At 40.1% G+C, this 72,089-nt stretch overlaps 1 protein-coding gene across 1 annotated transcript; it reads right to left on the bottom strand.

Annotated features, from left to right (window-relative positions):
- Nucleotides 1–19,870: 19,870 nt before the first annotated feature.
- On the bottom strand, nt 19,871–62,623 carry mydgf (myeloid-derived growth factor). The gene is made up of 7 exons (XM_048559490.2): nt 62,574–62,623; nt 59,863–60,121; nt 48,650–48,700; nt 42,708–42,769; nt 41,503–41,584; nt 23,139–23,211; nt 19,871–20,923 (listed from the first exon to the last, which is right to left on the bottom strand). Exons 1-7 carry the CDS (start codon nt 62,621–62,623, stop codon nt 20,844–20,846), a joined length of 657 nt encoding a protein of 218 aa, XP_048415447.2. The 3' UTR covers nt 19,871–20,843.
- Between the last annotated feature and the right edge of the window lie 9,466 nt (nt 62,624–72,089).

Here is a 72,089-nt window from a genome sequence, read left to right as displayed (position 1 = left end):
CAGCGATTAATCCTACTTTTTCCTTTCAAAGAACCTCTCGCGTGGAAGTACAAATTCAGCACCATAACACGACGGACAGCTCCTGAATGACAACCCAGTGGTTTGGTCGGTTCAAATGTCAGGGCTACATGACAGATAGTACATTACAACACTGCCCTTTTTATCCTACTGACACTCTATTGAAGGACTCCGCAATATGTTCTACAAATGACAGTCAGCAACCCATGTTTTGCAAGTGGCAGGTATATCATACCAATCCTTCAGTCTTCTTCTCTGTACAAAGAGTAACAGGGTCACTGTTTTAGCAAGACCCCGTCCCAACGCTGTAGATATTGGCTCAGATTTTGCACAGAATATTTGGAAGGAAAAAGAAAGCTTCTCACAAAGAACCAGTGGGTTCTTGAAAATTGACATCTGCTATCCTAACATTCTCAACTGTTGTTTTTGAGGTATTCCCCCTCTCAGTTCCAAATAAAAGATATTAGATTCCCTACAGGGTGGAAACAAGCCCTTTGGCCCAACAAGTCTACACCACCCAGACCCATCCCCCTATAACCCACACACCCCCTGAACACTATGAGGCAATTTAGCATGGCCAATCCACCTAGCCTGCACATCTTTGGACTGTGGGAGGCGGAGCACCCGGAGGAAACCCATGCAGACACAGGGAGAATGTGCAAACTCCACACAGACAGTCGCCCGAGGCTGGAATCAAACCTGGGTCCCTGGTGCTGTGAGGCTGCAGTGCTAACCACTGAGCCACCGTGCCACCAAAATTGCAACTCTTTCTGGCACAGTGCAGGATTTTCTTTCTTCTATAAAGATTGGTTATGCAATTAAACATGTATTGTTATAATAATGTTCTAATTATTCTTAGAATGAGAAGCTGAGCAACAATTCAGTCACGAGGTGCAAATTTTGAATTCTCACATATTCCATAGAAGACCTCCCTCTGCTTCATTTACCAAATCTACAACCAAGGTTGGAGATAGATTGCATGCAAAAAAGTGAATTTATGTCATGGACGAAAAAACACCCAGGAGCACGTGCAAACTGTGATTCAGTTTCAGGAGAAGGACGATCAATCCCAGGCTGTTATTTCTTGCCCCTAATTAGAATCATAGAATCCCTACAGTGTGGAAACAGGCCCTTCAGCCCAACAAGTCCACATCAAACCTCAAAGCATCCAACCCAGACACATCGCCCTGTAACCCACATAATCTACACATCCCTATGGACAATTTAGTATGGCCGATCCACCTAGCCCGCACATCTTTGGACTGTGGGAGGAAACCAGAGCACCCGGAGGAAACCCATGCAGATGCAGGGAGAAAGTGCAAACTCCTCAAAGACACTTGTCCATGGATGGAATCGAAGCCAGGTGCTGCGAGGCAGTATTGCCAGCCACGGAGCCACCATGCCGCCCTTAATTAGTCATCAGTGAGCCTGGTAAATGACACTGGATTGATTTAGTGAGGAAAAACCCATTTTGTGGCTAAAAGGGGACTTCTGAGACTTGGCATCATCTTGAGATTGAACCAGCTGGAGTCATCACCAAGCTTCATACTGAGAATCCTTATTCAGATCCTAATACTAGAAACATTAATCTGTCAGCTGCCTCCTGTTGATCAGGCACTGCAGTGTCCAGTTCTAAATAAATCTAAATAAATTTTAATTCTCACAGTTCTAAAAGAAATTTGAAAAGTTGTTGTCTTGAGCCACCTTTATCTTTGGATCAGAAAACAGGAACAAGTCAATTCGCACCTTGAGACTGCAGCGTCATTCCACTAGATCACGGTTGACTTTCTACCAACACTATTTTCCACACTACACCCTTGTCTCTGGAAATCATTGATATGTTCTTTTCTTTGTATGGAACCATCTACTGCATCATATTACATTTCGTATTGGCTCCAAAGGGCAACTGGGATTGAAGGCTTTTTTTCTTTTTTTTATATACTTGAGAAGTTGAATATTTATGTGAAAGGATTTTCAACTTTCTGTTGTGACTGTAAATCCTGTTATTCTTTTCAGATGTTTTGCAGTCGAAAAGAAATTCTCAGGTGTGATATTGAGAAACATGCAATAAACGATATTATAATGTAACAGTTTTGTCTGTTTTTTCTTGTTCAGCTGACCTAATTTCATTGACCGTTGATTGATTAGTTCTCTACCCCGCTATATATGAGAATATTTAGAGATTCTGTTAAAATGAATAAACCAGAGAGTTAAACTACGCTTAAAGTGAGATCTTCATAGTGGTTGAACCTGCTGTTGAATCCATTATTCTGGATACAAGCACTGATATGAAGGTCAAGATTTACATTGCTTAAGACTAGTTTCAGGTGCACCAATTAAGATATTCTCATTGGGGTGTAAGAGTCTGCAGAGGCTGGTGTTGAGAATTACTGCCATTTTGCAAGATTAAATTTAACGTTGTGTCATCTATAACAAACCTGTAGAGTTCAACAATGGTGAAGTCATCAAGCTAACTGATCAGCCAATCACTTTGAAGAATTTTCACAAACAGACAGCTGGGAAGTTGGAAATTCAGATGTTAAGCATTCATTATTGGAAATTCAGACGTTAAGCATTTTACATAAAATAGCAATATACATTAGGGATTAATGTTGAAGCTGAAATAACATAAAAAGAAACATGAAAGCAACATTGTTTGGAGATAGTAGGAACTGCAGATGCTGGAGAATTTGAGATAACAAGGTGTGGATCTGGATGAACACAGCAGGCCAAGCAGCATCAGAGGAGTACGAAAGCTGACATTTCAGGTCTAGACCCTTCTTCCCCAAACATCAGCTTTCCTGCTCCTCTGATGCTGCTTGGCCTGCTGTGTTCATCCAGCTCTATACCTTGTTATTTACCTGGAGTATTGCGTGCAGTTTTGGTCTCCAAGTTTGAGGAAGGACATTCTTGCTATTGAGGGAGTGCAGCGTAGGTCCAGGAGGTCAATTCCCGGAATGGTGGGACTATTGTATGTTGAAAGATTGGAGCGACTGGGCTTGTTTACACTTGAGTTTAGAAGGATGAGACGGGATCTGATTGAGGCGTATAAGATTATTAACGGATTGGACACTCTGGAGGCAGGAAGCATGTTTCCGCTGATGGGTGAGCCCAGAACCAGAGGACACAGTTTAAAAATAAGGGGTAGGCCATTTAGAACAGAGTTGAGGAAAAACTTCTTCACCCAGAGAGTGGTGGATATATGGAATGCTCTGCCCCAGAAGGCAGTGGAGGCCAAGTCTCTGGATAGTTTCAAGAAAGATATAGATATACCTCTTAAAGATAGTGGAATCAAGGGTTATGGGGATAAGGCAGGAACAGGATACTGATTGTGGATGATCAGCCATGATCATAATGAATGGTGGTGCTGGCTCAAAGGGCCAAATGGCCTACTCCAGCACCTATTGTCTATTGACTCACTAAAGCAAAATTGTTCTTTATTTTGAAGAAATGCCATTTCCCATTTAAAATAAGCCCTTTCCCAGCCAGACAGGTTGTTTCAAAGTAGATGTGATTTAGTGTTCCATTAAAAACTCACTTATACCTCCGTCAACAAGATTTAATGTGTTTAATGGTTTTTCCAGTGAGAACATGTAAAATGTCAAAGTTCACCTCTCAAAGACCATTGCTGTGTTGATTGCATCTCTGAAAACTGCAAAAGCACACCCTGTGTGGGAGTATTTAACATTTATCTGTGCAAGTGCAAATGATGTTGTCAGTTTTATAGAATAATGATAGTGTGCACGGAAACTATTTCCTTTGTTATTATTATGTACTCAAAACTATTGAAAGGTTAGTCCTTGGCACACAGATGTGGTGATCCTGTTGGAAAAAGAATTAGCTTGAGTGGGTTGTTGACTATTTAGTGCCAGAGAGATAATTGCTTTTGTTCATTCCACAGAGATAAGGAGAATCCTCTGGGTTTACAAGATTCATGTATATGCAATTGCAGTTTCATTTTAGTTCTGTGTCTCAGTGTTGGCGCTGGTCAGTGCTATGTTGCATTTTTACTCACCAGCTTATAAGGTCAGCTGCAAGAATTCACCAGTTTTTAACAAAATTAATAGTTTCTAGGAATCAAATTAATTGGTAGATAATTTCTAAAAAAAGAAATTTTCTGTCCATTATCCTGCTATCTGGACATAGGTGTTTTTGTCAAAGCCTCATTTATTTCTTTTATCTGGTTGTGATGTTCAATGAAAGGTTTTAATGCATTCACAATTGAACAAGTATTAGTGCTTGTATGAGACAAAATTCTTAAATAACAGTAGGAGGAATATGTCACAGTGTTACACTTGTAGATGTATTTTCTGAGGGTCTTATCGAAATAAATGGTTGAGGCAAAAAATAAACTGAGGTTTCCTTAGATTTTACCTCCAAGAGTGATGAAAGCTTCACATTGCCATTGATTTTTGTGGGTTATGTCCCGTCATTCTGACACCCAAGAGATTAGAAGTCACATTTTCACTGAGTAGTAGTAACTTCATGGTAATACGCATTAGCCTCTTAATTCTCTTTAGGATTCGGCCTTAGAGCTGCAGAATAATTTCCATTCCATATGTTCCTGTAAATCCTGTGTACATTGTTCCACAATGCCTTTAAACAGAGGAAGTATGGTTCCATATTTTATGGTTATTAGCATAGTCATTATTTTGAAGACTAGGATAGATATTATTCAAAATCATAATTGATAGATGGTGATTTCAAAGCTGGAAATTAATTTGAGAGTACTTTATGGCAACAAAAATTCCTCAGAGTAGGCAACATTTATTATGATGAGCACAAACTTGGAATTAGAACTGGACCATTCGATTGAAAAAAAAATCCAATTGTGGGGTTGCACATTCAGCCGCGGGATGTCTCGAAATGGTTAACTGAAACCAGCAGTTGTCTTTTTTTTTCTAAGAGATATGTAATTACATTTAGGGTGTTAATTTTCTGACCTTTATAGAACAGAGTTTCTTATCATCGGAGATGTGCTATTTATGAAAACAGTTCTTCTATATTCATTGTTCAGTCAGTTGTAATTCTCTACCAAATTGATTTTAAATTATTCATAATTACTATTTCTGTATGGAAATGTATTTGGTAAACATATTTCATCTTAGGCACATTGTACAGAAAGTACAACAGCTACTATTGTGTCCTCCAAAATTGAGGTTTTAATTAAAATTTCACCAACAGCTTTCCACTGCATTTTCCCAATTCCAGTAAAAGCCATAGGAATAATGCCAAGGATGGCATTTCTGATTTGATTTAATGTCACATGTACCAAAGTACAGTGAAAAGTTCTGTTTTGCATGCAGTACAGGAAAATCATTGCATAGAAACATTGATTGAACAGAGAGAGGAATTCAAAGTTACAGCTGCAAAGAAGATACAGAGAAAGCAAGATCAACATTCGATTTGAAATTTGAGAGGTCCATTCAGAAGTCTAATAAGGTGGGGAAGAAGCTGTTATTAAATGTATTAGTATGTGTGTTTAAGCTTTTATATCTTCTGCCTGATGGAAGACGTTGTTAGAGACTTGTAACTGGGGTTGAGGCGTCTTTGATGATGTTGCCTTTTTTAAGATTACATCAGAAACCCACATGAATACATTTGAAGGTGAAAAATTTGTATCTTGGCTTATTTAATAGAATTCAAAGCTGCCCCACCCACCCCCAATTTAGGAGCAGGGTTAGGAATACGGACTTAGCTGATAGTGGGGCAGGACTCACCTCAATATGAACAGGAGAGGGATGAGTTAAGGACAGCCTTCCTACCAGGAGGCTAATTGAGACCTTCAAGTAGATACTAAAGGGCTTGATCCCATCATTGCTGGTATGTAACCTGTGGCAGGTGAGGGCCAGACCATTAGGCAAGTTGCCAGGTAGTCCTTGATAGAAATGCCTATGGCTTGGTGAAAGTCCTGACCTGATCCCTATGGCCAACTGCAATACCAACAGTGGGCATAGTTTCCAGTGATTAGTCAGCAGCTCTCAGAGACAGGGTATTCTAGCAGAACCCAGGAGCTCCTTAGCCTGCCAGCAGGCTTCCTGATTTAGAATTTAATCCCATTCAAACTCCCAGAAATAACCTCCACGAGGTTTCCACCTAGCTATCTAGGACCCAGCACCATGAATATAAAGTTCTGCCCCATATATTGTACACATTGAAGTGCGCTAGTCAGTTTATTTATAAGGATGCTATTGATATTTAAACAGAACTAACTAGTAACAAATGTAATCAGCAGATCTGGGATTGAAACACACTTTTGTTCAAATGCAAAGTCAGCAAGATTTAGTAACTCCTCTGAAGAAGCCATTGGACATGAAATATTAATTCTTTTGATCTCTTTACGGATGCTGCTAAACATGCTGAGTGTCTCCAGCGCTTTGTTTTTGGCTTAAAGAATGAAATCTCTGTTCTACATTAAAGCAGCCAATTAGTTTCTCTGGCTCCAGGAATAAAGGAAGCACCTGATGTGATGTTCAACTCTCTCCAGATCAGCTAATTGTTTCATTTTTATCTTGCCCAGGAGATCACATGCATCACGGTGTGTAGTTATTATATTGTTTTAATCCTTCAGCCAGCATTTGTATCCTATCACTAATTGCTGTTGACAAAACGGTGGTGAGCTGCCTTCTTGAAATACTACAGTCCACCTGACCCTCCCAGACTCCAGCGATTCCTGAACGATCAACAACAATGCCTCTACAGCCTCTTTAGCTATCCTCTTCAGATTCCTATGGTGTAGTCCATCCGGTCCAGGTGATTTATCCACCTCAGACCTTTCAGCTTCCTAGCACCTTCTCCTCAGTGATGGCCACTACCCTCAGCTCTGCCCCTGAATCTCTGGAAGTTCTATAAGCTACTGGTGTCGTCTACCATGAAGACCGACGCAAAGTTCCTCTTCCGTCCCTGTGCTATTTCTTTGTCCCCCATTACTACTACTTTTACTACAAACTCATTTTGTAGTGGTCCTATGCTGACGCTTACCTCTCTTTTATCTTTTTGTATACCTTTAAAAGCTCCTGCAATCTTCTGTTATATGTTACTAGTTAGTTTATCCTCATAAGTAATCTTCTCGTGTATCCCCATTACTTTTGTAGTTGTCTTCTGCTGGTTTTTAAAGGCTTCCCACTAATCTTCACCAAAGTGTATTCTTTCTCTTTTCCTTCTATGCTGTTCCTAGCTGCCCTCATCAGCATTGGTTGCCTGGTAGTCACAGCCTCCTGTCCCTGACCACTGACCAAATTTGAGATAGTTAACCTAAGGGATGCCTCCTGAAACACAGCGTCCGGGTAACTCTTCCCCCTCCCTGTTGTGTTACACTGTTTGATGCTCATCAATCCCTGAGTGGGGCTTCCTCAAGCAATCAAAACTCATCAAAGATGTGGTCACTATAAACCACAATAAGGGCCACCAGCAACCACATCATGCAGGTTCAACACATTGCCTGCATCTCTAGTTTAATTACTGCTTATCAATTTGTTTTAAAAAATCTCCTTCTGGTCTTTTACTTTGTAATGTGTAAATATTTCTCCAATTTACCTTTAATCTGAAAGTAATCTATAATAGTCAACTTTGAAGCTATTACCAACCAATGAACTTAAGGTTTTCTGATGACGTCACTCATTGTTTTGCGCTGTGCCTCGATCCTGGGCTTCAATTAATCCTGTTTAAAAACAACTGTACAAAACCATAAACCAAAAAACCAAGCAAAAAGCACCTCTTCCTGTCTGTACTGATTTCCCACAGTGCCTCCTAATTCCAGGAACTGTATACTCACCCAGGCTGCGTCTCAGTCAGGATGTGATCTCTTCTTCCTGAGTCATTCATCCTGACAAATGGAAAGTATTCTGTTGCATTCCAGGCCATGACAGATGCAGAATTGTAACTTTGTAGTATGAGCTGAATAGCTCAGCAAGTATTCTTACATCAGTTATTTTTCATGCCATACCTGAACATTTCGGGTTCAATAACAGTCTGTGCTTGCCTTCATTGATCTCTGTTTGGGTGGCAGTGCCAACTTTACCTGAGCAAGATCCAATGGTTCCTCGTGGAAACAGCATATATAGATTGAGGGGGTGAAGACAAAACCATGGACTTGTGATCAGTGTTCTTGCTAAACTGCATGAGAAACCATGTGCCATCTTGGAAGGTGCCACACAGACCTTGTTCCACTTAAACACTGCATATGTCCAATTGCAAATGTAATTTAGAGAGATAATGCATTGAAACAGTCGGCCAGATACAACAACAAATCCTAAGGAAGAACATTGTCTGCAATGTCTCATTAGTTTGAATAGATTGCCAATACTCAGTCACAAGCAAAGAATGACTTGGGGATGTTCTGAAGCACTACTAATACTTGTGATCAGTCTCTTTAAAGAGAAATAGAAATACTGGGAGTGGGGGGTGCAAGAGCAAATTTCGACCCAATAATTAATGTAAATGTTGCTTTCATTTTCAAACAGGTTGTGGGACAAATAGATCACCTGACCTCAAATCTAAATCTAAATGAGGAAATGAACAAGAGTTACAAAAGTGACACCCTTGATAGCAGCTCCAGTGGAGTGACTGTGTCTACTCTGGAAAATTCCAAAGATCGGCCAAAAATGATTATCAGGACTGCGCCAACCTCAACCGCTGTCCTAACAGTGCTTCGTAAATCCAAACCCCCAACCCCACCACCGCGAAAAACACCAGTCAGGGTGAAGAGTCCAACAAAGACATCTTGTATAAGTAACAACCTCAAAGTAACTGGCACCTTTGTCCGCAATGGGGCACATTCACCAACAGACCAATTATTGGGCAATAATGCAACGTGCAGTCCAAGTGCTGACACTCCAATTTGGGTGCAAGAGAAGCAAATGGACAACACTGGTGGTGCTGGTGACACCAAACCAATCATAAACACTGTTCAGTTTGGCCAACAATCTTCAAAATGTAGCGTTTATCGCACTTTCAACACCAAACATGAGCTTCTGGTTCCACAGCTGAATGTGAGCACTGGTACTCTCCATTGTTGTAATAGATCACAGCTTTGTCCCTGTCTTGACAGAAGATCACCAATATTCTGTAACAGCAGCATCTCTACAACAAATGTAAGCACAAGTTCACATCCAAAGAATCCACAGAGAGCAGTGAGAAAACATACCTCCACTACTGTTTGAAAAATTTGAGAAGAAACATTTTATACCAGATCCGCTCAATGGAGTTCAATTTTCTGCCATCTTGGAATGTTCAGATCAGTAAACAAGCAAGTAAGTAAATGATAAAATCTTTGCTGAAAAAATAACCTGCGATATAAACTGATGGCCTCATGGGAGGAAAGTAGGATCTTCGTGGGTACCTCAAGCTGGTTTGGGAACTGAACTGCACCACTAACATCACTATACATTGCAAACCAGCCATCCAACTGATTTAACCAATCCCCTAAAAAACTAATGTTTAATTAACTACTTTTTATATACTTGCTAGAGCTCTTGAAATCTTATTTCTGGCTAACTTACATTTGATTTTTCTTTTTCTCTCATCAACTTTTTGATGGCCCCAGGAGTTTTAAAATACACAAACCCCTCAGATGTGCCACTGCTCTCTGCAACATAAGCCTCTTCTTTTAATCTAGTACTATCACTAATTTATTGAGTGAGCCTCAGCTAGGTTTTTCATATTGAATTTTTTATTTCAATGGAACTTTTAGTTGGAATATTTTGAGCTGTTTCTTTAAAATGTCTTACTTACACTGTTCATTTTTCATAACTTTTTGCTGTATTTATCTAATTAACCTGAGACATGGGAGGAACTACCGATATTATCCAATTCCTATTCTTAAATTATTTTCCTTGAAGTTAAACTATATCTGACTGAGCTGGACTACAGAAAAAGAATAGTCCTTCCCTCTTTATAGAGTTCCTGATGACATCAGTATATGCGAAGCAGGTTACCACAGACGTTGGCAGTCTGTCTGTACCTTACCCCAAATTACGGTCATTGATGAATGGTTGTCTTATAAGGAGAGATTGGGCAGTCTGGGCTTATTTTCACTGGTGTTTAAAAGATTTTATAAGATCCTAAATAGTCTTGGCCATATGGACATTGAAAATATATTTATTCTTATGGGTGAGTCCAGAACATTGCTTTAAAGTTAGAGATCACTCTTTTGGGACAGATGAGGGAAAGGGTTTCTTTCAGAGGCTGGTGCAACTTTGGAACACATTGCCTCATAAGGACTTTTAAGGCAGGGTCGTTGAATATTCTTAAGACAAAAGTACATACAGTCTTGTTAGACAGAGAACCAAAGATTATCAGAGTGAGGATGCAGATGGGAATGGGTAATTTGGAACACAAACAGATCAACCAAGACCTCATTAAATAGCGGAGCAAGATTGAATGGTGTACTTGTGCTCCTAATTTGTATTTGTATGAATGTGCCGAAAAAGTAAGTCATCAATGACAGAAGGTATGGTTGAATGTTCAGAGAATATTAAGTGTAGATCACATCACAGACTAGCACAACCTTATATCCAGGCATTCACATTTTTCAGCAGGACTTAATAGGTACAATCAGAAGCAATCACTCTAACTAAATTTCGCCCTCCTTCGTCACTGAGTCTGCTGAAACGGTGCTCCATCTAGAAACTGCTAAATAAACTGCTGAGAATTGAACCTGGAATCTTTTGGTTTGAGGATCACAGTACCAAAGCATGTGCTATTTTAGCTACTGACCCTTCTAGAAATTGACTCTAAGTGCGATGCAGCATCAGCTTTGGATATATCATCAGACATTATATTGAAAAAATTAATAAATTTAAGAATAAATATTTCTGATCAACTGTGACACAAGTAGCTTTAGAGACTGAGATAAAAGGTTAAAGAGAGATTTAATAGAAATGGAATGCAAAAGGAATTGTTTCCTTTAGCAGGAGAGTCTGTGACAAGAAACAGAAAGCCAATTCTCAAAAGAACCAGAGGAAAACAGAAGATTGCTTTAAATACAGTGAGCTGTTATCTGGAATTCTCAGCTGAAAAAGGTGATGGAGACAAACTAAACAGTAACGTTCAAAAGGGAATGGGATAAATTCACTTGAAAGAATGGAATGGGGTTGGTTGGACAGCTGACTCAAATAGCCAGCATAGACTGAATATCCCTTTATTATGTTGAGCAATTCCAAGAAAATCAAACAGGTGCTGAAATGAATCATTTTTGCAATAACTTTAGCATCAAACACTTTTGAAAAATCTTTATCATTAAACGCTGACTTTAGTTCATTCTCTCTCATGCCATAAGAGGTGCAACAGGATACCTGTTGGAAATTTCTTTTGATCCGATCTAGCAATAAATTCCAAAAGCATCACAAGGCCTCCAGTATCTCACTGAGACAATACTTCATATTTGAGTCAGGGGTGCTACTGCTACAGTTATGATGTTTTTAAGGCAATATTTAGGAACTGTATCTTTTAAGGTAAATGAAGCAATCATGCAACTGTTCTAGAATAATAAAATGTGAGGCTGGATGAACACAGCAGGCCAAGCAGCATCTCAGGAGCACAAAAGCTGACGTTTCGGGCCTAGACCCTTCATCAGAGAGGGGGATGGGGAGAGGGAACTGGAATAAATAGGGAGAGAGGGGGAGGCGGACCGAAGATGGAGAGTAAAGAAGATAGGTGGAGAGAGTATAGGTGGGGAGGTAGGGAGGGGATAGGTCAGTCCAGGGAAGACGGACAGGTCAAGGAGGTAGGATGAGGTTAGTAGGTAGATGGGGGTGCGGCTTGGGGTGGGAGGAAGGGATGGGTGAGAGGAAGAACCGGTTAGGGAGGCAGAGACAGGTTGGACTGGTTTTGGGATGCAGTGGGTGGGGGTGGAAGAGCTGGGCTGGTTGTGTGGTGCAGTGGGGGGAGGGGACGAACTGGGCTGGTTTAGGGATGCAGTAGGGGAAGGGGAGATTTTGAAACTGGTGAAGTTCACATTGATACCATTAGGCTGCAGGGTTCCCAGGCGGAATATGAGTTGCTGTTCCTGCAACCTTCGGGTGGCATCATTGTGGCACTGCAGGAGGCCCACGATGGACATGTCATCTAGAGAATGGGAGGGGGAGTGGAAATGGTTTGCGACTGGGAGGTGCAGTTGTTTGTTGCGAACTGAGCGGAGGTGTTCTGCAAAGCGGTCTCCAAGCCTCCGCTTGGTTTCCCCAATGTGGAGGAAGCCACACCGGGTACAGTGGATGCAGTATACCACATTGGCAGATGCGCAGGTGAACCTCTGCTTAATGTGGAATGTCATCTTGGGGCCTGGGATAGGGGTGAGGGAGGAGGTGTGGGGACAAGTGTAGCATTTCCTGCGGTTGCAGGGGAAGGTGCCGGGTGTGGTGGGGTTGGAGGGCAGTGTGGAGCGAACAAGGAAGTCACGGAGAGAGTGGTCTCTCCGGAAAGCAGACAGGGGTGGGGATGGAAAAATGTCTTGGGTGGTGGGGTCGGATTGTAAATGGCGAAAGTGTCGGAGGATGATGCGTTGTATCCGGAGGTTGGTAGGGTGGTGTGTGAGAACGAGGGGGATCCTCTTAGGGCGGTTGTGGCGGGGGAGGGGCTTGAGGGATGTGTTGCGGGAAATACGGGAGACGCGGTCAAGGGCGTTCTCGATCACTGTGGGGGGAAAGTTGCGGTCCTTGAAGAACTTGGACATCTGGGATGTGCGGGAGTGGAATGTCTTATCGTGGGAGCATGATCCCTTCCTCCCACCCCAAGCCGCACCCCCATCTACCTACTAACCTCATCCCACCTCCTTGACCTGTCCGTCTTCCCTGGACTGACCTATCCCCTCCCTACCTCCCCACCTATACTCTCTCCACCTATCTTCTTTACTCTCCATCTTCGGTCCACCTCCCCCTCTCTCCCTATTTATTCCAGTTCCCTCTCCCCATCCCCCTCTCTGATGAAGGGTCTAGGCCCGAAATGTCAGCTTTTGTGCTCCTGAGATGCTGCTTGGCCTGCTGTGTTCATCCAGCCTCACATTTTATTATCTTGGAATTCTCCAGCATCTGCAGTTCCCATTATCTCTGTTCTAGAATAATCCTGGTTGGTTGGATTATTACAGATCAAAGAAAGGCTTAGGCTGTTTTTACTGCGAAGAAAGTGCAAGATGTTTACACTTAGAGGCAATAGCAGCAGCCTATTTTGGTAACAGTCGAGACTTAGAGTCTCAAATTCTAAAAGAGTGTTAAGAATGTTGAGTTGTAAACAATGGGGTTTAAACTGTCCATTTAGTTCCAAGGTGAAAGATATTTAGACTTCTAAGGATAACTCATCAACATGTCAAAGTAGATACAAGGCCCTTGTGATTTCAATTGCCATGGACAGGGGAAACTACTAAGGCTTTCCTGGAATAATTGAATATCATTGACAGTTTCATTTTAATCAGCTTGGATCTGGCATGGAGGGAGCAGCAAGGGACCAAAAGGTGGGCTTCATGTTTCAATGCACAGGAATGAAAAACCTGATGCTTGGATTGAAAATACTAAACTTGTGGAAAGTTAAACCGTGGCCAGAAGAGCTGTCTAGTTTGAGTTGAAGTGAGACTCGCAGAAAAGGAAACCTCGCGGTGAAAGACACTACTGAGAAGACCAGTTAACAGGCTTAGAAATGAAAAGAACAGGAATAATCTTTCAGGAGCTAAGAATAACTTTGGATTTGTTCTGGGAAAATTTCATGTCAGGGTATAAAAAATAATTGCTGTTTCTTGCAGAATTCCATTAGTCACGGCCTGCCAAATTGAAAATACCCCATTTACTTATTTATGCTCATTCGCTATTTCCTGTCCATTAACCAATCTATTTGTGTAGCATCTTATTGATTTTTTTTAGGGGGAATTCAGGATTACATTTGGAACTAGAAGCCACTGCTTAAAAATATACAGTGTCCTAATTAAGACAGAGATAAGGAGAATGCTTTCTCATAGAATCATAAAGCACAAAAGAGGCCCTTTGGTCCATCAAGTGTCCATCAAAAAAAAACTACTCTAAATCTACATTGGGCCAAATTCAGCACTTGGCCCATAGCTTTGAATGTTATGATATTTTAAGTATTCATCCAAATACTTTTTAAAGGCTGTGAGCTATCCTCCTCCACTATCCTCATGACAATGCAATCAAGATTTCCAAATTCCCACCATCCACTGAAAAAGTTCTTAAATCCTCTCTAAATCTCCTGCCTTTAACCTTTAAAATTTAAATTAAATACAAAAAGAATTGTGGAATTGACCATGAATCCATTGTCGATTATTCACCTTGTTATTGATTGTTCAACTAAAAGGAGCCATTGCTTTCTATCCACCCTGCATGTGCTGCTAATAATCTTATACAATTCTATCAGGTACACTCTCAGCCTTATCTGCTCTCAAAAAAAACGCCAAGCTTATACAGCCTCTCTTCATTGCTAAACTGCTCCAACCCAGGCAACATCTTGGTGAATTTCCTCCGCAACCCCTCCAGTGCTATCACATTCCTTCCTATAGTACAGTGACCAGAACGGCACACCATACCCAGCTGTGGCCTAACTAAAGTTCTAGTACAGCTCTGACATAGCTTCCTGCACTTATAATCTATGCTATGATTGATAAAGGCAAGTGTAACTACCTTATTAATCTCTCCTGCTGTCTTCAGGCATCTGTGAACAAGAATCCCATTTTGCCTCTGAGGTTCCTGATATTCATTAGGTAGTCCTTTGTCTTGTTGCTTGTTCCAAAGTGTATCACCTCACATTTATCAGGATTAATCGCATCTGATCATCTGACCAATCGATTTATAATCTCTTCTAACCTCAGATTTTTGTCCTCATAGTCAACTGTCTAGCCAATCTTCGAGTAAGCTGCAAACTTACTTAAGGTCTCTCTCTCTCTCTCTCTCTCAGGCCCTTAGCACCCATTTTCTTCCATACCATTTATACATATCATGACCTGTAAGGGACTAAGTTAATGAGCTAATAAACTCATAAGTTAATAAACTAAGCCAGTAAGTTAAGTAGATAAGGCAGGCAAGAGCATGTTTTTGATTAGGGAAAATGTTACTGCTGTACTTCGATAGGATCGTCCAATTAAGCTATGTGGATGGAACACAGAAATGGGGGGGGTGGGGGGTCAACTTGATGGGATTGTACTGTAGATCCCCTAATAGCAGGAAACTGAGGAGCAAATATGTAGGGAGATCTCAGATATCCGTAAGAATAATAAGGCTGTAATAGGAGGGAATTTTAATTTTTCAAACATAGACTGGGATTGCCACAATGTTAAGGGCTTGGATGGAGAGGAATTTGTTAATGAGTTCCAGAAAATTTTCACTATCAATATATAGATTTACCTACTAGAAAAGGAGCAAAAAGAGTCACCTGTAGGCCAGACCAGGTAGGGATAGCAGTTTCCTTCCCTTAAGGACATTTGTGAACCAGATGGATTTTTTTTTCCCTGACAGTCACCAATGGATTCATGGTCAACATCAAACTCTGAATTCCACAAGTCTTTTTGTATTGAATTTAAATTCCACCATTTGTCATAGTGAGATTCAAACCTGTGTCCCCAAAACACTATCTGTGTCTCTGGATTAACAGTCCAATGATAATACCACTAGTCATTGCCTCCTCCCCTCAAATTGACTGAAGTGTTAGGGGGGGAGCACTTTGGGACCAGCAATCATAATTCTATCATTTTTAAAATAGTTATGGAAAAAGATAGCCCATGTATAAACATTGAAGTTCCAAATTGGAGTAAGGCCAATTTTGACGCTATTAGATAGGAACTTTCAAAAGTTGATTGGGGTAGATTGTTCACAGGTAAAGGGATGACTGCAAGTGGCGGTAGGGGGTGAAGGTTTAAAAGTAAGATAATGAAATTTCAGAGATAGTATGTTCCTGTTTGAGTGAAGAACAATGCTGGTAAGAGTAGGGAACGCTGGATGGCTAGAGATATTGAGGCTGCGGTCAAGAAAAAGGAGGAGGCATATGTCAGCCTTAGACAGCTGTGATCATTTGAATCCCTTGAGGAGTACAAGGGGAGTAGGGGCATACTTAAGGGGGAAATCCAGAGGGCAAAATGAAGTGAGATAGCCTTGGCAGATAAGGTTAAGGAGAATCCAGAGAGATTCTATAAAGTACAATATGGGCAAAAGAGCAATTAGAAAGAGAATTGGGCCCCTTAAAGATCAACAAGGCCACCTATGTATGAAGCCACAGGATGTGGGAGACATAGTAAACAGTATTTTGTGTCAGTATTCACTATTAACATAAATATGGAAACTAGGGAACTTAGGGAAATGAATACTGATATCTTGAAAAGAGGTCATATTACAGAAGAGGAGGTGCTGGAGGTCTTAAAAAGCATCAAGGTAGGTAAGTCTCCAGAACCTGATCAAGTGTTTACCAGGACATTGTGGGAATCCAGGGAAGAAACTGTGGGGGCCCCAGCAGAAATATTTACATCAACAGCCACAGGTGAGATGCTGGAAGATTAGATGCCAGTTAATGTTGTGCCTTTATTTTAAAAGGAAAAGTTTGGGAACTATAGACCAGTAAGTTTGACATCAGTGGTGGGTAAGTTGTTGGATAGAATTCTGAGAGATAGGATTTGGAAAGGCAACGACTGATTAGGAATTGTCAGCATGGCTTTGTGCATGGGAAATCGTGTCTCTCAAATTTGATTGAGTTTTTGAGGATGTGACCAAGATTGGAGAGGGCAAAGCAGTAAATGTCTACAAGGAGTTTAGCAAGGCCTTCAATAAGGTTCGGCATGGCAGATTGGTTAGTAATGTTTGATCACATGGGACCCAGAGACCTAGCTAATTAGATACAAAATTGACTTGATGGTACGAGACAGAGGGTGGTCGTGGAGGGTTGTTTTTCAGACTGGAGGGCTGTGACCAGCAGTGTTCCGCAGGGATCAGTACAGGATCCACTATTTGTCATTTATATAAAAGATCTGGATGAGAATATAAGAAGCATGATTTGTATGCTTGCAGATGACATCAAAATTGATGGTAGTGTAGAAAGTGGAGAAGGCTATGTAAGATTACAATGGGATCTTGAACAGCTGGGCCAACAGGTCAAGAAGCAGCAAATGGAGTTTAATTTAGATAAATACAAGCTGTTACATTTTGGGAAGACAAACAAAGACAGGACTTGCACAGTTAAGGGCCCTGGGGAGCGTGTTCAAACAGAGAGGCCTAAGGGTGTAAACTACATAATTCCTTGAAAGTTGCATCAAAGATAGGTAGGGTGGTGAAGACAGCATTTCGCACGCTTGCCTTCATTGGTCAAAGCATTGGGCACAGAATTGGGATGTCATGTTGCAGGATGTTGGCGAGGCCACTTTTAAAGTAGTGCGTGCAGTTCTGGTTGCCTTGCTGTAGGAAGGATGTAATTAAATTGGAAAGGGTGCAGAAAAGATTTACAAGAATGTTATTGGGACTGGAGCATTTGAGCTATAAGGAAAAGCTAGATAGGCTGGGACATTTTTCCCTGAGTGTAGCATGTTGAGGGTTGACATTATAGAGATTTATAAATTCACGAGGGGCATAGATAAGGTGAATAGGGTGGGGAAAGTCCAAAACTAGAGGGCATAATTTTAAGCTGCAAGGAAAAAGATTTAAAAGGGACCTGAGCAGCAACAGTTTCAAACACAAGGTGGTTCGTATTTGGAATGATCTACCAGAGGAAGTGGTGGATGCAGGTGAAGTTGTAACATATAAAAGAACTTTCAGACAGGTACATGAATAGGAAAAGTTTAGAGGTACATGGGTCAAATTTAGTTTGGGAAACCTGGTCAGCATGGATGAGTTTGACTGAAGGGTTTGTTTCTGTGCTATATGACTCAGCACTGATCCCAATGGTACGCCACTGTGTAGTGGCCTCCAGTCACTCAAGCAGCCTTCTACCACCAGCCTCCCTGACCTGCCACTAAACCAATTTTGGATCCACTTACCATGTTACGCTGGATCCGACATGCTTTTTCTTTCTTTATATTGTCTATGTGGAATCTTGTCAAAGGTTTTGTTGAAAGCTGTCATTTCTTCATTCCCTATGATAATTTTGCTTGGGTCTGCCATTAGATACAAAGTATAGTCATCGTAATCCCAAGGACCATAGGGCTACTCTCTCATTAGAAAGATGACTACTGTGGAGTTTAGCCCAACAGTCACAGTGCCTCAGGCACGTGATGTGGTTGAGAAAGTAGGATCTTCGTGGGTACCTCAAGCTGGTTTGGGAACTGAACTGCACCACTAACATCACTATACATTGCAAACCAGCCATCCAACTGATTTAACCAATCCCCTAAAAAACTAATGTTTAATTAACTACTTTTTATATACTTGCTAGAGCTCTTGAAATCTTATTTCTGGCTAACTTACATTTGATTTTTCTTTTTCTCTCATCAACTTTTTGATGGCCCCAGGAGTTTTAAAATACACAAACCCCTCAGATGTGCCACTGCTCTCTGCAACATAAGCCTCTTCTTTTAATCTAGTACTATCACTAATTTATTGAGTGAGCCTCAGCTAGGTTTTTCATATTGAATTTTTTATTTCAATGGAACTTTTAGTTGGAATATTTTGAGCTGTTTCTTTAAAATGTCTTACTTACACTGTTCATTTTTCATAACTTTTTGCTGTATTTATCTAATTAACCTGAGTCAATTCTACCCTCATATCTATGTAATTGACTGTGAAAGTGGAAGTTACACGTCTGAAATTGGAATTCAATGGTAGCATGGCCATATTTCCTAATGGATCTTTTACTATTTTACTAACGAACCCTGTCGCATCACACAATGCTAACTCTAGGATAGCTTTATCCCTGCTTGGTTCCACAATGTATTGCTCCAGGTAACTATCACAAAAACACCAGTCAGAATAAGTATTTTTAACCTTTTTTCAATTTTATATCCAGATTTCCATCTGTACTGATCTCTGCATTGCATTTATTATGCAGTGCTGTACAGAGGGTCTTATAGAAATTTTAATTCGATTAGATGAACAGTATATTATTTTTATCTACATTTTTATCCTCTTTAAATTCAGGCTATTATGTTTTGAGTCTGTCACATTTTAATTTTTTTTCTATCTTTCATACTACTAATGTTAATGAAATGGTCTAGTTTCCTTTGCTTGATATAGTTTCCTTCTTAAAAATATATTAATTGAGTTTGGCCACTATTCTAACAGAATTCACTCTTCTAATGAATTCTTTAACTTGAGATGAATTTTATCCAGACCAAGGATTTCATCTTCTCTACCTCTCTCCTTTTTAACTTTGGAAGAAATCAAAAAAATTGCCAATCTCCATAGATACAAATGAAAAATAACTGTTTTAAAACGTAATTCTGCTATTATCTGGCTTTGTGTGCTTTCTTTCAAGGTGATTTTTTATGTTTCACTATTTCTCTTCCTATTTCTTAAATATCGTTCTCTTTGCCTTCCTTGCTGTTTTTAACTTCCTCCTTAATCTTTTATATTCCGTTTTATCTTTTATTTACGGTATATATTACTGTATCTAAATACAGTTCCAATTTTATTCTTTTTATTGTCCATGGTGTTTCATTACTGACTAATTTGCCTTTGTTTATTCATGGAACATATCTCTCATGGACTCAATCCCCAGATGAAAATTTTCCAACTGCTGTATATTCTTCTTCTCCTGCAAATGTTTCTAGTTCACTTTCTTTATTCAATTTTCATCTGCTTTAGAATCATCTTTTTAATTAAGTGTTTCAGACTTTGTTTTAAAAACCGTCATCTCAAACTATATGCTGCAGTCACTACTGCAGAAATGTGTTATACAATTACAAGTGAATTTCAAACATTCATGAAGTAAGTTACAAAATGAGTTGACATCAGTAATTTATTTCCCTTTATAACTGAACTCTGGCATATAAAAGAAAAACAATGGATCATGAGCGAAGTAGAATTAAAATCTGTAGATGGTGCATCACATGAGTATCACAGTACTTGCAATTAATCGCAGTACATAAAGGCATAATTGGTCCCAAAATTACAATCTCTGTTCACTATCTTTGATTACAGAGGAAATCCAATAGAGCATGAAAATTTGTTCACATCACAGCATATTCTAAGGAACTATGGAGACGAGCTCTATAACACTTAACAAAACAATTTGTTGAAAACTTTTACGTACAAGCATTTTTGCATGACATCATATGTAAGTCTATGTTTAGTCTGACTTTTAGAGATAAGTTTCATTTTCATTTGGCGTTTCAAAGGGAAGTAGTTCTGCATTTGGGTCAGAGAGTACCGAGTGTATGTTGACTGATCAAATACATCACAACTAATTTAAAAAAAGGTCTCTGTGCTGGAAAGAAGCACATACTTATTAAATGAATAATTTACAAATTTGATTAAATCCTGTATCAGACGTATGAGTATGTGGTAACTTTAACAGTTTGGATTAGTTGGCTAAATCACCAGAATACTGGTATTTCCCAGGGCTCAAGTAATCATCCATTGACACTCTCATCCTTCTTTCTAGGTAAGATACCATGAGGTATCTTGTTAACCAAGACCTCTAGTTTTAAGCTTTTTGGGTCAAGAGGGTGCAGAGAGGCAGCAAGAATGTCAGTCTAGCCCCTGCCCAAAAGCTCACCTATGATGTCAACTAAGTTGCATGAAACTCCTTAGTTCACGGGTCTAAACTATCTTGCTGCTCCATTAGGAAAAGGAGGCTGAAAAAGAAGGATATTGAGGGATGTCAAAATATTCCCATTAGTTGACCCACACAGCTCAGAATGGAATTATTCCAAACATTTTTAATTCTTTCAACCATTACAAAGTCAGTCATCCGAATCACAGTTCATCATGGCGCGTGCGAGCGACGATTAGAAGTTTAGACAACTCTGATCTGAATGATCCATCTTTGTGGGTCACTGTAATAAAGAAGAGATGTTTAAATTAGAAACTAATGACTGACTCCCTACAGGTTAGACTGTGTCATTACTGTCAAGTTCAGACCTCTATTGCAAATATATCACCTCTTCATGAAAGGAGGTAGACAGAAAGCAGAAAACAATACGCCAGTTAGCCTAACATCTGTCAATGGCAAAATGTTGGAAGCTAATATTAAGGAGATAATTGGGATTTTGAGTAAAATTAATTTTTGGGAGGGAAACCATTTTCAAATGTATTAGTTATTTGAAGACTTAACAAGCAAGAGAGATAAAGGAAATCAGTAGTCGCTGTGTGCTTGGATTTCCGCAAAGCATTCAATAAGGTGTCTCAAAAAAGCTTACTTTGCAAGATGAATGCTTACGGTATTGGAGCCATTAGGGGCAATACATTAGGGTGGATTGACCGAGAAAACAGAGTTTGATAATTAGGTAATTTACAGGATCAAAAACAATAAGTAGAGGAACATCACAAGGACCAAGTAGTGGCTTGGATAAAGGGGCCAAGTGGACTGTAGCCAAATTTACTGATGACATAACAGATCGGAAAACAAGTTGAGAATATACAGAATCTTAAAAAGAGGCAAATATTGCTGACAGAAGTAGGTAAAAATTTGGCAGAATGCTGCAATACGGAGGGATCTGGGTGTCTTCTTTCATTAATCACAAAAATTAACATGCAGCAGAATGAAATATACGCGTGTCTATAACTATACAGGCATTGTTGAAACCATACCTAGAGCACAATGTAAAGTTTTAGTATTTTTAATTAAGGGGGGGGCACAACAGAATATACTTGCATTAGAGGCAGTTCACAGAAGGTCCTGGTTGATTTGTGGGTTGAAGTAGTGGTCTTATGAGGAAAGATTGAAAGACTACACTCCATTGAGTTTAGAAAGAATGGGAGATGATCGAATTGAGATGAAGGATTACAAGGGAATGTGACATGGTAGCTGTGGAGAGTATTTTTTTTATCTCAGGGGAGTTTGAGCAATGGAGTTTTCTTCAAAATAAATTATTTTCAATTTAAGAAAGAGCTAAGAGCAAATTTCTTCCATCACATAGTTAATTTTTGGAATTTTCTATCTGGGGGGCATGCAGGTTGGATAACTGAAGATATTCAAAGCAAAATCAGGCATGTTTGACTTATTAGGGAGGTGAGGACACTTTATTTGGGGGTGGTAGTGGTGGTGATGGGCGGGGGGGGGTGGGGGGTTAGTGCACAGGCAGCAAAGTGTAGTTAGATCAGTTCACAGTCAGATCGGCCATGAACTTACTGAATGACAGACCAGGCTTGATGCTACTCTTGCTGCTATTTTACAATGTCCTTATCATGGACTAAACCTTCAATATTAATATCAGAATGTTAATTGCAACACAAGTTACAGGCGGTCTCCGATTTATGTATGTCCGATTTAATATTAATTTTAAAATTCAGACATATAAACATTCGCTCATACTTAATAGCTGTTTATATTGTTTAATGAATTGCGTACAAATCGACTTACAAATGTACTCAAGAATGGAACACATTCGTAACCCAGGGATCGCTATGCTGAAAGATTTATGCACGAGACCATATTGAAGTTAGTTAACTTAACAGCAAGGTTGAGATGGAAATGTGACAGTTCCATAGTGCTAATTCTCCAGTACAGAATCTAAACTGCTCTCTCTCGTGATAAATTTCAAATCAATCAATGGAACACATAAAAGGAGTAAAATGGAAGATATCCAGTTGGAGAAAGCCCAACAGCCAAAAACTACAGTTAAGAATTGCACTGCAGAATATCACTCAGTGCTGTGAATTCTGCCCAAAACCAGTGCAGGTCTCACTGCAGCTGAAGATTACAATATAATAATCCATTTACTTTTGAAACAGAAAATGGAATTAAAATTGGACAAAATATCTAAATAGAGAGTAGGAAACTATTAGCTCAGAGGATTATATTGGCAATCACTACTAAAATATAGCTGAACAGTGAGTTCGATAATGTTTGAAAGATATACCTGATACTTTTTGCTGAAGTAACTTCAGAACTCAAAAGGTATTTCATACAGTTTCTCTGCCTCCAATTTTACCCTATTGCTGTTTGTATCAACCGGATTAAATGATTAGGAGGATTGAAGCAGGGCAAAGTGTTTGCAATCCACCAGAAAGGAAAGAGAATAAATGGTTTATCTTGTCCCATATACTTACCAGTATTTTCACCAACTATATATTCACTTTCTTTCAGGGGAACATCATTGCGACCTTCTACTGCTGCTTGAGACTAGAAGGGAGAGATTAAAAAGTGATTTATTAGCAAATCAGATTATCTGTGCCATCTAAGAACTGGAACGCAACAGTAATCTCCTCCATTAAACATCAAATGCATGGCTTTCGAAAGCTACTTTCTCATTGTTAAAATTTTAAGATACTTTAGGGATTTGTTAATTATATAATTTAATATGACATCTGTGATCTTTGTTTGACAGCAGCCTCAGCATTAGTGTTTTTGTTTGTGTTTGGTAAAAGTTTGGATGAAGCTACTGTGTCTAGAAAGTGCAGGAAGAAATTGACAGCATGGTCATATTCTCAGAAAACGATGTGACTTGAGATTTGAGTTGTGCTTTTTGCAACTAACATTTCCCACAATTGTTTTTGTATAAACATGTTCTCCTCTTTAAAAGGAAATCAGAATGAACTCCATTGACTAAAGAAAGTCACTAAGTGTCACTTTCATCATCCAGAATCAGCAATTAATAGCCACTCCATTTTAATTTGGGGCGGGGCTGAGGAAGAAGGAAGAGAGGTAAGGGGTGAATCCACAATCAAAGGATATAAAAGATTGTGCTCAGAGGTTATCATCTGTTTACATCTGGAAAGAAAATATATTCAATCCAACTATCAATTTGATTACCCTACATCTACCATCAGAACAGCCCTCGAGAGAGAGAGAGAGAGAGACACACACAATTAAACAAGAAAAGCAAAGCGCTCAAGAAACTCAGCATCAGTGGAGAGAAATGCTCAGTCGATGAAAGAGAACATGTACCCTATTTAAGTACCAGGCATTTCATTACCCAATTCTTGCCTTTTTTTAAAAAAGGCAAGGATAGGGTAGAAACCTTTACAGCCAAGATTTTGGTTTCCTTTTACTCATTCATGGAATGTGGGTCTCACTGGCTGGGCCAGCATTTACTGTGCATTCCTAATTATCAAGAGTCAACCATGTTGCTGTGCGCCTGGAGTCAATTGTAGGCCAGACTAGATAAGGCTGGCAGATTTTCTTCCCAAGAGTACATTAATGAGCCAGATGGGATTTTTTTTCCAACAATTGACAAAGGCTTCGTGGTCACCATTGCACAGTGGCTAGCACTGCTGCCTCACAGTGCCAGGGATCCATGTTCAATTCCAGCGTCAGACAACTGTCCATGTGGAGTTTGCAGATTCTCCCCATGTCTGCGTGGGTTTCCTCTGGATGCTCCGGTTTCCTTTCACAGTGCAAAGATATGCAGGTTAGGTGGTTTGGCCCATGCTAAACTGCCCAGTGTCCAGGGATATGTAGATTAGATGGATTAGCCATGGGAAATGCAGGGATACATGGATAGGGTAGGGGGTGGAACTGGGAGGAATGCTCTTCAGAGAGCCGCTGTAGACTCGATGGGCTCAATGGCCTGCTCCAACAATGTAGGGATTCTATAATTAGACTCTTAATTTCAGTTTTATTTTAAAAATGTTAATTTCCACTATCTGCCAGGTCCCCAGAACATTATCTGGATTTCTGGATCAACAGTTTTCTGAAAACACCCCTGTATAACTTGTATACCTACTACCCTAAAACCGCTCTTGGTTTAAATTGTAGTTTCACATCCATAAACTTGCATAATGTATTTTTCAATAAAATAAACAGTTTGAAAATATTTCTGCATAAATGCTAGTGGATTTCCAAGTATTGTCATGAAATAATCTTGAAATAACCAGCGTGGGATATTTTACAAATAGGTAATTACCTCATTTAAACAATCTGCTTAACAATTACACAAATGCAATCTTTTCAAGGACCTTTTGAATTTTCTATCACAGGTAAACAGAGCAAGCTTCAATAGTCTGGTATCCAAAAATAGCAGATTACGTTATGGATCAGAACTGTCTATGAATGACAGCTTTGTTAAATACCTAAATAAGATCAATGATTGTGGGACCGAAAACTACTGGGACATATGGAGCATAAATCATATCAGAAGAAATGAAGAAAATCAACACAAAATTGAAAAATTAAACAAAATAAGTGGCATTGCCTTTCAAAATGCTGCTTCTACAATTTAGTAGTAACAGTGGGCAAGTGATATTTTTACCTAAATTGAAAAAGAGCATCACCGAGGGATTATTTTGATCACTAAATAATTACTATAGCTCCACACCTGATCAAAATAGCAGTCTGATGATGATACAAAGTATGGCATATTGTGTCATTTTTACCTCTGGTTTATTGGGCCTAATATATTGGACAAGTTCAGTCACAACCATTTAAGATACAACAAATTTAGATTGTTCAATCCACACTGAATAGATAATTAATTTGGACCTGTTCCAGACCTGAGAAAATTATTCTGTAACGTATTTGTACTATCAGCTCAATTAATGGTCTGTTTTCCAAAGAGGCTTTGGCTGCATGTTTCCTAAATCAGTAAGGCAAATTAAACCTCAGTAAAACATTGAGTTTAACATCTGAAACAAAAGTTTCATGTTACTAATTCTTCCATAGATATTGTCTTGTAATTCTGCAAGGTCTGCCAGACCTATATCCCTGCTCATCCCCTTCATCTAAGTGCTTCTGGACATGTGTCGCCTCCATCTTGAGCTCCACTTTTGTGTGACAATACGATCATGCTTCCATACTTGAATTCTGTCTTCAGAACTCACTATCTAACCTGTGGTTTACAAAAATGTGCACACTTTCATTTAGTTACTACTAGTTAATCTCCCAAGGGCATGGAACGTGGCCAGTGAAAATCAAGAGCAGTGTGCACGTCAATATCACTGAACAGAAATATCTTCAAAAAACTTGGAAAATCTGATCAAACTGGATAGAGCATAATGGGGTTTTTTCAGTATAGAGTCAAAAGATGCAAAGCTAATGCATCACAGTATCACCACAAGCAAGAAAACTAATTACAACTTTACAAGCTTCATGCTTCCACCGTTAACATAGACCAGGGAATTTAAAATAAAAGAAAAGCTGATTGAAGCAAGATGAAACCAGAACAAGGCATAATATCTTACAATCAGAAATTGTGCACAGATGCAAAGTTTTTAAATATAGAGGGACAGTGAAGTGTCAAATGAACATCACATGGCAGCGGAGTAGGACTCCTGAGCCAGAACTCGTCCATTCCATCCATTTCCTTTCTTTTTCTCACTCTCTTTTCACATTTTTGTTTTTTTTTTAAACCTCCCGTTCTCAGGCAGTATCAGTCACGTCCAGGTTGATAGCTAGCGCAGACCCCTGACCTCAGCATGGACCCAGGTCCTAGCCTGGAGGTAAACCCGGGCATGCTCTGGGTTGGCAGGACTGTTATTCTGAACTCTCATTTCTGTTTTTATGATTTATTTCTGGACTTTACATTTCATTATTTTTCTAATTTTTTTTCCTCAAGAATTTGTGCATAAGACTCTAGATCTAGGTACTCTGGTACCTAAGATGGCACCGTTAAAAAGCGACTTGCTAACTTTTCACTGGGCTCATGAGTACATTTGACAATAGAGTTAATTCTAAGTCATATTGAATCTGCAGTATGTGAATCTTAAAATAGTAGTGTTCAAAAAGACAGTAATTTAATTTCTAATCCAGCTGCTTTATAGAACAGAAAAATGGTAGCAAGGAATTCCAGTTTCAAGATTTTAAAAATGGGCCTGAATAAAAAATAATTAAGTAGTAGTAACAAAATTAGTTTTGATTTCTACACAGGTAAGGAAGCCTATTGGGAAAACAGTAACTAGGACAGCTTATTTTAATTCTACAACAATCTAGTTTGGACAATTTCTATCTGGTTTGTGAACTGAGGGAACATCTTTAGCTAGCTCACAAAAAAAAGTTAAAGCGGAGGGTTAAAATATGTAGACTATTATTTAAATATATTTTCGATTGCTTGCTGTTCAACTGCTGTAGAATACCCTTCCAATGTCTTCTGTGTATGAACTGTCCTTCATGCCACCATTTCAAATAGCAAATGAGCCATGTAAATGACATTTGGTTAATGACATAAATAGTAAGAAAGAACTACCACTAACAATATCATACAGTATTTTACTAAATAGACAAACATTTCTAATAAGGCTATGAACATCACCTTTAGCAAGGATTATATTTGCATTGTTCAATGTTATAAGCCCAATTCCAGTGAAATTCCATCCTTTATAATTGGATATGTAACACTGAAACTGCTCTATATATTCAGCTGCCAAGTTTACGAGAAAATCAAACTATAAAAATGTGAAGTGATCATTACGTTTTAACCCCTCATGTTAAAACTTTGATACAAAGCTTCGGGCCAAGAAAACCAATTTCAACATTTACTCTCAAGACACAGATGCACTGACATATGTTGCAATAGTTTATTTAGCATTTTAATAGCAATAATGAATGATTTAAGAGGTATCAATGTTGATATAATTGTGTGTTGTTAATAGGGTAATACAACTTAAGAGATGTTAAACACAGGTACCATGGCCGAATAATCTACAACCTAAAATTCTCTCCCCTAATATAATCAATATTTTAAGAATGAAGCAGCTACAATGATCATTAAAGATTTCTGAGACAAACAGGGACAAGTGCCCAAGATTTTGCTGCATTGATTTAAATGGTGAAAAATCATCTGTAATTTTCTTCTTCCTTCCAAAATTGAATTGTGTATAACAGCAATATGTCTTTTTAAACTGCGAGCAAATATGGTAATGTAGTAAACCAGAGAAGGCTTAAGAACAAACGAAGACCATATTTAATACAATATTAAAGCACATTAGTTTGAGACTGTCTTTTGTTGTATAAAATATAATGGTAGAAATACACTAAGCAAGAGTAGTGACAGTCTAACTACACTGCAATTCACTTCATCAACCTTAAAATCTACAGGATGCTAGATTAACTGCAATCAGAACTGCTTCATCAAAAAAGTGTTGTACAATTGCCCCTACTTAACAAAATTGGCTAATAATTAAAAACCCAACTAACAGCAGCAAAATACTGAGGACGCTAGAAATCGGAAATAAAATAGGAAGTTCTAGAGAAATTCAGCAGGTCGAGCAGCATCTGTGGACAGAGTGTTAATAGGTCTTCTTCAGAACTGAAGAGGGATGTGAAAAAGAGATGAATTTTATACTGTCAGAAAATGTGGAGAGGAACAAGTTGAAAGAGGGGAAGATCAGCAGAAAATTAAAGACAGGATGAGATTAGAGATCACAGGTTCCATAGAACCAAAGGCAAAGGGAGTAAAGGTTGACTAGAAAGAGAATACTGGACAGCTGCACTGAAAGCAAAACCAAACTGGGGTGGGAAGAGACAAACATACTTCATAGTCTAAAGTTGTTGAACTCAAATGATGAGTTCAGAAGCCTGTAAAGTGTCTAAATGAAATATAACAAGCTGTTCCTCCACTCTGAATTAGGCTTCAGAGAAATATTCCAGCAGATTCTGATCAGAAATGCGAGTACAATAACACGATGGTGCATTAAAACAGCAAGCCACCGGAAGGTCAGGGTCATAATTACGAACTGAGTGACGGTCAGATGAGGTCACCAAGTCTGCATTGGTCTCCCCATTATAAGACATCACATTGTGAGCAGTGAATAAGATTGAAAGATGTACAAATAAATCACTGCTTCACCATCTTTCCCAAAAAGGCTACAGATGCTCAGTTGTGTTCCAACATTCCTACTTAGAGAGATCAGTTTCCTCAGTTGGCTGTGTAAATCTCAAACACAACAAACAGACCCTTCGGTCCAAAACGTCCATGCCGACCAGATAGCTTAATGAAATCTTGTCCCACCTGTCAGTATTTGACCCATATCCCTCTAAATCCTTCCTATTCAGACACTCATCCAGATGCCTTTTGAATGTTGTAATTTTACCAGCCTCCACCACTTCCTCTGGAAGCTCATTTCACACATGCACTACCCTTGGGTCGCATTTAAATCTTTCCCCTTCACACCTTAAATCTATGCCCTTTAGCCTTACTGAAGTCCACATAGATCACATCTGCCACTTTGTCCTCATTAATCCTCTTCGATACCTCTTCAAAAATTCAATCAACATAGTGAGACGCAATTTCCCATGCACAAAGCCATGTTGACTATCCCTAATCAGTCCTTGCCTTTCCAAATAAATGTAAATCCTGACCCTCAGGATTCCGTCCAACAAATTGACCACCACCAATGTCAGGCTCACCGGTCTATAATACCACAAGACATAGAAGCAGAAATTAGGCCAATCAGCCCATCAAATCTGCTTGCCATTCAATCATGGCTGATAAGTTCCTCAACCCTATTCTCCTGCTTTCTCCCCATAGCCCTTGATCCCCTTCATAATCAAGAACCTATCTCAGTCTTACACGCAGTCAATGACCTGGCCTCACACCTTCTGTGGCAGTGAATTCCACAGATTCGCTGCTGTCTGGCTGAACAAGTTTCTCCTTATCTCCATTCCAAAAGGTCTTCCTTTTACTCTAAGGCTGTGCCCTCGGGTCCTAATCTCTCCTACCAATCGAAGCATCTTCCCAGCATCCACTTTGTCCAGACCATTCACTATTTTGAAAGTTTCAATTAAATCCCCCCCCTCATCCTTCTAAATTCCAATGAGCATAGAGTCTTCAAACGTTCCACTTGTGTTAAGCTTTCCACTCCTGGGACCATTTTCGTGAACCACCTCTGAACCTGCTCCACGGCCAGTACATCCTTCCTGAGATATGGGGCCCAAAACTGCACACAATACTCCAAATGTGGCCTGAACAGAGCCTTATAAAGCCTCAGTAGTACATTCCTGCTTTTATATTCAAGTTCTCTCAAAATAAATGCCAACATTGCATTTGCCTTCCTGACAACTGACTCAACCTGCAAGTTTACCTTGAGAGAATCCTGGACTAGAACTCTCAAATCTCTTTGCACTTCAGACTTATGAATTTTCACCTCATTTAGAAAATAGTCCATGCTTTTGTTCTTCTTACCAAAGCGCGTGACCTCACACTTTCCCATGTTGTACTCCTTTGCCCACTCTCTTTACCTGTCCAAGTCCTTCAGCCTCGCCACCGCCTCAATACCACCTGTCCCTCCAGCTATCTTTGTATCGTCTGCAAACGTAGCCAGAATGCCACTTCCTTCATCTAGGTCATTAACGTACAAAGTGAAAAGCTGTGGCCCCAGCACCAACCCTTGCAGAACACCATTCGTCACCGGCTGCCATCCTGACAAAGACCCCATTTATTCCTACTCAGAGATTGCAGAAACTGCCGATGCTGGAGAATCTGAGATAACAAGATGCAGAGCTGGGTGAACACAGCAGGCCAAGCAGCATCAGAGGAGCAGGAAAGCTGAGGTTTCGGGTCTGGACCCTTCTTACTGAGTCTATTGTGTTCATCCAGCTCTGTACCTTGTTATCTCTTTAGCCCTACTCTCTGCTGTTTGCCAGACAGGCAATCTTCTCTCCATGGTAGCACCTTGCCTCTAACACCATGGGCCCTTATCTTACCCAGCAGCCTCCTGTGTGGCACCTTATCAAAGGCCTTCCTGAAGTCCAGCTAGATAACATCCATTGGTTCTCCTTAGTCTAAACTGCTTGTTACTCCCACAAAGAATTCTAGCAGATTTGTCAGGCATGGCCTCGTCTTGATGAAACCATGCTGACTTTGCCCTATTTTACTATACACTTCCAAATATTCAGAAATCTCATCCTTTATAATGGACTCCAAAATCTTGCCCACAACCGAGGTTAAGCTGATCGGCCTGTAATTTTCCATTTTCTGTCTTACTCCCCTTTTAAAACAGGGGTGTCAGGTTAGCTATTTTCCAGTTCTCTGGGACTCTCCCTGACTCCAGAGACTCCTGAAAGATCACTATTCACGATTACACTATCCCTTCAGCTATCTTCCTTAGAGCTCTGGAGTGTAGCCCATCTGGTACAGGCAATTTGTCCACCTTAAGGCTAATCAGTTTTACTCGCACCTTTCCCTTGGTAATGGCCACCACACTCAGCTCTGGCCCCGACTCTCTTTAATTTTTGGGAAATTACTCGTGTCTTCCACCGTGAAGACTGACGTGAAATAATTATTCAGTTCCTCAGCCATTTCCTTGTTCCCTAATACTATCTCTCCACCGTCATTTTCCAATGGTCCAATGTCTACTTTTGCCTCTCTTTTGTCCTTTATATACCTAAAGAAACTCTTACGGTCTTCATTTATATTACTAGTTAGCTTACCCTCATTTAATCTTCTCCCTCCTTATTTTTTTTTTGTTGCCCTCTATTGGTCTTTGTAAGCTTCCCAGTCCTCTGGTTTTCCACTGCCCTTTGCCACATTATATGCTTTCTTTTTCACTTTTAAGCTATCGCTGACTAAGGAAGTCTACAGTCACTTTTATTTAGCTGTAATACTATTGCCTCTGATTCTATCTTCTCTCTTTGAAATTGCAGAGTAAATTGTATCATCTTATGATCACTGCCTAAGGGTTCCTTTACCTTAAGCTCTTATCAAGTCTGCCTCATTGGACAACACTAAATCCTGTACTTCCTGCTCCCTTGTGGGCTCTATCACGAGCTGCTCCAAAAAGCCAACTCATAGACATTCTATAAACTCCTTTTCTGGCAATCCACTACCAACATAATATTCCCAGTGCACCTGCATACTGAAATTCCCCATGATCCCCCATGATGACTTTGCCTTTCTTACACACCTTTTCTATTTTCCAGTGTATCATGCGCCCCAGCTTCTGACTACTGTTTGGAAACCTGTACACAACCACAACTATGTTTTTCTTTACCTTTGTGGTTTATCAATTCTACCATACAAATTCTACACCATCTGACCTCACTTCATTTTCTCCTATTAGTGAGAAATGAAATTAAGTCAATAAGGCAACCCCATCCCTTCGGCCCACTTGGCTATCTTTTCAATAGCATAGTTCCTAATCCTGATCCCCTTGCAGCCATATCTCTGTGATGCCTACCACGTCATGCCTGCCAGTTATGATCTGTGCCACAAATTCCCTGGCTTTTCCTTACCAACTTTCTTAAATAGTGGCACCACAATTGCCAACCTCCAATCTTTTGGCACCTCACTTATGGCTATCGATGATCCAAATATCTCAGAAATCACTTCCCCGCCTTCCCACAGAGTTCTTGGGTACACCTGATCAGGTCCCAGGGATGTATCCACTTTTATGCATTTTAAGCTGTCTAGCACCTCCTCCCCTGTAATATGAACATTTTTCACAATGTTGCTATTTATTTCCCCACGTTCTAGGTTTTCTATATGCGTCTCCATGGTAAACACTGATGCAAAACACTTCTAGTAAATTATTCTTCTGAACCAGTGTGCTACATAAAAAAAAACTCTCCTAAAACTGTCTTGCACTTTTATTTGTTAATACCAGTTACAACAGTTAACAACTAATTTTTACTCGGACACCCAAATCACCCTGAGACATTAGGTTTCTTGGTCCAAAAATATTCAATCATCTTACTTTATGTATATCCCATTTTTATCTAATATTGAGCATCTCCATGTATGTAGTCAGAATTCAGTTCACCAGTTTCAGTAGCTCACTCTTAACTTTAACAATATTCTACAGACTGCACATTCATAAAACCCGCTGGCAATTTTAGCTCATTTTGCTCTGTTGCCTGAAGTTTCAAATATGCTTGTCATTTAATATCAGGAGTCGGTTGTCTTGCAAAACTGCTCAACTCTCCAGGTTCTCGATTCTTTGTGCAAGTTTCATCATTTGTTTCAAATTTATTTCTGTTGTGGTAAATATCTGCAAGAGACTTACTACAGATCCAAATGATCCAAACCATAAAACCATTACTCTTGTCCCAGATGCATTTTGCTAATATGCCTGCTAGAAACAGGCAAGACATGCCTAAGTCATGCCCCCAAAACTCAACTGGATTTGGCAACGGTTACGTGAGTTTCACTACTGTGGTTTGGAAGCTAAACTGGTGAAATCTACCTCTTGATTTGAACAGCTTCACACTTAGCCATACTTCAGGTTTATTGGAGTGCAAAGACAAGGACACGCTGCTTCAATTCTTATTCTGTAAGTTTATCACATTGAATTAAATGATTCATTGTCACTTGTATTTTACAGTGTATAAAACAGTAAAACACAATGAAAAGCTTCAATTGCATCCACAATCCTGTACCATTCTGACTAATTTAAGAATATAAGTAAAAAGAATAAAAAGATATAACTGAAACAGAGATAATGGGAACTGCAGATGCTGGAGAATCCAAGATAAAGTGCGGGGCTAGATGAACACAGCAGTCCAAGCAGCATCTGAGGAGCACAAAAGCTGACGTTTCAGGCCTAGAGGGTCGAGGCCCAAAACATCAGCTTTTGTGTTCCTAAGATGCTGCTTGGCCTGCTGTGTTCATCCAGCCCCATACTTTGTTATCTTATAATTGAAACACAGTCTGCCTTTTGCCACTTCCGCCGCATGCCCTGAGCCGGCTCACAATGACACCTGCACCTCACTGCTGCTTGCACCAGACCAGACAACGTTGTAGTCGCTATTTTTAGGTGCTACCTCTTCATCACTGGGCCCACTTCAACGATGCCAGGTCCTGTGTTAAACCCACATTCCCCCCGCAACCAGAGGCTGCTGGCTCCATTGTCCCCAGCTCCAGGCCTAGGGCAACTGCAATCAGGAATCCCTGGCTCTGTTACCGCCTCAATCATGCCAGGAGCCCACTGTAACCTGCAGTACCACCTCACCAAGAGTCTCGATGTGACCTTGTCACTACAATCTTCACAAGTCCACTGCCGACTCAGAATGTTGGAGGAGCTTTGCTGCTGCTGCTGCCACTGCCACGCCAGCAGGAGCCCCGAATGCCAGGAGGACATCCTTGACACAGCCTCCAATTGATCAGAGAGGCCACATCCACCACCACTGCGTCGGATTGCCAGGAGGCTGCTGCCATTTTGTGTGCTCTCATTGCCATGCTGGTGCTGCCAATATATCCTACCACGAAAGATCCCAAAGAAGAGAAAGAAGAAAAGAGAAAGAGAAAAAGTGCAGAATCAAGAAGAAGAAAAGAAAAGAAAGCAGACAGGAATGGATGAGCACAAGGCTCAAGAGTCCACAAACAGTGCTGCTACTCTGCCACCATCTTGATAACTGTGGTCATGGGAAATTGGTTAAAAGGAAATTATTTAAATAATTATGTTAAAGCTAACTTCAAAAGAATTCAGACTGACACCATCCATGAAGTCAATTTTGTTCTACGTTCTTAAGGGATTTCCCAATATTTGGCATCCACCCCCAAACAGCTTTGAGAAGTAATTATGGAAGTGAACTGACTTCTGGAACCACTTCAGTCCATCTGGCGTAGGTAGACCCGCAGAGCAATAAACGTTACTATACCTAACACTAAGTCCATAGAGGTGCAATTATACAGCACAGAAACAGATCCTTTGGTCCAATTCGGCTATGCTAATCAGATACATTAAACTGATCTAGTCCCATTTGCCAGCACCTAGCCCATATCCCTCTAAATCTTTCCTATTCATGTACCCATCAAGATGCCTTAAATAAGCAAGAAATATACAAATGATTAACTACTGCATTATTAACGAAGCTAAAAATCTACTTTAACATCTATGTTAGGAGCAATTAGACTAAATCCCTTTATCAAATGATCAGCTAGGAAATGACAAGCTAATTATACAACTAGATGAATCTCTTACATTGCTTGCATTGATATTTTGCTTAATTTTCAGGAGATAACACATAACAGATCACAATCTTGCTGATGCATGAACGTCAAAACAGAAAGAACATATTTTGAAGTATGAACTTTCCTATGCAATTTTCAAAATGTAAACATGCCTGTCACACAGCAAAGGAGCAAAAGGGTAGACATAGTTCCCTATGAGTATAAAAGCTATTCAAAATCTTACTAACATAACAAAGTAAGCTTACATATTTCAGTTAGTTAGCTTGGTACCAGTAGCCATAAGAGATCAGAAGCCTCTGGAGCAAGTATGGGAAAACTATTGAAAAGGCATAGGTATAAAAAGATAAATCACTACACCCTCTGCAGTTGAAAGTCGTCACACAGAAAATTATAATAACTAGTCTTATTTACATTGACATCACAATTCAGCAGACACCACAACTTCTCATAAATCAATTACTGAGTGGAAAAATGGATGCAGCTAATCTAAAAAGCATGTGAAAGCTTTTGTACCCTATGAAAAAATTAAACATGAATCTATGATTCAACTTTAAGTGCCCAAATAAGATTAGTTCTCGACCAGAGTCCAGTTATATAGCCGTTTTGAAGATGACACAAAAATTCACAAATAACTGTGCACAGTTATCAACCCGATCATATTTTGCCAACTGGTGTAAAGGCATGTCAAGGAGCTGGGTTAGCTTGACGTCAGCTTTATTGTAAGTGCGACCACAAAATACTAGAACTAATAACTAAAACAAAACTGCAAAGAATCGATAGCTTAATCAGCTCTTCGTTAAAAACTAAAATTGCAATGAAACTGTTAAGTAAAGATCCCATACTACTTGTAGCCAGATGTAATTTTTTTTTCAAAAGGCAATTTTGAGCAAAACATACAAGTTAGGACTGCTTGATCCATGTTCTACACCAATTACGCTTTCAAACTGGTGGTTTCTGGTTTGAAATCTATCACCCCATTGTGTAGCAATGTTATTCATGTATACATTTCACATTACAAAAATGTAAAAATGCACAATTGTATCTTAAGCTCCCACTGATAAATATGCAAAAAATTGTTCATATTTTGCAAAATCAAGATGTAATTAACTTTGTACAAATACAAACTGCCCTACAGGAACAAATACCAAACAGGGTGAAACATTTTACAGATAAAATGACTTGAAAGTAGCACCCAAAAACTACAACAAAAAAGAGTCAGATATGAAAAATTCCCATCCCCATTAATGTGTCAACTGACATGTATATTATTAAAGATAAAACTAGAATTTCAATGATATATTGTTAGGTGCTACTGTCAGCATTCTGAGGGCTCTCGTTCTTGACCTTCACCTTCCCCGGAGGCATGGTGACCCTCAGTTAAACCACTGCCAGTCTTCTCTCTCTAACGAGAGCAGCCCATAGTCTGGTCAGATTATGGCAACTTTAGCTTTCTGTCAAAATGCACATTTTTACTTGGTTTTGTTTGTTTTCTAGATTACTATCATTAAAAATAGCACTATTATTTGGTAATTACCTCCAAGACCGGTACGTGTTTTAGATCAATGCAGAGCCGAGAAGCAAACTTATCTTTGCGCTTCTTCCTTAGTTAACTTCGTTACAGCTCTCAACAATCAGGATATCTACGTAATAGTGATTATAGGATACTTTTATTCAATAAAAGGAAACAATAAATTGCTGCCAAGTGATATAGATATTTGTGATGATGGAAAAGAAAGCCAATATCAGTATGTCTGGCCACACAAAATTATACTTGTATCATGTCAGACTGTTCCCAACACACTGTCGATATGACCAGACAATATTAACACTAACTCATTGGTTTAGTGATCTTTTAGGTTGAAAATATCATGAAGAGCGCTTCACAGAATCAATCATCCTCAAAAACACAGGTGCTGCTTCACTACGGATGACTCAGTAATGCTAATTTTGAAGAAGAGTTAGAATCCACAGCCTGTTCTTTTAAGCACAGAACAATTTTTTTCAAAATGCTTTGGTCGTATCGACCCAGTACTTTCAGCTGACTGCAATATAAATTATTCTGAATAAATGCACACATTATCCAAGTTTTCAGTACACCAAGCACAGTTGTAACTATTCCTCCTATTTTGTCATCACTACTGAGGTAATCTGAAATGCAATCTGAAATATAGGAACCAAAAACAATTTACACATTATATTTCTATCAACAAGCAGTACGGGGAAGAAATATTGGTAGGCTCAATGCAATAAATTTTGAACATCTCTGCATGACAGCATTGAGGAAGTTGTCATCTTTTCAATAAGACTGGAAGAAGTTGACTACAAATGAAAAGCTACACATGGAAAGAGTATCAAACTCCACTGCAACATCCTCTACAATTGGTTAGCCCACTCTCAAAACTACCTACACCCATGTGAAGACAAAAGGAAAATAATATGGATGCTGGAAGTCTGAAGTAAAAGCAAAAAAAAAACTAATTGCTCAAGTGGCATTTATAGAGAGAAACAGAGTTAATGTTTCAGATCAGGATGGGCTGAGCCAGTGGAATGTGATGGGGCTCTTTTATTGAGATTGTCTTATTATACTTCTTCATTAATCCCATCATACTGGAGTCAGGTGGTTGCTATATAAATATTCACGTTTCATGTAGACACAACCTTCATTTCTTTACTGTACCCATTACCAATTTGTACCATTAACAATCTCTTCAGCTGTAGCATCATTAAATATTTTAATACTTAATCTTCCCTGCCCTCTACCTTTTAGAAAATTTATTTTGTTCTTATTTCATCTTTCCACTAGTTTAAACCTCCAGCTCGAACAAGTGCTTTCAGAAAAGGAAGAATATCGGATGAAAAGAAAAACTTTTGGATCATGGTGACATTTGTTGAAGCTGCAACTCCACAACAGCTGACACCACTAAATAGTTTAACCTAACAAAATTTTGATACATACATTTTCTACATAATACAACTGAATGGTGATGCCCTCGAATGCCACTTCAGTAAGGATTTGCAATATGGTAAGTGACACTCTCAACAGTCATCAACATAATTTCTCCCAATAACAAAACACATAAATCTATTATAATGAAGAGTGGCAGGTTATAGGACAGGGAGGGCGGCGGGAGAGGATGGGGGCGTGGGGTGAGGAGGGCGGAGGGGAGAAAGAGGGTAGAGGGAGAGGACAGGCAAGAGGAGGAGATTTGTATCTTTTTGTAATACTTTCTGTGGCCTGAGATTCTAGAGCAATTTTGAAGTATAACTAGTTTGAGGTAACATGGCAGCCCAGTTATGCACTGCAAGATCCCAGAAAGTCAATAATAAAACTGACTACCTTAGTTGTTTTAGCAATATCCTAGGAATGAAATCAGGCAGACCATCCAGCATCAAGTAAAGCACAGAAAAATGACAATGGCAAACTCAGCCCTGTTAACCCTGTAAAGCTGTCCTTAACAACATCTGGGGGGCTAGTGCCAGAATTGGGATAGCCATCTCAGATTTAGTCAAGCAACAGCCTGACAATCACACTCAGAATTACAACTTGTTTACAATGTCTCAGAAAAAAAATCATCACTATACCTGGGTATGTCCTGTCTAACCATGAGGACTCAGCAGAGATTGTGGCAAAGTGAAATGCCCTTGTAGCCTTCAATACTGACTCTGGACCCCATGAAATCTTAAGGCATCAGGTCAGACAACGGGCAAGGAAACCAGAAACCATGCCACATCCCCTACCTTGGCAGATGAATTAGTACTCCTTTATGTTGAACACCACTTGGAGGAAACAATGAGGGTGACATGGACATAAAATTTACTCTGGATGGGAGACTTCAAAGTCAATCAAGAATGGCTTGGTGGCACCTCTAGTGGCCAAGCTTGCTGAGTCCTAATGGACATAGCTATTAGAAAGAGTCTGCAGCAGGTGGTGAGAAAACCAAGATGGAAAAACTATTTTACCTCATCCTCACCAATATACTGTCAAATGCACCCATGAAACACATGGTAATGAGTGAACACCACACAATCCTTGTGGAAATGAAGTTGTCAACTCACTGAGAATACCCACCATTATATTGTATGGCACTACCACCATATGAAACAGAATAATCTTTCCAATAGTAGCAACCTGAAACTCAACATCCATGAGGTAGTGCAGGCCATTACCAGCAGGAGAACTGTACTCCAACACAATCTGCAACCTTAAGGCCCAGTAAGTCACCCACTCTTCCCTGATTATCAAGCTATGGATCAACCCTGATTCAATGAAGAGTACAGCAGGATTGCAGGAGGGAGTGCAAAGAGCAGCACCAGGCATACCTAAAAATGAGGAACCAACCCGATGAAGCTACAAAACAGGACTACTTGCATGCCAAAAAGCAGAAGCAGCAAGTAGCAAACAGAGCTAAGCAATTTCACAAACATTAGATCATATCAAAAATCTGCAGTCATTCCACATTCAATCATGAACGCTAGTGGACAATTAAACAATTCATCAAAGGAGATGGCTCTACAAATTTCCCCATCGTTAACGATGGGGGAGCCCAGCATATCAGTGCAAAAGATAAGGCTGAAGCATCTGCAACAATCTTCACCCAGAAATGCAGAACGGATGATCCATGTTGGTCTCCTCCAGAAACCCCCAGAATCACAGACGCCAGCCTTTAGCCTTTGATTCATTCCACACGATATCAAGAAACAATCTGAGAGGTTGGATAGTGCAACTTTGGATTTTGAACCAGTGACATTTGGGTTTTCTGCTTTAAGGGGTGTAATGATTAATTCAAGTATTTCTGTAGCCATATGATTATTTTTCTAAACAGTATTTTACAAAAAAAAAGAAGCTGCCCAGGGAACAATGAGACTTCATCAATATTGGGAGATTTTGTGACTAAACAGTGGAAAGCAATATACCTTCATGTAGAGGATTGTGGAGATTTTTTAAAAAGGGGTTTTGAACAAACACACCCATAGCTTTGAAAAATAAAAACTTTTTAGTTTCAGCTTGGGACATTCCTGCAGGGTAACTGGCTGAAGCTGGATGTGTAAAGCAGTTTGACCTAAGAAAAGAAGAACATAGTTTAGAATTGCTAAAAATTGGTTACCTTCAAGTAAGCAGTTTAGAAGTTCCAAGCGAGGATTGCTTTAAAACCTATAAGGGGTTATTTGAGAATATTTAAACTCAGTTCTAGGAAAAATAAACAAAGGAAAGGGCAATCAGACTCTAACTCGCGAGAATTGAAGCCACAGCTAAGTCAAATCTAATCCAGGTTTCAGAAGGACATTCTCTGGTGTTTGTATACCATAATGGGATGCTGTTGGGATTATACTTTTACTGTGCATTACAAATTTAAAAATTGACTTATTCTATTTTACCTTCATTTCTTCAGCATAATAAACTTCTATTTCATTGCTCAAGCCAAATGTGCAACATTGCATACATGTGTTTCAGTGAAAGACTGCTTCATTAAAATCAGCAAAATAATAACAAAATATGATCTATCAAGGCTGATTGATAGCTGAAATCTGACTTACTAATGATAACATTAATTCAAAGCACAAGTGTTTATGGAGGGACTATAAAGACAAGATATGCTGATATCTCAACTTGGCTCTTTGACAGGGAGAATCGGAACTTAAACATTTCATGTTTGTGCACAGGCTGGAATTTGAATGCTGCTTTCATTTTGAATTTAACAAACAAACATTAAAGAAATTAAAAGTCCCAAATGCTGCATATACACACTATTGTGCTTTAAAGTAATCTGCTGCTTGTGATACACCTTGAGACAAAGATGATTTGCATTTTACATTGTTCCTTTACATAGATCGCAAAGTATTGTTGCAAACGGTTCATGACAGTCACATGAAAGAGTAATCTTTTCTGAATCAAAAAGTCTGGTAACTCCACACACAAGCTGCTGTACTCAATAATGATGTATATATGAAACTACCCTCAAGAGTTGGATTTTATTGGCTGGGGAGAAAGAGGAGAGAGAAAGCAACGAGAGCAGATTCCCAACCACTCCCAACTGAGAAGAATAGTGACACCATTACAACCAGAAACCTGCCTGCTCTGCAACCATTTTATGACCATAGCTGTGAAAGTCCAGACTGAACCAGTCTGTAAGACAAGCCCTCCCTGGATAGGTGCAAACTTATCTGATTTACCAGTAACTCTGCAGCCCAAGAAATCTCAGAATTGTGTGGTGGCCACTACTGAGACTACAAACAGGCCCTGAAGACTGATGGAACCTAGAGGGATGGGAGGCTGCCGAGACACCTCTCTCCCCAATCCAGCACACTCTCCCCTCATTCCTTGTGCCTCATTCCTTGAATACCATTTCAATATCACTTTCCTTTCATGTACAAATGCAATGCAGCCTTTGCATATGATGTCATGACATGATGATATAGAATGTCTGGAATTGTGCACATCCATGTTTCTGGATGATTGCCAATGTGCAGTTGCCCTTGGTTGCAGATGTCATTTGACACTGACTTTATGAGCGCCACTCTTGCCTTCAAACACATGATGGGAGATATAGAATTCACCCCATTAATCCAAACTGTTTGGATATATATAAGCTATTATCTTACAAAACAAAAAAAATCAAAATTTAATTACTTACAAAACCATTTGCAAATTCAATTTTAGCATTGGTAACTTCAGCTTTAAATTGGGTAAAGAACAGGTAGGACTTTCCCTGAGGTCTGAAAAAGGAAAAAAGTAACATTTACTACAGATAAAGTCAATTTTATTCTATTTTGTAAAAAAAACCACAGACATCCTTGTCCTCAATTCTTTTAACACTTTTTTGTTTAAAATGATATCTTTTTCTCCTTCCCATTTCCACTTAATGAATAGGCATAATTCCCTAACAATGGAGATCCTACAAACACCTATGCGACATCTCTTGCCAATCAGACCACAGGTACAAATGTGCAGCCTAGTTTCTCATGTCATTAAACTTTTGGAGAAGTAGAATTGCAGCTATGTGAAGTAGCCTTCTGGACTGTGGAAAGCACTCATCAGTACAATTACGGACCTGTCGTTCAAAACGTTCAATTTCTCAGCTGTGTTCAACTATATGAAGTACTAATGGGCAAAGATTTTCAATTGATTCTGTGATCAGATACAAGAACAATTTCAGACAATTATTGACTTTTACTTACAAAATACAAATGAAGATATTCTTTCTACACCTATTTCAACAATTCAATATGAATTGGTCTGCAAACTGCACAGACATTACTTCCAATGTTAGTAAATGAAACCTGCTGTAATGGTAGTTCCTTTGTGTAGGCCAGGGAAGAATATACTACAAATAGATATTTTTACATCAACTTCTTCAGACAGGTTGCAACATACCTCTGGAATAGGTAGGGTCTGAACCTAGATTTTCTGTACCCTAAGGTAGGGACATGACCTTTGCACCAAAACTATAAGTAAGCTGGACAAGATCCCCATGTCAGTTAATTGAGAAATAAATATAACACAGTAAATTAGCTGTGTTTCTTAGTACAGGTATTACATCTGCTTGTGAAATTAAGTCTATAAAAATATTTACTGCAATAATCTTATCAATATGCAAGCTGAAAACAGGCAAACAACTTGCTTCATCCTGGAAAATAAAGTCCTGTGTATGTTTTGAGATTTATACTATAAACCAGATTCTAAAGGCACTGAAATGTATTCAGTATTTTTCTAAGATGAATAAGTTACTCAAAAAAGCTTCACTGAAGTTACTAAATTCACATTAAATAGGTTTAAATGATACCTATTTCATGTAGCAATGCTTATTCAAAGCACTATCATAAATCCTGATTCACTTACCGCCAGACGGAGCAAGAGAATAGCTTGTTGTCCTCACTGATGCCTACACTCATATGCCATCGCTGCAGGGAGAAAACAATTATGCTTTATCAAACAAAGACACTTACAACAGAAAATCTTCACTATTTATGTCCTATAGTCAGTTAATTTACAGTAATCATAGCAGCTGCACGCTTGAAAACTGAAAGTGCAGTCTTCGAAAGTGTGGCCAGTAAAAAGCTGATTAAAAAGAAATTTCCATCAGGAAGATGTTAAATCAGGCAAAATAACACTGGAATATTAATTCAGGTTTATTAAACGGAGATTAAACAATCAGCAAATATCAACACATTCAAGCCTTCCAAACTAAGATTTCCAATCTAAACACGAAGCATTTCAAATTTCTTTGAGAAAGTACGAGCTGTAGGACATGAACTGCATGCTGATTTTCAGGTTTCATGGGAAGCAAGATGAATTAGAGAGAAGTAGTATCCAAATTCAATGAGCATCAGTAAAGAAAACAGATATCAGTTAAGTACCCAACATAACGGAATGTTGGTACGCGTTCACAAACAACAAGTTCCAATGTGTCCATCATAAAAGGGAGATTTTTCTTAGTAGCTATAATTTAAAGCTTCATGGCAACTAGTTTACTTGTGCCAACAGTGCAAGTCATAATTACTGCTGAATCTGGTTTCCTGCCTCTGTTGCCTATTCAGTGACTTCCTAACATAAAATTAAAAATATGGAAATTCATGAAAGTCAAATACAACTAAGTGGGGCTGCATCCATGACTGGGCTTACAAGTGAAGAACATTTACCGAAATGAAGCACAGAAGTTTGTTTCCCCGTTAGAGACAGTGGGCAGAAATCTGTTTTATAGAGACTACATACGGTATCAGGCCTATGGTGCTTCTACTCATGGAACAGTTCAGGTTATCTCACATGATTACAATTTTCTCAGCTCACTGCATATGCACGTGAGCAGACTGTCAAATCTTATGGAAAGATAGCAAATTTTGAAGTCAGCTGGGACCTTCTGAGCTCCAATTTCCAGATGCCATATTTCTGGCCAGGAAACTAATCAATGGATCATTACAACATAGCTAAAAAAATTTCAAAATTCAATGAATGCCAATAAAAGGAACATAAAATCTAAATGTTAGAAGTGAAGTATTCCCTAGTGATTCAAAGCAGGAATACTTGCTGACTGCCCATTTATGGTAGTCAGAAGTCATCTGCCCTCAAATGTAGCTGCTCTGGATATTCTCTTGAACATAAACAGAAGTTGCTGGAAAAGCTCAGAAGGTCTGGCAGCATCTATGAAGAAAAAAATCAGATTTAAGTTTCGGGTCTGGTGACTCTTCCTCAGAACTATTGGTAGCTAGGAAAACGTTGGCTGAAATGCAGAAGATAGGGAAGGGGGTGGGTAGGGAGTAAACGATAAGGATAAAGGATAGAGTCCAGAGAGAGAAGTGCAGTTGTGCAGTCAAAGGAGTTGACAATAATCTGGCTAGGAGGGTAAATAGCTGTTAATGGGGGCTATTAGAGACTAACAACGGTAGTGTGTAACAACAGACTATGTGAATAACAAGGCCTGGTGTGTAGGGTAGGGGGGCTAGGATGTGGGAGAATTTAGGTACTAAAATTATTGAACTCGGTACTGGGTCCGGAGGGCTGCAGGTCCCCACGTGGAAAATGGAACTGTTGTTCCTCCAACTTGCGCTAAGCTTTGCTGGTACACTGCAGCTAACCTAAGACAAAGATGCTGCCCAGGGAACAGGATGGTGTCTAAAAGTGGCAGGCAACTGGATGCTCAGTCTTCTTTACAAGCAGAAGGTAGATGTTCTGCGAAGTAGTCACCCAATCAACGCTTGGTTTCCCCAGTGTAGAGGCGATCACATTGTGAGCAGAGAAAGCAGATGAGATTCTGGGAAATGCAGGTGAACTGTTGCTTCAGCTAGAAAGTACGTTTGGGCCCTGGGATACTGGGGAGGGAGGAAGATTATGGGTAGGCGTTACACCATTGCAGGTTGCAGGGGAAGGTCCTGTAGGGGGTATGCTAGGAGTGAAGGAAGAGTGGACCAGGGTGTCCACCTTCAACAGGGACTGTTTACAAAGGGGAATATGGACACATTCCGCTTGGGGAACCTGCAGCCCTCTGGACTCAACGTCGTGTCCTAGACCTAGCCCCCTACCCCACACAGCAGGCCTTGTCATCACATCGTCTGCCATCACACACTACCAATTGTTTGTCACAAACAGTCCCCATTAACAGCTTTTCACCCTCCTATCCAGATCGTTATCAATTCCTTTGTCCATCCAGGTGCACTTCCCTCTCTTTGGGGTCTATTCTTTATCCTACCTTTTACTCCCTACCCCATCCTCCTCCCTATTTTCTGCATACAAACCAACGTTTTCCAAACGACCATCACTTCTGAAGAAGGATCACCCAAAATGTTAACTGAATGTTTTCTTCACAGATGCTGTCAGACCTGCTGTGCTTTTCCAACAACTTATGTTTATGTTGCTGATTTACAGCATCTGAAGTTCTTTCCATGTTAATTCTCTTGAACATGTTTCCTAGATCAGCATCAGCTTCACTTTCATCATCATTTCCATCAGACTCCCTTCCTCCTCATCTGAAGAAACATATGACTAGTCCATCTTCTCTTTTCCCAAGTAGCCACCATTGTCAGGCTATGTTTTCTGTGCTGTGCACAACTATCACTAGCCTAGAGACATAGTTCACCGAGTACTGGAATGCTCTTCCTCAAATGGTACAGACAACAGTACCGCATCTTCAGTAAACTATCTGGGCGCCTAGTAATGGTTTTAGGGGCCAGCACTGTACCATTATTCAGCAGCAGTCTAGGGATTACATACTGAGGTCCTTGGCCATAATTCTTAAGTGTACCACTTGTCCTCCACAAGCCAATAATGGAGATTAGAGGAAGGAAAGAATGTTTGAAGCACCTGAGAGCTGTGTAACTAAGTTGAGCATTGTAATGGTTTAATGATAGCAGGCACAGGCCTGGATGAATACTGCCTGTAGTCACAAACAAGCTGAACATTGAAAGAGTGAACTCCCTTCCTGCTCAGGAATCTGGCTGGATGAATGCTAGGAGATCCGAGTGTCAAACAAATATAGTCGATGCCCGCTTGGACTGGAGGAAATCCAGTGACGGAGGCAAATCAGACAGTTCAGCTCTCCAAGTCCCTGGTGAAGTGTTAAACAGGTGAGTTTCCTAAGATGCCTGGTGACCTCAAAAATGTATCTTTAAGTGGCTAATTGGGTGATGCTACGCAAGTGCCCAGTTGCAACTTGAAAGAAGCCTATGGTGAGGAAGCTTAATCCTTTGGTGATCTTCAGCATTACAGGCATAGCAGTTCTTCCCAAATTCAAAGCTACAGAAGTCTCTTCAGGAGGTGGCAAATGTAGATGGCAGCATTCCAATTCACCTCTGGCATGGCTGTACAGTCATCCATTAAGTAGCCACAAAATCTTTGGTTGACTCTCTTCCACCAAACTGAAGACTTCGGTTGCCACCCTCAAGTTATGCTTATTCCTTCACAGTGGGAGCCCTGAAATTCCAGTCTTTGCTGCTGTTATCGCATTTGTTCACTACTTCTCCATAAGCACAACAAAGCCTGCATACGTGCAGAAGCCGTGGCAGCAGTGAGTCTCCAGATGGGAGGGAAAGGGATGGGCGGTGTGGTAGTTGTGGAATACCTGCCAAGTTGGTGGTCACCGGACAGGTACAAGGCAAATAGGCAATGATTTTGGAGTAAGCAGGAGTGTGGAAGGCACAAGGTCTCTGCTCAGGCAACAGCCCACGAAAGAGGAAGTTAAGATCATAGACTAGCTGACAAGTGTGAGAGTGAGTAGGTGGGAATATGTAGTCATATGTAGGAGAATGAGTATGCAAACCCAGATACCAAGTGAGGCAAATACACATCCACCCATGCCCTCCACCCTCCCATAATACTATCCACAAAGCAGGCTGGAAGAGGAGGATATCACTTTGAAGGCAACCTGCTTCTGATTCCCACTTTCATATAAAAGCAACTGAGCCAGCTTGGAACATGTACCACCAGAAGTGAACCAAACTCAATGTTAGTTAAACCTAACTCTTCACTTTAGCCCTGCTCATCTCCTTCACTTTTATCAGGGCTTGGGACTGTCTCTCTGTAGCTTTGCTTCTTACCCAAAAAGACAAAAACATTGTTTCATTAGTTAGCTCAGCTGCTTGGCACTTTTTATTGGCCACTACTATTCACAACTCAATTACATAAATAGTCGGTTCGTTGCTTTTGATTTTCTTTCCAAAATTCATGTTTATTGCTGGGCCAGATCCAAACTTTCTGAAATGCTCTCACCATTCGCCTCCAGAGATAAATTTAGAAATTTTACACCCTATGGAAAATAGTTAGACAAATCTGACTTAGCAGGTCAAGGGCAACAGATGCATCAGGGCGCCATTCCCCTCAAAGCCACACGTCACTTGGATTCAATGCTGTTATGTTAAAATCCTGCAAACACCGTAGCTTTTCAGATTGGAGGCGTGACCACCAGTAGTATGCCACAAGGATTGGTGCTGGGTCCACTGCTGTTTGTCATTTATATAAATGATTTGGGTGTGACCATAGGAGGTATGATTAGTAAGTTTGTAGATATCAACTAATTTGGAGGTGTATTGGATAGCCAAGAAGGCTACCTCAGAGTAAAACAGGACCTTGATCATCCGGGCTAATGGACCCAGGAATGGCAGATGGAGTTTAATTTACATTAATGTGAAATGCTACGTTTTGAAATAGCAAATCTTAATCGCAAGATCTTGGGGAGTGTTGCTGAACAGAGACACCTTGGAATGCAGGTTCATGGTTTGTTGTAAGTAGAGTCACAGGTAGACAGGATAGTGAAGAAGCTTTTGGTATGACTGCTTTTACTGGTAGTGCATTGAATGTAAGAGTTGGGGGATCATGATGCAGCTGTACAGAACATCGGTTAGGCCACTTTTGGAATGTTATGTGCAATTCTGGTCTCCCTGCTATAGGAAGGATGTTGCAAATCTTGAAAGGGTTCAGAAAAGATTTACAAGGATGTTGCCAGGCTTGGAGGGTTTGAGCAATAGGGAAAGGCTAAATAGGCTGGGGCTATTTTCTCTACAGCATCGGAGGTTGAGGGGTGACCTTACAGAAGTGTTAATATCATGAGGGACATAGATAGGGTGAATAGTCAAGTTTTCTTCCCCAGGCTAGCGCAGTCCAAAAGTAGAGGGCATAGGTTTGAACTGAGTGGTGTACGATTTAAAAGGGATCTAAGAAGGAATTTTTTCATGCAGAGGGAGGTGCATGTACGGAATTAGATGCCAGAGAAAGTGATGGAGATTGGTACAATTACAATATTTAAAAAGTATCTGGAAGAGTATATGAATAGAAAGGGTATAGAGGGATATGGGCCAAATGCAAATGGACTAGATTAATTTAGGCTATCTGGTCAGCATGGACAAGTTGGGCCGAAGGGTCTGTTTCTATACTGCACAGCTCTATGATTCTATGACCTTTAACAGCACTGTGGGTATACTTATAGCACATAGGCTGCGTTGGATCAAGAAGACAGATCTTTAATCTTATCAATTGTAGGATAGCCGCATCACATCTTGGACCTGATCCAATTTGTAAATCATATACAATGGGCCATATAGCTATGGCCAATTCAGCATAACCACTGGCAGCAGGTCTTCACGAAGCAGAAAGCCTGCTTTCCACTTGCAAAAATGTTGTGATTAACAGAATATGTATTGAACTCCATTTTCTGCAATTATAAATGCAAAACAGTTGTCAGCTTGCAACGCTGAATAGTATCTGTACAACTGCAACGTTTAGGAATTTTTGAAAATTTTAAACAGTTTCAGTCCAAACATAAGCATTAATTAATTGCACACTTGTTCACCACTCACCTCATTGGTCCCTCCTTGAGATGCATATGTGAATGTGCATACATGTTCACCCTAAAAGGAAACAAAATGTAAATTTTCTTAATGAAGTATTTTAATCTAAAATTATACTTACTACTTGTATTTCACAATTTCAGTTTGGATCATTTTCTTTTAGTTGAACAGAAAAGCCTTTTCAGGCCGTCTTCAAAGCTGAAATGCAAATCAGTACGAATGGTGATTAAAAGTTTCACCCTCTCATTTTGCAAATTAAAAAGGTAAAGCACAGCTTTAAACTATGCACAGCAAACCCAATTTAGTTTTTTTCAGTTTTTTTTAAACCCATAAATCAAAAACAACAAACAAGTTCTGACACAGAAATTCAAAGCAAATTTTCATGGAATATGTGGAATGTCACCTTGAACTAATCAGGTGGTTACTTTATTGCAAGAACTGGCAGCTAGCCTTGTGTCAACTTTCTGACATGCTAACAATTAAGTCACAAGTGACCAGAAGCATCATGCACAAACAAAAACAAAGTTGAGCTCAGCAGGTCTGGCAGCATCTGTGAAGGGAAATTCAGAGTTAACACGTCGAGTCCAGTGAGCCTTCCTCAGAACAAGGATCATGTAGCCTTGGTTTCATGTTGCCTTGCTTTCATGTTCTGCATTCATAGGAAAACACAAGACCAAGTGCATTTTTGTCCACCTGACTAACATTTTGAAGCAGTACTCATTCTGCCAAGTTGGGAGCATCCCATCACATTTCTGACTTGCCCCTGACATTGGTGGATTCGCTTTGGGAAGTCAGTTGGTGAGTTACTTTACTGCAGGATTCCTTGTCTCTGACCTGCTGTTATGGTTACAGAGTTTATAGGGCTAGTTTAGTTCAGTTTCAGGTCAATGGATGTCAATAGGGGAATATGGTGATTTTAAAGCCACTGAATGCCAAGGGGGCAATGGTTTAGTTTTCTCCATTGGACGCTGGTGTAGCTTGGCACTTGTGTGACACAAATAAAAATCTGGAAATGCAAGTCTCATGATGATTATGAATGTCAACGGTTATAAAATAAAATCTAGTTCATTCCTGACCTTTCTGGAAAGAGAATAATTTATTTAGTCTGGCCTACATCTGATTTCAGGCCCACAGCAATATGTTTGACTCTTGGCTGCCCTCTGAAATGGCCTAGAAAGCTGAAAGAAGAGAAGTGTAATGCTTCTAATTTTACACTTGTTCTATACAGTCTGGAAACACCTCCAAGGTTGGTGAGAAGAACAGAAAAAAAAAACGGAGACAAAAGAAACTTGATGACAGTCTTCATGCCTTTTTCCAAAGCAGGCAGCTCATAAACAACTAGTTAAGTTTTTTTTTAGTGATAAAGGGCATTTGAAAAATAGCAATTCATAGAGCATATCATCTCTTAGGTGCATGTAAGAGGGTATGTTATCTCACTATACATAATTCTTTAAAGCTGCACAATTTGTGTTGCGACAGGTAACTGCTCATCATTCCACAAGAGTTGAAACAATTTACATGCTAGCATATCTGACTATTTGTTAGAAGTGTGTCATATAAAACTCGTTCTAAATTATATTAATGCAGAACTTTGAAATTTACAAGTTGTCCAGCATCAAAATCACATATTTAATTTCAACACAATGCAATGGGGGCAAGTGAACATAAACGTAGAAATGTTATGGTTTTGTTTTGTTAATGGATATATTTTATTAATTTAAGGATGCCTGAACTCTTAAGTGCTTGTTGTACACTACAAAAGAAATGCTCCACTTAACATCAGGAACTTTATAAGGAAGCTTTTGTAGTGCAGTTGCAGTGTCCCTATTTCTAGGCCTCCAATCAAGGTTCAATCCCACCTGCTCTCTGTGGTGTGTAGTAAACTCTATGAACGGATTGATTAGAAAATAAATACAAAGGAAGTTTTTCTTCAATGACAAAAGTAACTGTTTTAAAGTCCAACCTCTGTCTCTATAAAGCTCTGACATAAAATCAGCTTGGCTATTAACAGCCCATTTCCATTTGATGATCAATAAAGACATTCGCCTAGAAAATCAGTACTGTTAATAAATTGTTGCAAGAAGGAAGTACAGATTTTTAAGAATATCAGCTTAAATGTTGGCTGCTAAAGGCTTTTACAAGAGAATGACTGGAAGTTATAAATACAAAACCTCCCAAAAGGTCCAAGTGAAAGATAGATAGATAGATAAAGCCAAAAAAAGCTAAAAGCGTGCAAGTTAAACAGGTGCATAAAGCTCACATGTAACAAGAGTTTATGAAAAAGATATATTTCAAGTTTGTACCCAAGGAATATTTAATCCAAAGAATATTTAATCCAAAGAATATTTAATCCAAAGAATATTTAATCCAAAGAATATTTAATCCAAAGAATATTTAATCCAAAGAATACACATAGCAGAGCACAAGATAATTTACATTTTAAGGCTCTCTTCTAGAGATTTTCTCTTTCGGTTTTCACAGACTCCTTTTCCACTCACACTTCCTGATTTATTAGATGACATAGTCTCAGTAACAATAGCTTATTTATTTGTGTTGACATCGACTCACACAGAAGCAGAATTAAATGAATTCATCAATAAACTCAACAAACTATCAACCCTTCATTAAACCTTTAGCCACAACAGTGTTAATAAACTGACATAAGACAACAGACACAAGTTAACTGAAGATTGTTTTTCAAAACAACTGACGTACATTTCTATGCATAATAAAAACAAAATTGATTGGAGATTTGACATTCAGAAATTATTTCTATTTGAGCATAGGTGTTGCAAAAAAAGCAGACCTCAGAGCAGGAAGAGGCAATTCAACGCCTTGAGCCTGCTCCTTAGTATGATCGTGGCTGATCTCATCATGACCTCGTCTGTCCTTGCCTGCCACTTCCCAAAACCCTTTAACCTACTGCAAATTAATCATCTGTCTATCTCCTCTTTTAATTTATTCAATGTCCCAGCATCCACCGACCTCCGAGATAGTGAATACCACAGATTCATGATTCTGAGAAAATAACAGTTCGTCCCCGAGTTGTGAACAGATTTCGTTCAAGTCCATTCATAACTTGATTTATTTTAAATGCACAGACACAAAGTTAGAACATTTTAATCAGTCAGTTACAACCCATTTTACTGTATCTCAATCTCAGAGTCTCATTTAACAATTGGCTGTACTTATTACAAATGGAAAACAGTACCTTTTCCTCATACAGTAGCTCCTGAACTTATGCACCAGAGATTCTACATTAATTTGTAAGGAACTCATTGGTTTCAACTTTTTATGGCACCCATTGGCCCAGTATTTGTTAACAGGTTTAAAACTGCTTTCACTCCTTTGCAGCCCCTCTCCTCCCCCATACCATTTGCAGGTTCTTATTTGGGAAGCAGCCTATGTTTAGAGGAAGAACACCTCAGAGATTCCTTCTATTCGACTTACTGGGGAGTAAGTTCTGAATTTTCAGGAGCACTTGGTTGCTTCAGGAGGCATATTTGCCCATCATGCCCATGTATCTTGAGTCCGAACCAACATCACTATTCGCCACCAAATATGAAGAATAAGAACAATAATTGATTAGAGATTTGACATTCAGAAATTATTTCTATTTGAGCATACATGTTCCAAAAAAAGCAAAAGACTTTACGGCAGGAAGAGGCAATTCAATGCCTGAAGTCTGCTCCTTAATATGATCATGGCTGATCTCATCACGGCCAATCACATCACAACCTCGTCTGCCCTTGCCTGCCACTTCCCAAAACACTTTAACTTATTACAAATTAATCATTTGTCTATCTCCTCTTTTAATTTATTCAATGTCCCAGCATCCACTGACCTCTGAGATAGTGAATACCACAGATTCATGATTCTGAGAAAATAACAGGTCGTCCCCGGGTTGTGAACAAATTTCGTTCTCGAGTCCATTCATGACTTGATTTATATGCACGTTGGAACATAATGCAGGATAACATGAAATAGCTGTCCATAAGTAAAGGGGAATCGTTCCTATGTCAGATCTTTAGAATTAGTATCAATGCACCCATGAATAGTGTCAGTTCAAAAATACAAGCTTTCCAAAATAAGGGGGACACCCTATAATGACTCATCTCTTTTAAATCTGCCACCCCTTAGACTAAAACTATGCCCTCTTGTTCTAGGTTACCACATATAAAGAAACATCCTCTATCTACTTTGTCAATCTTCTTCAGCATCTTACATATTTCAATTAGATCACCTCTCATTCTTCTAAAGAGGATATAGGCCTAAACTACGCAATCTGTTCTCAAAGATAGATTTTCATTTCTGGAATTAATCACACCTTCCCTGAAATGCCTCTAAGGCAATTACATCCTTCAAGTAAAGGGAATGGAAACGTATGCAGTACTCCAGATACAATCTCACCAATGCCTTATACAATTCCAGCAACAATTCTCTACTTCCATAAGCCATTCCTTCAGCAATAAATGATTACCTGCTGTATCTGCAAACTTGATTTCATGCATAAGGACACCCAGAGCTCCCTGCACCGGGAAGTTTCTCTCCATTTGGATAAACTTCATAGCTTACAGCAATAGCACATTCCTTCAAGGGGAAAACCGCAAACATGTCAATCAACTGTGATCTTGGGTTGTTGTCACATTACATATAACCCCACCATACTGTCCTGTATCTGTAAAATCTTCCTTACTGTCCTGTATTGACGCAAACACCTTGATAACAAGTTATGATCTGACTACTTTAGTGTGGACAGTTCTGGATTATTTATTACTTTGGTTAGACCCTCTGCACGTGACTCATACCTATCATGTTAGTCTAGCCATTTGGTTCGTCTCCAGCACCATCTTATTTTTAATTTTTTGTGATTACTCTCTGCATCAATTGATCAGGTTATAGGGCATCCCTTCACTTGCTTTTCAGCTGTTGATACTTTACTCACACCATCTGACACTTTTGATCACCTGCAGACTTACTATTCAGCCTGTTGACATTCTTCTCACACCATTTGTATGATCTGATCTCTCTACCTATAAATTCTTTGCCTGTGTGTTCCTCTTCACTCCACCTGATGAAGGACCAGCGGTCCGAAAGCTTGTGATTTCAAATAAACCTGCTGCACGACAGCCTGTGTCATGTGACTTCAGACCTTGTCCACCCGAGTCCAACACCGGCACATCCACATCATAATAAACTCAGGCATTGAAATACAAAAACTGACATATTTCAGGGCACTGCTTCTAACAGAGCTAGGGATATGGATTTGTGACTAGAGCCAACTGGAAAGAACATTCATTTCTCAAAGGAAAAGTTCCAAATGATTATAAAAGGAACACCAAGAACACAAAGGACAGCTGAAATACTCATTACAGTTGAGGATAGAAGACTTTAATTAGGCAACCATGGTCACAGGTTAAAATACCCAAGGACATCAAGCTTTATACTGCCTTCATACTGAACACTATCCCTTTTTATAACTTTGTACTTGCGTCTATGCTTGCCTTTATGTCTTAATTTTTAATTATCTATTAGATAATAAAATTGCTCGCTCATGAGAATCTAGTAATTGGCTCAAAGATACAGTAAACATTGGGTAAATATATTTTTATTCAACAAAGGTATAGCCTTGTGCTAAGAGGAACACATTTTTGTTTCAACCAAGTGAGGAGGTTGAAAAGAGGACAGCTCTTGCATCCCTCTTCACCAGGTCATAACAATATTCAGACTACAGAAGTTAGTCAGCTTCAGAAAGTTAATTACAGAAAATGTTGATAGCTTCACCAGCATTACTACTTTGACATTAGATAAAAATGGGGAAGCCTTCCCCAATATTTCATAGCCTGTCAATATTTCTTTACGTAAACATGATTAAGACGGACAAGCACAACTATTTTTATTCAGCACCTAGTGCAATTTGTAATATGACAAGAGTATCCAAGCTGACAAATGCAATCTTCACTCAGAAATTAGATGCTTTAGAATTACACAGCTCAGCAGTGTATCCATCAAACTGCTCCAACACAACGATAAAGTTAGCAGGGAAACTTTACTCTGTACCTAACCTATTGTGGTCCCTTCCTGGGATGGAGACAGTGTAAAGAGCACTTCACTTTCAGTTTAAGAGAGGGGAGTGTGCTTTATTTTCTGTTTAAAACACTGGATGGGTAAACAGTGACAAATAGAGTCAGAAAGCGAGTTGTGTAAAAGTGAAACATGGTTTGTAATCACCACCTCCTGGCAAAATTGACAATAACTGCAGAAGTCTGGGAGTGAGTAATCTTACCATGCTTCAGCTGGACAGTGAACAAAACAGAAAAATCATTAAATAATTTACATCTTGCCACACAATTTTCTATTTAATACTCCACAAGTTCACAGTAAATGATTTTTATAACTCAACCTTACAGAGAATGAAACTATTGACAAAGATGTCGTTTAAATGTGTTGCAACTGTTCAAATTTCATGAATCTGTTAAGTGTTTTCCTTTCCTTCCATACATGTGAAATCCCATGTCAACAATGACTTGGTCCTTCTGTCCTTTAAATGCTGTTCCTACATTAGAGTTAACCTCTGATTGTATATTTCAGCAAGATATAAGCCTGTATTAATCTTCCCTAATGTTGTCAATCATGCAAAGATGAAAAGTTTGCATTTATTTTAAATCTCACTTTGAGTTTGAAAAAAACTTTTAAATAGAAATCAGGTACTAAAGTTTATGAACCAAAACCAATTTTATCTAGTGATTTTTAAATGTCCCAGCAGGGAGTCCAGAATCCAATTTTGAAGTAAAGGTCTGTTTATGAGACTGTGTTTTCCTGCACACTGCCCAAGTGCAGAAGGTGTACAGATACTCACTAGGCATACTTAGTAATTTGCTTCTGAAGACGAAAGAATCTTGAGAAATCTACACTCCTTAAAATTTAGCAAAGTGTCCAGGAAACTTTGGAAGTGATCTCACTTGTGAAGCCTTTAAATCCTATTTTATTAGAAACAAAAGCAAAACAGATCAACTGACGAAAGAAAGAATCCTGAAAGGCTATCAAAAAATGTTTTAAGTTAGTAACTAGTTAATTCTTTGAACTGGGCAGACAGGAATCATTTTAAAATAAATTGAATCGATCTAGTTTAATTCTGTTCCTTCTTTATCTGAATGAAGTTACCTGAAATCTCAGCCACCACACTACCTTACAAATTCATTTACTTGTGAATTCATCTTTTTTCCATGTGGAGTTTTTAAAAATGATTTAAAAAACTACCTAGCTCAAAATACAAAATGAATCAACTTCAACTGCCACTGTGTCATGCAAAACTTTTACAATGGATTTACTTAGAGAAGACTACCTGTCATCGAAGTGTAGCTAATTTAGTTGCTTTCAAAGCATGTAATATGAAGTGCTTAGATTATTAGTATTAATAGTCCAGACCTGGAGAAAATTTCAGTTAAGAATTACTCACAGCACTTAATCAAATAACATTCAACATTCATTTCCTTCAGTGCAGTAACAGTAACAGTGGTGTGCACCATCTACAAGATGTCCTGACATAACTCACTAAAACTTCTTCAATAGTACCTTCCAAGACCCTCAACTTGTAACGCCTGTAAGGACAAGGACAGTAGACACATAGGAACACTTCCACCTGCAGAAACTCCAAATCTAACACAATCTTGACTTGGAACTAAACTACCATTCCTTCATTGTTGCTGCGTTAAAATCCTGGAGTTCCCTTCCTAGTAGCATCATGCATGTCCCTACAATCCAAACACTGCAGTAGTTCAAAAAGGAAGCTCACCACTAAGGTTTACAAAGCATACTGATGGCCAATAAACATCGGCCTAAGCAGTGACAACTACATCTTGTAAAAATAATAAAAACCTTGCAAAAGTACCACCTGATTGAATAACATGTAACTGGAGTATTAACTAATTTCATCAGTACAGTTAGACATCCTCCATGGCCTGAGAAGCCAATTTATATTTTGGGATGTCAAATTTCTCCCCAGTAATATAAGAACCATGTTTTAAAACAAGTCTGTTCATCTTTACTTTAACTTCTGTTTTAATGCAATCACATTTCACTTTATTGCAATTTCAATTATAAGTTCTTTCCAATTCATGGTGTACGAAACCTTCAATTTGATTAGCTCCTCCTGACAATTGCTGCAGCACACCTAGATATCACCTTGGCTTACTATTTGATTTAAATTGTCAGGAAAGCAGATACTGCTCCTACAAAATCCAGCAAAATATCTTTATATGACTGCACACTACAAAGAATGCAAACACTGATGTTTCAATAAGAATGATAATCATCGGTCAGACTGAGAAGACATGGAATTCCCCAATTGTTGATCTTTACTCATTGATCAAAAATGCTTTAAATATCGAAGCAAAGGTATCCATTATTCTACTTCAAACATGATTTTTAGCATCAAAATTTTTAATATTTTTTCAGCTGTTAACTAATTTTAAACAGTTGCTAGATTCAGAAGATATTGGAAACATACAAAAGGCCTCCCACCATATAAAACTTGTTATGACAAGACTTGATCTGCCCACGAAGATGGTAATGGGGCTGACTTATTTCTGCAGATTGATTTTGACACTTGAACCATTTTCTGGATGTATTCTGGTTTCCCAACATTCCCTTAATAAAAACGATTACTCCTGTAAAAAAAAGTCTCCATAGAGTAATTGCTGTATAGGAGACCACTTAAACTGTCATATTTATGTAACACACTGCAAGAGCAATTCATCAACTCCCGCAATCCTAACGTTTCCTTGTAGCATTATTTCTCAAGATAATTATCCGAGTCTTTTTGGACATTTGAATCGATTTCCAATCTCTCTCAGATGATGTATTCCAAATCCCAACTACTCACTACATTAAAAATACTCATGCCGCCACTACTTCTGTTCTGATCACCTTAAACTACTGTCCTGCATTTCCCAATGTTTTCAGTTAACTAGTGCAATTTCTCCATCCCACTATCAAACTCCTCCTTATTTTGATTACCTTCATTAAGTCTCTGCTTAATTCTCTATTTTCCAAAGAGAACAGTCCAGCATCTCTATCCTAACATGCAACTAAAATTCCTCACTCAGAACTATTCACATAAATCTTTATTCAACTGTAATGTCTTTACATCCTTCCAAAATTTTAGGGAACCTTGTAAACACACAGCAGGGTGGTAAAAATTTGTAACTCTCTTCCACAAAGATAATTCAAGATCAACTTTAAACTAAAACAAAATTCTAAATCATAGATATTAAAGAAAACAGGGCGAACAGGACAAATATTAACGTTTGCTGCAGATCAGTCATTATCTAGGAATGCTGGAACAGGCTTGAGGGGCTGGACTAACTAATCTTTATGTTTAGAGGTAAGGTAAACCACAACCTACTTCACCAAAACTCCTAGCATATCTTCACTTGTCTATGTAAAAGCTCTTCGGTGTCCGATTAAAATGATTGACAAAATTTAGTTGCAAATGATCTGCTGTGCACTGTACACAGATTTGATTGGCGATGTGAAGGTAAACCTTTTTCCTGCAACTCAAAAGTACCCAAGCAGGATCAGCAGCATATTGCTAAATACTCCACAATTTACTGCTCCTTCTGGGATTAGCGTCAGTGGTAACAATTGGGATTCCTTCACCACCCACCACAGGAGCAGTGGCAAGAGTAGGGTCAAGGAGGAGGAGAGAGAATAGATTGCATTCATCATTTGCTTGTTTTTTTGGCTATTCCTCGGTGTCAGCCTTGGCTCCACTGATGGTACTTCTCAACTCAAAAATCAGAAGACTGTATCCTCAAGTCATAGTCCAGAACTTCTTTTCTCTTCTTAGGCAACCTGTTAGGACCAAGAACGACTTTTTTCCACTTAGGTACTGTGGGTCCCAAGATTGACTAAATAGTCCAATGCTGGAGCCACACACCCTGCTACAGATGGGACCGGTGATGTTTGATGAGGCAGTTGAACAGAATGCTCTGATTTTTGCACAGTCTTTCTGCTGTTTGCGCCTGGGTCAAAATACTTCCATCTTTGTGGACACTATGTTCAGCTGGGGAGTCTTGGCCAAAAGTTTCCCAGGATTCATTTGAGTGATGCTTTGAGAATGTCTTTAAACCATTTCTTCTGCTTACCAGGTGTCAGCTATGCAGGCAATGTAGGACACTCAGATGTAGTTGTTCAACAATAAGCGTTCGCTCAATGCAGAAGACAGGGATGTACAAGATCATTCAGCCCCAGGCCTGTTGCAAGTTCTAAATCACAGCTAATCATTCACTTCAGTGACATACTATCCCTGTATCCCTTAATGTCATTAGTGACTGGAAATCTATCAATCTCTGTCTTGAACTTACTTAATGATTTAACTTCTAAAGACCCCAGGATACAGAAGGCCAAATGTTTGCCACCTCTGATAGAAGTTCTCCCCTACCTGACTCCCAGTGTCTTATTCTGAAACTGTTCTCTAGTTCTAGACTCTATCGTCAGAGGTAACATCCTTTCTGCATCTAGTCCATCACCAAGAATTTCATGAGTTTCCGCAAGATCGACTCTCATTCCTCTCAACACCAAAGAATGCATGCCTAGTCCCAGTGTGGGAAATTTCTTTGCTGTGTTGGGGAGGCTTGTTCCAACGACTCTCTGGTCTTTGGAGTATGTGGGCTAATAGAAATATTAAACTGAGGCTCCATCCAGCCTCGCAGGGCAACATAAAAGATCCCCTGTATTATTTGGAAGGGGGCAGGGATAATCCCTGATCTCCCAGGCCGTATTTGTCCTTCAATGACCATCAAAACTATCTAATCATTACCGCATTTCTCGGTTCAGGATTCTACTGTGTACACATTGGTTTCCACATTTCCTAAATTACCATCTGCTTCAAAACAAAACTTTTATTGGCTCGTCAAGGGTTTGAGCACACTCGATGACTGTGAAAGGCACTATATAAATGCAAATAATTTGTGTCCAGTCTACGCTGCTCCTCGATACCCGGCAACAAACTGGGAAAGTGGCATAAAGTGCGGGTGGAGACTTTCAGCTGTTGTTGGATTTAGGGAATGAAGCTTCAAATGTCATTGTCACGGCTGCCCTGGGACAAGGGCTGACGTGGCGGCTCCAGCCTGAGCCGAAACCCTGACAGTCTGCATTCCGGCATCCCGGAAGCCTCTGGCCCAGTTCCTCAGCCCTTCAATAAGCAGCGGTTCTCTTACCAGTGTCTCGCTGTGCGAGTGCACCAGGCCACCAGGCCTGACATCGAACTCTCCCGTGCGCGACAGCTCGGCCGCACCGCTCGAGCCGGCCGCGCAAATCAAAATAACGGCCATTAGCGCGCACCCAGCCCGCGCCATTGCACCTCCTGCTCCGGTCAGCGGCCCGCGCCTCACTGCGCAGCCGCCCTGCTGCTGACGGCTATACCCTCGTGCCATCCAGCTATCGGGCAGCCGCTCGGACGCGTTCTCGAAACGGCTGCTGGCAGATAGACAAAAAAAATGTAGATAAGCATGACATTAAGATAGTTATATAGCACGGAAACAAACCCTAGAAAGGAGCAATTTACTAGAATAACTCTAATGAATCATCTAGACTCAAAAGCTTAGCTTGCTTCTTCATGGAAACTACCTGACCCGCTAAATTCTCCAGCATTTATTTTGCTTTTGCTTCACGGAAACGGGCCTTTCGGTCCAACAAGTCCATTTTGACCATGTTCCCAAACTAACTAGTCCCATTTGCCTGCGCTTGACCCATATCTCTCCAAACCTTTCCTATTCATGTACTTATGCAAATATCTTTTAAACACTGTAACTGTGTTGCATCCACCACTTTGCCTGACTGTTAATTCTGCACACAAGCTACTCTGTACAGAAGTTGCCCATTATGTCCTTTAAAAATCTTTCTCCTCTCATCTTAAAAATGTGCCCCATTGTTTTGAACTTCCCCCACCCTAGAGAAAAAACCCTGTCATTCAGCTTATCTATGTCCCTCATTATTATATAGACCATAATAATGCCACCCTTGACCTCCTACGCTCCAGTGAAAATGTCCCTGCCTTTCCAATACATTTTTATCTCAAAACCTCCATTCCCACAACATGCTGGTAAATCTTTTCTGAACTCTCTCCAATTTAATAATATCCTTCCATATGCAGAGTGACTGGAACTGCACACAGTACTCGAACGTCCTGTACAACCTCAACATGACATCCAAACTCCTATACTCAAAGGTTTGAGCAATGAGGGTAAGCACGCTAAATGCTTTCTTAACCACCCTATCTGCCTATGAAGCAAATTTCAAAGAACTGTGTAGCCGAATCCCTAGGTCTCTTGATTTTGCCACGCTACCCAGGCCCCTACCATTAATTGTATAAGTCCTGTCATTGTTTGTATTACCAAAATGTAATACCTCACCTTTACCCTAAATGATTGACCTCTTATCCTGAAATTCTCTGACCAGTAGAAACTGTCAGCGTCTATCCTATCAAGTACTTTCAGAAACTTGTACGTTTCAATGACATCTCAATCTTCTAACCCTTAAACATTGGATAATCTCCTCATCCCAGGGACTAATTCAGTGAATTTTTACTATACTGGTTCAACTGCAAGTATTTATTTGCATAAATGCAGTAACCAAAACAACATACGGTACCTAAGCTATGGTCTCACCAAAACCCTGTAACAAGACTTCTTTATTCCTGCGCTTCAGTCCCCCGACAATAAAGGTCAACATGTCATTTGCCTTCCTAATTGCTTGTGGTGCTTGCATGTTAATTTTCTGTGAACTTTGCACAAGCACATCTAAATTTATTTGAACATTAACACTTCCAAGTTTCGCACTTTTCGAGGGAATGTTTCTTCCAGTTAATTTTTTAAAGTGTTAGCATTTGTACTTGTATTGTCCAAATGCAATGGATCACTACACACAAAGCACTAACAGAGACCAATTAGCTGATTATGTCAGCACTGGCTGTTTGTTTAACTGTGGAATTACTTTTTATACAGAAAACAAACTTGTATTTTGTTACAGAGGGTGTTCAAAGAATAGAGAAGGCCATCTAGCCCATCATTTTAGCGCTGGCATCTAAGTCTACTCCCACTCCTCTTAATTAATTCCATCACAATTCCTTTGCTTTCTCTCTTGCGCGTCATCTAATTTCCCCTTAAATGCATATTTGCTATTCACCAAAGTTACGCTCGTGGCAGCAAATTGCATATTTTTACCATGTTTTAAGCAACAAAACAATGTAGGATATTTACTCGGTATTAACTAACTCGATAGCACTTCTCCCTACACCATGGTACCTCTTGAGCTAACTTCAGCAAATCCAGCCCTGGTCCACTTGAAGCTGAAAACTAAAACATGGGCTGACAATGCAGTACTGAGGAAACATGGCATTCTTGTACATACAACTATACATGAAAGCAAAGCATGCTCACCTGTACGGCTGGATGTCATAAATCTCAAATCTTTTAGGTGCCCTGGTCAATAGTCCTTACCTAACTGGCAGCAGCCAAATGAGATTAACTGGTTTGTCAGTTTAACAAAGACTGTATCTTAAAACTAATTCATTGGAAGTGAAGTGCATGGGAATATTCAGAGGGTACGAGAGGAAAAGCAGGCTATTCACCCTCAAAGATGGTCTGTTATTCTTTAGTCATGGTTCTTCAGCAAGGTGAGGATTGTGAGTGTTGAACAATATCAAACACCTACAGCCATAATCAACCATTCCCATGTCATGAAAGCAATAGTTAATACAAGGCAAAGCACCCACCATCCATCCAAGATCTCAAATTCCAACCTCAGAAAAATATCTCTAGCTGAATCTTACAATACCTTGGCTAAGTGCCACTATTATCGAATTTTGTGCAGAACCCTCAAGCAACCCCTCTCATCCAATTCTAGACCCATTGTAAGTGGAAGTACTTACCATTGAAGGGGTACCCCAGAAGAGACTGTCAGCCCGGATGCCAACACCATCCTTAAAAGGCTGTTGCAAACTTGGACAAACACTGGTAAATCCGAGCCACCCCGAATGGTTTGTGATGTTTGCTCCAGATTTGGATGCAATGTGGAAATTGGTGTCCCACTTTGCGGACAGGGACTAGTGAGGGCCTAGTGCTTGTGATGGTGCAGAAATAGATGTCTTCACACAAGACCGGTCTGACTGAAAGGTATCTTCCTTGGTGTGACTGAGTATTACTCCCCTCCCAACTTTGAAACTTGGCTATCTGATTGAAGCATTTGTAATGTGGGTCTGTTACCACATGATGTAAGTGTAACGCTGAAGCAGTATGGTGACTTGCAGCACCATGCCCATCCCCTTGACCTGTGACTGCTGACAACAATGACAAGCTGCCTGGCTTTGCGTTTGTGCCAGAAGTCAAGGCATAGCATTGTAAGGCAAGGCAGAAATCCTGTTCGTATCTAAACAAGCTCACAATGAGTGAGCAGTCAGAGAGCAAGCAAGTAGCTGCGAGATGCAACCTGTTCTAATCCATGAGTTTGGGTGCTTGTCTAAACACACAAAACGTCCTTGCAGCAGACATGGCAATGAGCGGTGCTGGTGCACTCCGAAATGCAGCATTAAAGTGCAGAGCCGTACTGTAGGTAGATCAGATGTGCTTAGATGGTGCAGAGAAGCTGGGATGTTCGGTTGCCAAGATTTGTGGATGTGGGGTTCATGCAGTGCATGCTGTGAGATGTCATTGCTCCATCTAGTGGAGCAAGAGATAAGCTGGCGTTGCAGCTGACTTTTCTGACTTTGATGTTGGGAATTTCTGATGACCAATTTCTATCTGGAGCACTGCAGGAGCCTGCACACTAATAAGGTGAGATTTAATGTCAGTGAGGGTGTTAATGAGCAATAATCAAGTCATCACTGACTGGCACCCACTCAGAACTCCGTTGAAAAATGTACTTTTTTTCTTGCAATGTCAAGAAAAGAACTTGCTGAATTCATCACTCAATTCTCCCAGACTTTTCTCCATAACCTACTTTTTTCAAGACCTTATAAGATTCCACCCATCCTGTTGCTACGGTGCAGCATTTCCCCATGTTTCACTCCAGGTGACTTGTGACCTCTGAGTGAGTTTACCAATTTACTTCTTAATTAGAATTTATTTTGTGGTAGTTTCTGAGACCATAACATCTGGTGTGAGACTGTCTTCCCACATGCCATCATAGCTCACAGACAGGGGAGAAATTTATGCTATCAATTTGAACTAGATTTGAACCAAGTTAACAGTTTCCCTAAACAAGAAAGATTATCAAATAATACCAAATTTTCTGAGACATTGGCTGAAGTTGTTGACAGCATATGGGCCTCAGTTTATAAAGTAAACTCACCAGTTGTCTGTAATGCCAGTGAAGGAGTTCACTTAACAGTCTATAAACTAAAATACATGGCAGAGACTAAGCAGCAATGCCTTTTACATGCCTGTCTAAATTAGACTGAAAGCTGTTTTCCAGGATTGTCTTAAGCTGAGTAAACATTGACTTTCTAACATTGAACAGATGATTTTTCTTACCTCACCACATTTCCACTAACATCTGGATCCTTCCTGTAACAGTTGAGTTAATGTACTGTGTTGAAGAGAAATAGATACTCTGTCCAGAAAATACGTTGAGCTATTTAATGAACAGCAGCTTCATTCCCTAAAGCCATACAGTTCTCTTGCTTTTTTCAAAAAAAGCCTCTTACTGCTCCTGAAGGTGCTGACTCTTGCTGTGCAATTCCTCCATATTTAATCCCTGCATTCCCTAAACATTGACTCGTGCTACAGCATAGTTCCACGCTCGTTGACCAGGATACAGAGAGATAAGATCTTGTGTATGGTTGCTTGAAACGTATACTGGAATATTATTTCTACATTGATGATTGTCCTTCAGTCCACCTCCCATATGAGCTATTCTTCACATATGGGATAAGATAGATGGAATATTTTATAGAATTCTAAAGGATCATAAAACACACATAAAACATGAGCTTGAATTAATGTGATAAATGACTTTGCAAGGGTAAGACAGGGAGATACAATACATACAAATGAAAATTAAATTTTGATTGATATCGGGATGTCCCTGTTCACACAAAGAATAATTAGATCTGTAATGGACTCCAACAAAAAAACAACAAACCATGTAACAAATATGTTAATGGATGCTATAGTAGACCATGTTTAGAATACATTTTGCTGTAGTGATTGGGATGAGTTTGGCCAGGTAGATTGCATTGAATATGAGTTCCCTGATTGGAGCTGTTAGCCTGGACCAATCAGGGTGTCCTGACTGATAGAAATAACAGGAGTGTCAGGGGTCCTGTTCACCTTGGGGCTGGCTCTGAGCTACCTCTTCAGAGTCCATGTACTGTACACATATAAGTAAAGAATGACTTGTCGATGGGATACCAGCTTCCGTGCTGTTATTTTGGTGGCCATGAGGGAAAACTGTAGTGCCTGAATAAAATTCACTTGCAACAGTCATCTTTGAGTTGGGGTGACCATTTATGGCATCACGCCTCTGTTTTGAAAGCTTGACACCTTCAATCATGCAGTCAAAGATTGGGCCTAGTATATGGAAAGAACGTGTTATTTTTCCAGGTGAATGACACTGGGGCAGATGAAAGGCAACAAATAATCCTTTTGACTGCTTGTGGATCACGGCATTTTTGGTTATTAGGAGCTTAGCTTTCCCTGAGGCATCAGATATAAAAACCTTTCCAGAGTTGACAGATTTGGTTAAGGAATATTACGACCCCAAGCCTCCTCTATATCTGAGATGCTATCAGTTTTACTCAGCTTTTCAAGAACCAGGGGAATCTGTATCAGGATCTTTGATGAGGTTAAGGTGACTGGCAGAGGCATGTGATTTTGGGTTAACCCCGAATTAGATGCTGAGAGACCATTTGGTATGTGGAATTAATGACATAACCATGCAAAAGGGCCTACGAGCTGACACCCAAATGGACTTCAAATTCGCGCTACAACTGGCTCTGTCATGAGAAAATGTGGCAGGTAGAGCATGGGAGCTGCAGGGTATTCCAATGGAAGTGGACACCCTCACCTGTCTGAGCTTGGGGAACATCACTTGTGTAGGCAATAGCATCACACAGGACATTTCCTGAGCAGAGGGACCCTATTTCAGCCCACAGCAAAACCCAAAACAAAGCTGATCCTCAGCCAAATGGCTAAAACGTTCTTCGGAATCCAAGCCAGTAAGCCAATGTAGTTGCTGCCTACAATGGTGAGTTGTTAATAATGTAGACCCAAGAAAACAAAGGATTCTATGTGACCTGACTTGAGTAAGAGAACTCATAGGTCAGTATCCAGGAGGGTGCACACCCTGGAATGTTCACCTACATGTAGTTTGGAACAGTTAAATTGCTTAAAAGTATCCAAATCAGAACCAGTCAAAATAAATTGTTAAACAGTCACCCATTGCCAAAAAAAATCAATACTAGTGTAACTGTATCAGTGATTGTAGAACCAGTGTTTTACAAAGTTTGTTCTGGATTCCAACCCTTAGGTTTGTGCAAGACCTAGGCCAGACTAAGAATGTATACGAGAGAACCGTCACACATTAAGAGTACGACTTCAGTTCTGGTCTCCTATGAGGAGCAGTTGGTGCAGTTACAACTGATTGTATTAAAAGTCTTGGGCCCAAGCCTGATGGGGCGGAATTGGTTGAGAAAGATTTACCTTGATTGGCTCAACAGTTTTCAATTAGAGAATGGCTGCCTGAGTAAAGTCCTAATTAAATACCGAGAAGTTTTTCGTGGAGCTGTAGAGACTATCAAAGGAGGTAAGGCAACCTTGCATGTTGACCAGGACCCTTGGGTGGGTGCAAGGCCCACCCAATGACATTTGACTTAAAGCCAAAAGTAGAGGGGGAAATCAGAAGGCTGAAGGTGAAGGAATCATCAAACCAGTACAGTTTGCAGAATGGGCAGCACTGGTTGTACTGATTGTGAAGCCTGGCAGGCTGCTTTGCCTTTGTGGAGATTTTAAGCAAACAGTAAACTACTTCTTGCAGCTGGATACATACTTGATCCTTTGCATATACGACATGCACACAAAACCAGCTGGGTTCTGTCCTTCATGAAGTTGGGCATATGCCATGCATACTTGCAATTGCAACTAGACAAGGAGTCTCAGAAGTGTGCCACTATTAATATCTATAAGGGATTATACCAATATAAAGGCTGCCATTTGGGGTATCATCAGCCTGTACCCCTTTCTAGCGGACAATGGAGAACATTTTACAAGGCCTACCCCAGATAGCATATCATCCAGGTAAATGATGAATAACCAGGAAGATGAATAAAGAGCACCAGTGGCCCAACAGAGGGGAATTCTTGCTGGACTTGGGCTGATGCTGAATGCAGATATGCTCAGATAGAGAAGTAAGGTTTGACGGTCCTCTCCTGTATGAGAAAATTCCACCAACACTTTTATGGACATAAATTTTTCATGGTAACAAACTTCAAACCTCTGCTAGGGCTATTTAAAGAAGACAAGGCCACACTGCCCATATCTTCTGGTCAAATTCAGCAGTGGCCCCTTATTCTCTGTGTGTACAATTCCAAGATGGAACACTGTCCAAGAAGCGAAGTGACAAATGCAGATGCCTCGAGCTACCTCCCACTGGCAGATACACCATCAGTGGTCCCTCTCCCGGAAGAGACCATTCTAATTTTGAACTTGGACATCCTTCCAGTCACTGCTGAGAACATGAGACTGCAGACACAGAGATCGCATATTGGCAAAACTAAAACAGGATCATCCAGGGGTTTCGAAAATGAAGATGTTGGTGAGAAGTTATGTTTAGTGGCCAGGATTGGATGCAAACATAGCTGTGTTGGTGGGGCAGTGCCCAGAGTGACAACAAGGTCAAAAATTACTGCAGCAGATCCCCAACATTTGTGGGATGGCTGGGTAAACCCTAGATTTGGTTACACATCAACTATGCTGGTGTTTTTATGGGCACAACGTTCTTGGACATTGTGGATGCCCATTCAAAGTGGTTGGCCATGCATAGGCTTCATTTGTCAAACTCGGGAATGATGATAGAAAACCTGTGAGCATCATTTACAATACACAGAATCCCAGAAGTATTAGTCACAGACAATGGGATGTCATTAACCAATGGGGAATTTCAGTATTTCCCAAATTCAAATGGTATTCAACATCTGAGGACAGCTCCATACCTTCCATTGTCTAATGGTCTGGTGGAAAGAGCAGTCCAAATGTTAAAGGCAGGCTTAAAGCAACAGACTACGACTTTACTCGACAGCAAACTGTTCCTGTTTGATGATAGGACCACCCCTCACGCAACTACAGGGGTAGCTCCATCAGAGTTCTTGATGGGGAGAACACTCCGCACCAGGTTAAACCTGATATTCCCAGACCTGGGGGGGTGTGGTGAAGGGGGTAAAACAGGATCAGGAACACCAATGCTGGACACAGCCTTCTCGAGGCAAGAGAGAAAGTTTACTGCAGGGGATGAAATTTGGTCTATTAATACATGGTAGAGCAGACATGATGGGCTGAATTACACACTTTTGCCCCCATATCTTATGGTTTTATGGACTGATATGCTCTGTATGATGACTATTTTTATTCCTGAACTTATGGACATTTCTCCTTTATATCAGACTAGAGTCTTAGAGGGGCCTGAACAATGTGGACTATGGCAACAAATGTGGCAGAATTGCAAGGTTCCAGCAAGGCCTACTACAACATGGGGCAACATGCCACATCTATTAACTTAGTTCAGAGTGAGATTCTTGCTGGCAATGGAATGTTGCCCATTAAGTGGTATTATTACTTGTTAATTTACCTTATTAACAACTCACCTAATTTGTACGCAGCTTCCTATCCTACCACCCTCATGAGCAACTGAGACTTCAAGAATTCTTGACATAGAAGTCATAAAGTATTTTCTGCAAAGAGCCACCATATTGATCATCGCACGGCATCATCTTGCGGCACGATCCATGGGCACCAGCTGCATGCAATGCTTGTCTGTAAACATTGGCATCTGAAAACTTGCCAGCCTCTTGACAGTCTCATAGCACCTCCCCAGTCCATTTGCAGGATGCTTTGGAATTACAAACCTGCATTGTGGGCTGTACTGGCATTTAGCATGAAAAGGCTGTTGTAAGGACACTTGAACACACAGGGACAGGGACTCAGCTCATAGATTGGGCCAAGGTGGAGCTCAGGCCTGCACGCTTGCTCTCTTGATGTTTGTTCACTTAACATTTACCTGGAAGCTCGCAGCATCCCTGCCTGGCCTGTTAGTGCAGCTTGCCTTGCTTGTCAGCAGTCCCCACTCAAGGAATGTATATCTTGCTGTACAGTACTGTCCTACAACAATTTCACACCTGCACCTGCATCTTATGAGGCAAAAACATTGAATATGCAGCAAGCAAGCAGCCATGTCTCAGAGTCGTAGAGGAGTATCCCTCACTGAGGTCCAAGGAGGCACCCTTCAATCAGTGGTTCCCGGCAGAGGAAGTCAAGGAAAGCCTCAGATACCAATCAAGGGAATTTGCTGTCGTCAGGTATGCAGTCGGGATGATCTAGTCAGAAGTCTATGCATCTGCAATCCGGGAGGTCAGTGGTAGTCAGGGAGATGTACAGACATCTGTCAAGGGTCAGAGTTGATTTCTCCCACACAAATATTTACCCATGCTTTTAACTCTGTAACCTTATTTATACTACCCTAATTTGCATTTGGCTCAGGTAGTAATCCAGAGATTATTACCTGTGTGGTTCTGCTTTTTGATTCAGTTCTGACCAGCACATGAATCCTCATCAAAATTTGTCTCCAAGTTCTAGCTACATCGTTGATACATCCATAGACCACAACAATTGGATCCTGCCCTTCCCACTCAAAGCCCTGAGGAGATGTCCTGAACCTTGCTACTAGGTGACAGCACAGGCTTCAGGACTATCCACGATTTCTGCACAAAACAGTATCTACCCCCTAACCGAACAACCCAATATTACTACTACATTCTTCTTTTCCTCCCATAGCAGGCTTCAGACAGAGTGAATTATCCATCTTAGCCTCCTCCAAAGGTCCCCAGCATTACACATTGCAGTCTTCAGCCAGTTTTTTTTTACTCTACATGACATCAAGAAGCAGTTGTAGGCACTGAATAGTGCAAAGGCTTTGGCCCTTAACAGTGTTCTAGCAATAGTACTGAAGACTTGTGCTCTCGAAATTGCTCCTCCTCTAGCCAAGCTCTTCCTGTCCAACTCCAAAGCTGGCATCTACTCAACAATATGGAAAATTGCCCAGATATGTCCTGTACACAAAAATCAGGACAAATCCAACCCATCAATTATGACCCCACCAATCTACTCTCGATTATCAGTAAAGTGATGGAAGGTGTCATCAACAGTCCCATCAAGCAATACATGCTTGGCAGCAACCCGCAGAGAGACGCCAAGTTTGGAATCCACCAGGGTCACTTTGCTCCTGACCTTATTACAGCCTTGGTTCAAACATTGTCAAAAGAGCTGAATTCTAGAGGTGAGGTGAGAGCGATAGCCCTTGACATCAAGGCTGCTTTTGACTGAATGTGTTATCAAGGAGACCTAGCAAAACTGAAATCAATGGATATCGGGGACAAACTCTCTGTAGGTTGGAGTCATTACTGGCACAAAGGAAAATGGTCCTGATTGTTGGAAATGAGTCATCTCAGCTCCAGGACATCTCTTCAGGAGTTCCTCAAGGTATTGTCCCAGGACCAACCATCTTCAGCTGCTTCATCAATAACCTTCCCTCAATAATAAAGTCAGAAGTGGCGATATTCGCCAATGATAGCACGATGTTCAGCACCATTCATGACTCCTCAGACAGTGAAGCAGTCCATGTTCAAATGCAACAAGATCTAGGCAATATCCAGGCTTAGGCTGATAAGTGGCAAGTAACATTTGTGCCACAAAAATGCCAGGCTATGGTCATTAGCAATGAGAAACAGTCTAACCACCATTCCCCTACATTCAATGATGTTGCCATTACTGAAACACCCACTATCAATATCTTGGGGGTTACCATTGACCAGCTACATAAGCACAGTGGCTACAAGAGCAAGGAACCCACCTCCTGTCTCCCCAAAGCCTATCCGTCATCTACAAGGCACAATTCAGGAGTGTGATGGAATACTCTCCACTTGTCTGGATGTGCACAACTCCAACAACATTCAAGAATCTTGCCACCATCCAAGACAAAGCAGCCCTCTTAATTGGCACCACATTTACATCCAGTCCCTCCACCACTGATACTCAGTGGCACTACCCACAAGATGCACTGCCGAGATTCACTAAAGATCCTTAAACAGCACCTTCCAAACGTACACCACTTTCATCTAGAAGGACAAGGACAACAGCCACATAGGAACACCACCACCTGCAAGTTCCCCTCCAAGCCACTCACCATCCTGACTTGGAATATATTGCTGTTCATTCGTTGTCATTGGTTCAAAATCCTGGAATTCTCTCCCTCAGGATGTTGTGGGTCAATTGACAGCACATGCCTACAGCAGTTCAAAACTGCACCTTCTCAAGGGCAACTAGTGATGGGTAATAATTGCTAGCCAACCTGCAACACTCACATCTGATGAATGAGTAATTTTATTTTTAAAACTTTAATAGCACTCTGTGCTATGATAGTTTAGCAGTTCACTTATCCTTCCTGCCGTCTGTGTCCTTGTTCATGTTTGAAGCAAGAACCTTGTAACTATTGGACAACAACACTGGCTGAGGCTCCTCCAAATCGAAATTCTGGATCCCCAAACCTGCCTCACTCCATCACACCCACCTGACCCTGAAGATGCTATAGTGAGTAGTGACAATGATTGTGCATGTGCCTTGTTGAGAGGTGGGTCCACTTGCAGGGACAGAGCAAGTGTGAGGTAGCAGAGAAAAGAGTCATTGACCTTCTTGCAGCACTTCTCTGTGACAAGAAGAACAGGATCACAATGCCAGAACTCATCCTGCTGCACAATGCCCTTTTAAAAATGATGCAGAATCAGGAATGCTGGTCTTTCAGTGAATATCCAGTCAGTGTTGAGTTCTTCTGAGAACAGTGAGTGATAGGTTACGGCCAGAATCAGGCGCAACAGCACTATGGAGCTAGGTTGGTAGTTGATGTGGTGAGTTTGGCAAGATGTGGCAAGAAATTTCATTTAGTATCGGAGAGAAATTCTTCATGAAACTCAATGAAACTAGCACTTAGCCAAAATCACATAGGATTCAGCCCTCAATCACTTTAAGGTTTGTTGTCTTATCAGCTCTTTTCAAATATTTAGCTGATCGGGGCATTTGGATGCTGCAGCACTGTGTATTCGATAATGTGGTCCTCATCCAATCATTTTTGGCCAACAGTCTGCGGTTTGGAAAACTCTTTTTTCTCTTAAATCAATACTTTAGTA

The sequence above is a fragment of the Stegostoma tigrinum genome, chromosome 30 (assembly GCF_030684315.1).
Source record: "Stegostoma tigrinum isolate sSteTig4 chromosome 30, sSteTig4.hap1, whole genome shotgun sequence".
Classification (NCBI taxonomy): Eukaryota; Metazoa; Chordata; class Chondrichthyes; order Orectolobiformes; family Stegostomatidae; genus Stegostoma; species Stegostoma tigrinum.
Note: the sequence above shows the minus strand (reverse complement) of the source record. Positions and strands in the feature narration are given on the sequence as shown.

Coding starts and splice junctions, on each gene's coding strand:
- mydgf (XM_048559490.2), bottom strand. CDS start 62,623: ATGGTGTTGGCATCCGGGCTGACAGTCTCTTCTGGGGTACCCCTTCAA. Junction 60,122..62,573: donor TCTGGGGTACCCCTTCAATG/GTAAGTACTTCC, acceptor TCTATCTGCCAG/CAGCCGTTTCGAGAACGCGT. Junction 23,212..41,502: donor TTGAATTTGCAAATGGTTTT/GTAAGTAATTAA, acceptor TCTCCCTTCTAG/TCTCAAGCAGCAGTAGAAGG.